This window comes from Cupressus sempervirens, chromosome 1, assembly GCF_028749045.1.
Source record: "Cupressus sempervirens isolate cs-2001-9-10 chromosome 1, ASM2874904v1, whole genome shotgun sequence".
Lineage (NCBI taxonomy): Eukaryota > Viridiplantae > Streptophyta > Pinopsida > Cupressales > Cupressaceae > Cupressus > Cupressus sempervirens.
The window spans coordinates 114,339,300-114,411,388 of record NC_143118.1 but is presented as its reverse complement, the minus strand read 5'-3'; positions in this window follow the sequence as shown (position 1 = coordinate 114,411,388).

Sequence of the window (72,089 nt, the reverse complement as noted above, 5' to 3'; positions counted from 1 at the left end):
TCTAAATCTAATATCTATACTTAAATAAATTAAAACTGATTTCTCTTAAATTCATTTGAATTATCAAAACAAGAACTCATTAAAAGACATATCACATCTACCCATACACCTATATAAACTATATTTAATTGTATTCCAATCATAATTTTATATAAGTCAAATAAAACATTTCTAATATAATGACCATATGAATTTAAATTAAGATAATAAGAATATTTCATGAAACGTTATCTACAAATTTTAACAATACTTTAACAAAACTAAAACATTATTAGCTATAATTTTAAAGCAATCATATTGATTATCATTTTAATAAAATCCATTAATTAACCAATCATTAATTTAAAACTTTATAAAATAGTAAAACAACTAAATTGAATTAAAACTAAAGTAACTCCAATTTAATTCTATCTTAATTTCTTTTTTTGATACTAAACTAAACTAACTATATATTAAAACACTAGCTAAATTAAATCTAGACTAAGCTAATTTAACTAATATAAAACAATCTAACTAACTTTCCATAACACTACTAAATTAAAACATTTTTAAAACAAACACAAACTAACACTAAAACTACTACTAACATCTACTAACAACTAAATATAACTAAAACAATTTGATAAACTTAAATTAATATAAAATTTAACACACACCTAAACTAACCATGCATAAAATAAATACCCCAACCCCTAAACTCTAACCCTCCACCTAAACTTCCCCCCCCCCAACACCCTACCATCCCACCTACCTAGCCTAAAACCCACATGCTTGGGCAACTTCACAAGAGTGGTGCGCTGCCCCAAGTCTGCAACTCCAGACCTGCCACCCTTCTCCTCCCCTTGCGTGCCAAACGGACCTGACATGAGTGCAGGGTGTGGTTGGAGCAAGGTGGGGTAGGGGAAAAATAATAATTTAAATGCTATCAAGACTATGAGCAAGGTTTAAACCCCCTTTTTTAAATTTTTTTTTTAAAACTTAACTTGCTTTCCATGGTGTGACGTGCCATAAGTGGCATAAAGGTGACAACACCCTTGCCCACACCTAGGAGAATGTAAGAGTAGATAAGGACTAAGGTGGGGTAAAACATTAAGTGATAAATATTATTAGGTAAGATTTAGGATATTTAGAATGCTTAGATTTTATTTCTTTAAATGGTAATAGTTATTTTATTGATTATTATTATAGTTTAATTTTTAAAAAAAGAAATTTGAAATAAAGGATCGCTTAGAGAATATTCTCTATTCAAGGGAATAAGTAATCTCTTTCCCATACAAAATCCAGAGACTTATTTGCTCTTGGATACAAATTTTTTTTAAGTGGATTTACAAAGCAAATGTAATATTTTTCTTGGACTAAATTTTCTAAGTATAACATTTTTAGTTGATTGATAACCAAAGGGGAATAAAATTTTTCTTTTCAAAGCAAATCTACAAGGACTTATTACAACTTAATACACCAAGAGTATGGATCATCTGTTTGAAATCGATAATGCAAGAATTGTTTGATTCAAATAATCATGCAACTTGAATCTACATCCATGATTATAATTTTCATTTTCAACATAAGGGAAAACTTGAAATTTTACCAACTTGAACATCATAATTTCCATCCTATTTTTGAGATTCATCCATCTAAATTTAAATCACGAATAAATCACATGATAACCAATTATACTCAAAACACCAATTTTATTGGAAAACTTGATTCAAAGGCTCAGTTGGGAAAGAATCAGGAAGAAAACCCGGCTTCGTTGCCAATCCAACAAAGTTTTGAGATACAATTTACATAGGATTTCAATCCTAAATTATAGCACTTAAATGAAATTTCCTTCATGACCCTCAACAAGGGTTCCATATCCAATTCTACAACACATTTCTAGAACCATGGAGGGAACAAAATCTGATCGGGTGACAAACATGCATAACCAAGAGACAATCAAACATGCATAATCATACATGGTTTACACAATAGGATTCAAAATGAATCAAAACTAGATAAAGGTGGATTCTTCCAACCAGGAGAAGTCAAGCACAACACCAAACAGATGCCCAATCAGGGCTATATACCAAGAACTTTCGTTCTTCCATTTCAACATACCAGAATCATACAAGGTTTGTGTTGATAGGTAGGGGCCCATAACACCCTACCCTTTCTCCCTCTTCTCATCCTAAGAAGAGACTCTACACTGGTTGGAGTCCAACTAAACAGACCTTTCCAAAATTAGTCACTTCTACCCTCTCCAAGGGCGAGTAATACCAAAACACCCATGCAAGAAAGACTCAAAATTGCAAACATAAACATGAAAGGAAATCATCCAAAAATAACATGGTTTTCAAAGCTTCCTAACATACCCACAAACATACAAACATTGAAACAACAAAAAGGTAGCATAAGCATGAAACAAGAATAAAATCTGAACAAGGGAGATGAGAAATCCAACCTTCACAAAGAGGTAATGGCAATGAACCAATTTGAGTAGAGTTTCCCTTTCCTTGCTTCAATCTTTAAGAACTCCTCTCTAAATGTAGAGATTTGGTAACAACCTCAACTAGACCAAGAAGGGCCTCTAAATAAGCTTCAAGCTCAACCACCCAAAAGGATCAATAACTACACCCACCCACTAACAAGTCTAGAAACTCCTAACTCAACCAACACTATAGTTAAACCCTAAGTGGAGGTGGGGTAAAGAAACTCATGGTAACCACTTGCAATTTTCGCACAAAGGTAAAATGAGACTTTTTGAGTGGTCTCCAAAGTCAACAAAAGGGGCTTAGGGGTTGGAAAAGACTCCCAACCCATACCCATACCCCTTGGGTATAATTATTTCATGTTTTAAAGCTTTAAGAATAGGTTTAGAGCCACACAAAGGCTAGGAAATAATTATGACCCACTAACAACTCTAAAAAAAAAGATTAAGCACTAATCTGGATTAGGGAGGACTAAATTCGATTAAGAACCCAATAAGCAAACTGACACTAACTTAACCCAACTTGGGTCCAAAGGTTACACAACTAACCCTAATTAGCACACTGAAGCACATAAACACTTTACGAGTGTCAAGCGACACTAAAAGAACATAATTACGAACATTAACATTCACTGAACAAAGAAGATACATACATATATCTCTAAAGACAATACGTGAATTACGAACAACAAGGTCTCAAAAATTAGCACAAGTAGATCAGTTCTGTTCTTCCATAGGGTTTCTCGGCTAAATATATGCTCACTCATTGCACACATCAGTAGTCCCGTAAAATCACATGTACATAAATGTATATGTATCAGAAATTCTCATAAATTAAAATATATATCAATAAGTGTTTCTTCATCCTGCTTAATTCTTAATCAATTAAAATCTCTTCAATCAAAGTCTCAATCCTAAATTTACTAATTTCATCAACATACATATACATGAAACATTAAATGACAATCATCAAATATACCTAAAAACAGCATCACACAACATGAAATAATAAAGTATGTTCTAAGCATCAGATAATGTCTCGACATCTCGACTCGTGAGTATCGAAATGATAACGTAATAAATAAGGCTATGCAGGGTCAAGGCGAGGCCTCACATTCATTTAATTAATTAGGAATGGCTTCTCATTTAATTAAATAACTTTGTTTAATTAATTAGAACTAAGTACTCCATTTAATTAAATAATTTTATTTAACTATTTCAAAATTCTTTTCGAAACTTTTCAACTCAAGTCAACAGTGGTTAAATCTGGTCAACTTTTGGTCAAACTTGATCTTTGCATATGTCAATATGAGAAAATGTGAGTATAAATTCCAGCAACAATTTGATGCAAATTCTCATTCAACCTTTCAAAATGAAGAGATGAGGGTCTCTTAAATAGATTTTCCTAGAATTCATCAATGGTTGAGATCGATTTCAATCAACAGTCAGGATTAAGGGTGAACTTCAGTAATAAAAGGAGATTTCCAAATTAAAGAGAGTTAACGGATTTGATTTGAGTAAAATAAGGAGTTAATTGATTCAATTTGAGTAGAAAAAGGAGTTAACCGATTTAACTCATTTTTGATCAATAGTGAACTGGAAATTTCTCTTTTTGAACTAAAGAGAGATTTTGTTGAGATATTTAATTTAATAAAATGAGATATGATCTCATAATTACTTTTTCTATTTAATTAAATAATCTTTAATTAATTAGAGACGCTTTTCCTATTTAATTAAATAACTTCATTTAATTAATTAGGAATGGCTTCTCATTTAATTAAATAACTTTGTTTAATTAATTAGAAGTAAGTACTCCATTTAATTAAATAATTTTTTTTAATTATTTCAAAAAAAAAATTGAAACTAGTCAACTCAAGTCAACCGTGGTTAAATCTGGTCAACTTTTGGTCAAACTGAATCTTTGCGTATGTGAATATAAGCAAATGTGAGTATGAATTCCAGCAACAATTTGATGCAAATTCTCATTCAACCTTTCAAAATGAAGAGATGAGGGTCTCTTAAATAGACTTTCCTAAAATTCATCAATGGTTGAGATTGATTTCAATCAATGGTCAGGATTAAAGGTGAAGTTCAGTCATAAAGCGAGATTTCTAAATTCAAGGGAGTTAACGGATTTAATTTGAGTAAAATAAGAAGTTAACTGATTCAATTTGAGTAGAAAAAGGAGTTAACCGATTTAACTCATTTTTGATCAATAGTGAATTGAAATTTTCCCTTTTTGAACTGAAGAGAGATTTTGTTGAAATATTTAATTTAATAAAATGAGATATGCTCTCATAATTAATTTTTATATTCAATTAAATCATCGTTAATTAATTACAGACACTTTTCTTATTTAATTAAATAACTTCATTTAATTAATTAGGAATGGCTTCTCATTTAATTAAATAACATTGTTTAATTAATTAGAAGTAAGTACTCCATTTAATTAAATAATTTCGTATAATTATTTCAAAAAAAAATTTAAACTAGTCAACTCAAGTCAACTGTGATTAAATCTGGTCAACTTTTTGTCAAACTTGATCTTTGTGTATGTGAATATGAGCAAATGTGAGTATGAATTCCAGCAACAATTCGATGCAAATTCTCTTTCAACCTTTCAAAATAAGAGATGAGGGTCTCTTAAATAGACTTTCCTGAAATTCACCAACGGTTGAGATCGATTTCAATCAACGGTCAGGATTAAAGGTGAAGTTGAGTCATAAAAGAAGATTTTCAAACTAAAGGGAGTTAATGGATTTAGTTTGAGTAAAATAAGAAGTTAACTGATTCAATTTTAGTAGAAAAACGAGTTAACTGATTTAATTCATTTTTTATCAATAATGAACTCGAAATTTTCCTTTTTGAACTGAAGAGAGATTTTGTTGAGATATTTAATTTAATAAAATGAGATATGCTCTCATAATTACTTTTTCTATTTAATTAAATAATCTTTAATTAATTAGAGACACTTTTCTTATTTAATTAAATAATTTCATTTAATTAATTAGGAATGGCTTCTCATTTAATTAAATAACTTTGTTTAATTAATTAGAAGTAAGTACTCCATTTAATTAAATAATTTTGTTTAATTATTTCAAAATTCTTTTCGAAACTAGTCAACTCAAGTCAACCGTAGTTAAATTTGGTCAACTTTTGGTCAAACTTGATCTTTGCGTATGTGAATATGAGCAAATGTGAGTATGAATTCCAGCAACAATTTGATACAAATTCTTATTCAAGCTTTCAAAATGAAGAGATGAGGGTCTCTTAAATAGACTTTCCTGAAATTCACCAACAGTTGAGATCGATTTCAATCAACAGTCAGGATTAAAGGTGAAGTTGAGTCATAAAGGAAGATTTTCAAACTAAAGGGAGTTAATGGATTTAATTTGAGTAAAATAAGAAGTTAACTGATTCAAATTTAGTAGAAAAAGGAGTTAACTGATTTAACTCATTTTTTATCAATAATGAACTGGAAAATTTCCTTTTTGAACTGAAGAGAGATTTTGTTGAGATATTTAATTTAATAAAATGAGATGTGCTCTCATAATTACTTTTTCTATTTAATTAAATAATCTTTAATTAATTAGAGACACTTTTCTTATTTAATTAAATAAGAATGGCTTCTCATTTAATAAAATAACTTTGTTTAATTAATTAGAAGTAAGTACTCCATTTAATTAAATAATTTTATTTAATTATTTCAAAATTCTTTTCAAAACTAGTCAACTCAAGTCAACCGTAGTTAAATTTTGTCAACTTTTGGTCAAACTTGATCTTTGCGTATGTGAATATGAGCAAATGTGAGTATGAATTCCAGCAACAATTTGATACAAATTCTCATTCAAGCTTTCAAAATGAAGAGATGAGGGTCTCTTAAATAGACTTTCCTGAAATTCATCAACGGTTGAGATCAATTTGAATCAACGGTCAGGATTAAAGGTGAAGTTCAGTCATAAAGGGAGATTTTTAAATTAAATCAAGAAAACGGATTTAATTTGAGTAAAATAAAGAATTAACAGATTCAATTTGAGTAGAAAAATGAGTTATGTGATTTAACTCATTTTTTATCAATAGTGAACTGAAAATTTTCCTTTTTGAACTGAAAAGAGATTTTGTTGAGATATTTAATTTAATAAAATCAGATATGCTCTCATAATTACTTTTTCTATTTAATTAATTAGGAATGGCTTCTCATCTAATTAAATAACTTTTTTAAAATTAATTCGAAGTAAGTACTCCATTTAATTATATAATTTCATCTAATTATTTCAAAAAAAAATTTGAAACTAGTCAACTCAAGTCAACCGTGGTTAAATCTGGTCAACTTTTGGTCAAACTTGATCTTTGCGTATGTGAATATGAGCAAATGTGAGTATGAATTTCAGCAACAATTTGATACAAATTCTCATTCAACCTTTTAAAATGAAGAGATGAGGATCTCTTAAATAGACTTTCCTGGAATTCATCAATGGTTGAGATCGATTTCAATTAACGGTCAGGATTAAAGGTGAAGTTCAGTCATAAAGGGAGATTTGCAAATTAAAGAGAGTTAACGGATTTAATTTGAGTAAAATAAGGAGTTAACTGATTCAATTTTATAGAAAAAGGAGTTAACTCATTTAACTCATTTTTGGCCACTAGTGAACTGGAAATTTTCCTTTCTGAACTGAAGAGAGATTTTTTTGAGATTTTTAATTTAATAAAATGAGATATGCTCTCATAATTACTTTTCATATTTAATTAAATAATCTTTAATTAATTAGAGACAGTTTTCTTATTTAATTAAATAACTTCATTTAATTAATTAGGAATGGCTTCTCATTTAACTAAATAACTTTGTTTAATTAATTAGAAGTAAGTACTCTATTTAATTAAATAATTTATTTTAATTATTTCAAAATTCTTTTCGAAACTAGTCAACTCAAGTCAACCGTGGTTAAATCTGGTCAATTTTAGGTAAAACATGATCTTTGCGTATGTGAATATGAGCAAATGTGACTATGAATTCCAGCAACAATTCGATGCAAATTCTCATTCAACCATTCAAAATGAAGAGATCAGGGTCTCTTAAATAGACTTTCCTGGAATTCATCAATGGTTGAGATCGATTTCAATCAACTGTCAGGATTAAAGGTGAAGTTTAATCATAAAGGGAGATTTCAAAATTAAAGGGAATTAACGGATTTAATTTGAGTAAAATAAGGAGTTAACTAATTCAATTAGAGTAGAAAAAGGAGTTATCTCATTTAATTCATTTTTGATCATTAGTGAACTGAAAATTTTTGTTTTTGAACTGAAGAGAGATTTTGTTGAGATTTTTAATTTAATAAAATTAGATAAGCTCTGATAATTATTTTTTCTATTTAGTTAAATAATCTTTAATTAATTAGAGACACTTTTCTTATTTTATTAAGTAACTTCATTTAATTAATTAGGAATGGCTTCTCATTTATCTAAATAACTTTGTTTAATTAATTAGAAATAAGTACTCCATTTAATTAAATAATTTCATTTAATTATTTTAAATTTTTTTTTGAAACTAGTCAACTCAAGTCAATCGTGGTTAAATATGGTCAACTTTTGGTCAAACTTGATCTTTGCGTATGTGAATATGAGCAAATGTGAGTATAAATTCCACCAACAATTCGATGTAAATTCTCATTCAACCTTTCAAAATAAAGTGATGAGGGTCTCTTAAATAGACTTTCTTGGAATTCATCAACGCTTGAGATCGATTTCAATCAACGGTCAGGATTAAAGGTGAAGTTCATTCATAAAGCGAGATTTTCAAATTAAAGGGAGTTAACGGATTTAATTTGAGTAAAATAAAGAGTTAACTGATTAAATTTGTGTAGAAAAAGGATTTAACTCATTTAACTCATTTTTTATCAATAGTGAATTGCAATTTTTCTTTTTGAACTGAAGAGAGATTTTATTAAGATATTTAATTTAATAAAATGGCATATGCTCTCATAATCACTTTTTCTATTTAATTAAATAATATTTAATTAATTAGAGACACTTTTCTTATTTAATTAAATAACTTCATTTAATTAATTAGGAATGACTTCTCATTTAAATAAATAAATTTGTTTAATTAATTAGAAGTAAGTACTCTATTTAATTAAATAATTTTGTTTAATTATTTCAAAATTCTTTTCGAAACTAGTCAACTCAAGTCAACCGTGGTTAAATATGGTCAACTTTTGGTCAAACTTGATCTTTGCATATGTGAATATGAGCAAATGTGAGTATGAATTTCAGCAACAATTCGATGCAATATCTCATTCAACCTTTCAAAATGAAGAGATGAGGGTCTCTTAAATAGACTTTCTTGGAATTCATCAACGGTTGAGATTGATTCCAAGCAACGGTCAGGATTAAAGGTGAAGTTTAGTCATAAATGGAAATTTCCAAATTATACGAAGTTAACAGATTTAATTTGAGTAAAATAAGGAGTTAATTGATTCAATTTGAGTAGAAAAATGAGTTAACTGATTTAACTCATTTTTTATCAATAGTGAACTGGAAATTTCCCTTTTTGAACTGAAGAGAGATTTTGTTCAGATATTTAATTTAATAAAATGAGATATGCTCTCATAATTACTTTTTCTATTTAATTAAATAATCTTTAATTAATTAGAGACAATTTTCTTATTTAATTAAATAACTTCATTTAATTAATTAGGAATGGCTTCTCATTTAATTAAATAACTTTGTTTAATTAATTAGAAATAAGTACTCCATTTAATTAAATAATTTTCTTTAATTATTTCAAAATTCTTTTCGAAACTAGTCAACTCAAGTCAACCGTGGTTAAATATGGTCAACTTTTGGTCAAACTTGATCTTTGCGTATGTGAATATGAGCAAATGTGAGTATGAATTTCAGCAACAATTCGATGCAATATCTCATTCAACCTTTCAAAATGAAGAGATGAGGGTCTCTTATATAGACTTTCTTAGAATTCATCAATGGTTGAGATCGATTTCAATCAACGGTCAGGATTAAAGGTGACGTTCAGTCATAAAGGGAGATTTTCAAATTGAAGGGAGTTACTGTATTTAATTTGGGTAAAATAAGAAGTTAACTGATTCAATTTGAGTAGAAAAAGGGGTTAACTAATTTAACTCATTTTTTATCAGTAGTGAAATAGAAATTTCCCTTTTTGAACTAAAAAGAGATTTTGTTGAGATATTTAATTTAGTAAAATGAGGTATGCTCTCATAATTACTTTTTCTATTTAATTAAATAATCTTTAATTAATTATAGATAATTTTCTTATTTAATTAAATAACTTCATTTAATTAATTAGGAATGACTTCTCATTTAATTAAATAACTTTATTTAATTAATTAGAACCAACTGCACCATTTAATTAAATAATTTCATTTAATTATTTCAAAATTCTTTTTGAAACTAGTCAACTCAAGTCAATTGTGGTTAAATTTGGTCACATTTTTGGCAAACTTGATCTTTGTGTATGTGAATATGAGCAAATGTGAGTATGGATTCCAGCAACAATTTGATACAAATTCTTATTCAAGCTTTCAAAATGAAGAGATGAGGGTCTCTTAAATAGACTTTTCTGAAATTCACCAACAGTTGAGATCGATTTCAATCAACGGTCAGGATTAAAGGTGAAGTTGAGTCATAAAGGAAGATTTTCAAACTATAGGGAGTTAATGGATTTAATTTGAGTAAAATAAGAAGTTAACTGATTCAAATTTAGTAGAAAAAGGAGTTAACTGATTTAACTCATTTTTTATCAATAATGAACTGGAAAATTCCCTTTTTGAACTGAAGAGAGATTTTGTTGAGATATTTAATTTAATAAAATGAGATATGCTCTCATAATTACTTTTTCTATTTAATTAAATAATCTTTAATTAATTAGAGACACTTTTCTTATTTAATTAAATAATTTCATTTAATTAATTAGGAATGGCTTCTCATTTAATTAAATAACTTTGTTTAATTAATTAGAAGTAAGTACTCCATTTAATTAAATAATTTTATTTAATTATTTCAAAATTCTTTTCGAAACTAGTCAACTCAAGTCAACCGTAGTTAAATTTGGTCAACTTTTGGTCAAACTTGATCTTTGCGTATGTGAATATGAGCAAATGTGAGTATGAATTCCAGCAACAATTTGATACAAATTCTTATTCAAGCTTTCAAAATGAAGAGATGAGGGTCTCTTAAATAGACTTTCCTGAAATTCACCAACAGTTGAGATCGATTTCAATCAACGGTCAGGATTAAAGGTGAAGTTGAGTCATAAAGGAAGATTTTCAAACTAAAGGGAGTTAATAGATTTAATTTGAGTAAAATAAGAAGTTAACTGATTCAAATTTAGTAGAAAAAGGAGTTAACTGATTTAACTCATTTTTTATCAATAATGAACTGGAAAATTCCCTTTTTGAACTGAAGAGAGATTTTGTTGAGATATTTAATTTAATAAAATGAGATATGCTCTCATAATTACTTTTTCTATTTAATTAAATAATCTTTAATTAATTAGAGACACTTTTCTTATTTAATTAAATAATTTCATTTTATTAATTAGGAATGGCTTCTCATTTAATTAAATAACTTTGTTTAATTAATTAGAAGTAAGTACTCCATTTAATTAAATAATTTTATTTAATTATTTCAAAATTCTTTTCGAAACTAGTCAACTCAAGTCAACCGTAGTTAAATTTGGTCAACTTTTGGTCAAACTTGATCTTTGCGTATGTGAATATGAGCAAATGTGAGTATGAATTCCAGCAACAATTTGATACAAATTCTTATTCAAGCTTTCAAAATGAAGAGATGAGGGTCTCTTAAATAGACTTTCCTGAAATTCACCAACAGTTGAGATCGATTTCAATCAACGGTCAGGATTAAAGGTGAAGTTGAGTCATAAAGGAAGATTTTCAAACTAAAGGGAGTTAATGGATTTAATTTGAGTAAAATAAGAAGTTAACTGATTCAAATTTAGTAGAAAAAGGAGTTAACTGATTTAACTCATTTTTTATCAATAATGAACTGGAAAATTCCCTTTTTGAACTGAAGAGAGATTTTGTTGAGATATTTAATTTAATAAAATGAGATGTGCTCTCATAATTACTTTTTCTATTTAATTATATAATCTTTAATTAATTAGAGACACTTTTCTTATTTAATTAAATAAGAATGGCTTCTCATTTAATTAAATAACTTTGTTTAATTAATTAGAAGTAAGTACTCCATTTAATTAAATAATTTTATTTAATTATTTCAAAATTCTTTTCAAAACTAGTCAACTCAAGTCAACCGTAGTTAAATTTTGTCAACTTATGGTCAAACTTGATCTTTGCGTATGTGAATATGAGCAAATGTGAGTATGAATTCCAGCAACAATTTGATACAAATTCTCATTCAAGCTTTCAAAATGAAGAGATGAGGGTCTCTTAAATAGACTTTCCTGAAATTCATCAACGGTTGAGATCAATTTGAATCAACGGTCAGGATTAAAGGTGAAGTTCAGTCATAAAGGGAGATTTTTAAATTAAATCAAGAAAACGGATTTAATTTGAGTAAAATAAAGAGTTAACAGATTCAATTTGAGTAGAAAAATGAGTTATGTGATTTAACTCATTTTTGATCAATAGTGAACTAAAAATTTTCCTTTTTGAACTGAAAAGAGATTTTGTTGAGATATTTAATTTAATAAAATCAGATATGCTCTCATAATTACTTTTTCTATTTAATTAGTTAGGAATGGCTTCTCATCTAATTAAATAACTTTTTTAAAATTAATTCGAAGTAAGTACTCCATTTAATTATATAATTTCGTCTAATTATTTCAAAAAAAAATTTGAAACTAGTCAACTCAAGTCAACCGTGGTTAAATCTGGTCAACTTTTGGTCAAACTTGATCTTTGTGTATGTGAATATGAGCAAATGTGAGTATGAATTTCAGCAACAATTTGATACAAATTCTCATTCAACCTTTTAAAATGAAGAGATGAGGATCTCTTAAATAGACTTTCCTGGAATTCATCAATGGTTGAGATCGATTTCAATTAACGGTCAGGATTAAAGGTGAAGTTCAGTCATAAAGGGAGATTTGCAAATTAAAGAGAGTTAACGGATTTAATTTGAGTAAAATAAGGAGTTAACTGATTCAATTTTATAGAAAAAGGAGTTAACTCATTTAACTCATTTTTGGCCACTAGTGAACTGGAAATTTCCCTTTATGAACTGAAGAGAGATTTTTTTGAGATTTTTAATTTAATAAAATGAGATATGCTCTCATAATTACTTTTCATATTTAATTAAATAATCTTTAATTAATTAGAGACAGTTTTCTTATTTAATTAAATAACTTCATTTAATTAATTAGGAATGGCTTCTCATTTAACTAAATAACTTTGTTTAATTAATTAGAAGTAAGTACTCTATTTAATTAAATAATTTATTTTAATTATTTCAAAATTCTTTTCGAAACTAGTCAACTCAAGTCAACCGTGGTTAAATCTGGTCAATTTTAGGTAAAACTTGATCTTTGCGTATGTGAATATGAGCAAATGTGACTATGAATTCCAGCAACAATTCGATGCAAATTCTCATTCAACCATTCAAAATGAAGAGATCAGGGTCTCTTAAATAGACTTTCCTAGAATTCATCAATGGTTGAGATCGATTTCAATCAACTGTCAGGATTAAAGGTGAAGTTTAATCATAAAGGGAGATTTCAAAATTAAAGGGAATTAACGGATTTAATTTGAGTAAAATAAGGAGTTAACTAATTCAATTTGAGTAGAAAAAGGAGTTATCTCATTTAATTCATTTTTGATCATTAGTGAACTAAAAATTTTTGTTTTTGAACTGAAGAGAGATTTTGTTGAGATTTTTAATTTAATAAAATTAGATAAGCTCTGATAATTATTTTTTCTATTTAGTTAAAAAATCTTTAATTAATTAGAGACACTTTTCTTATTTTATTAAGTAACTTCATTTAATTAATTAGGAATGGCTTCTCATTTATCTAAATAACTTTGTTTAATTAATTAGAAATAAGTACTCCATTTAATTAAATAATTTCATTTAATTATTTTAAAATTCTTTTTGAAACTAGTCAACTCAAGTCAATCGTGGTTAAATATGGTCAACTTTTGGTCAAACTTGATCTTTGCGTATGTGAATATGAGCAAATGTGAGTATAAATTCCACCAACAATTCGATGTAAATTCTCATTCAACCTTTCAAAATAAAGTGATGAGGGTCTCTTAAATAGACTTTCCTGGAATTCATCAATGCTTGAGATCGATTTCAATCAACGGTCAGGATTAAAGGTGAAGTTCATTCATAAAGCGAGATTTTCAAATTAAAGGGAGTTAACGGATTTAATTTGAGTAAAATAAAGAGTTAACTGATTAAATTTGTGTAGAAAAAGAATTTAACTCATTTAACTCATTTTTGATCAATAGTGAATTGCAATTTTTCTTTTTGAACTGAAGAGAGATTTTGTTAAGATATTTAATTTAATAAAATGACATATGCTCTCATAATCACTTTTTCTATTTAATTAAATAATATTTAAATAATTAGAGACACTTTTCTTATTTAATTAAATAACTTCATTTAATTAATTAGGAATGACTTCTCATTTAAATAAATAATTTTTTTTAATTAATTAGAAGTAAGTACTCTATTTAATTAAATAATTTTGTTTAATTATTTCAAAATTCTTTTCGAACCTAGTCAACTCAAGTCAACCGTGGTTAAATATGGTCAACTTTTGGTCAAACTTGATCTTTGCGTATGTGAATATGAGCAAATGTGAGTATGAATTTCAGCAACAATTCGATGCAATATCTCATTCAACCTTTCAAAATGAAGAGATGAGGGTCTCTTAAATAGACTTTCTTGGAATTCATCAACGGTTGAGATTGATTCCAAGCAACGGTCAGGATTAAAGGTGAAGTTTAGTCATAAAGGGAGATTTCCAAATTATACGAAGTTAACAGATTTAATTTGAGTAAAATAAGGAGTTAATTGATTCAATTTGAGTAGAAAAATGAGTTAACTGATTTAACTCATTTTTTATCAATAGTGAACTGGAAATTTCCCTTTTTGAACTGAAGAGAGATTTTGTTTAGATATTTAATTTAATAAAATGAGATATGCTCTCATAATTACTTTTTCTATTTAATTAAATAATCTTTAATTAATTAGAGACAATTTTCTTATTTAATTAAATAACTTCATTTAATTAATTAGGAATGGCTTCTCATTTAATTAAATAACTTTGTTTAATTAATTAGAAATAAGTACTCCATTTATTTAAATAATTTTATTTAATTATTTCAAAATTCTTTTCGAAACTAGTCAACTCAAGTCAACCGTGGTTAAATATGATCAACTTTTGGTCAAACTTGATCTTTGCGTATGTGAATATGAGCAAATGTGAGTATGAATTTCAGCAACAATTCGATGCAATATCTCATTCAACCTTTCAAAATGAAGAGATGAGGGTCTCTTATATAGACTTTCCTAGAATTCATCAATGGTTGAGATCGATTTCAATCAACGGTCAGGATTAAAGGTGACGTTCAGTCATAAAGGAAGATTTTCAAATTGAAGGGAGTTACTGTATTTAATTTGGGTAAAATAAGAAGTTACCTGATTCAATTTGAGTAGAAAAAGGGGTTAACTAATTTAACTCATTTTTTATCAGTAGTGAAATAGAAATTTCCCTTTTTGAACTAAAGAGAGATTTTGTTGAGATATTTAATTTAGTAAAATGAGGTATGCTCTCATAATTACTTTTTCTATTTAATTAAATAATCTTTAATTAATTATAGATAATTTTCTTATTTAATTAAATAACTTCATTTAATTAATTAGGAATGGCTTCTCATTTAATTAAATAACTTTATTTAATTAATTAGAACCAACTACACCATTTAATTAAATAATTTCATTTAATTATTTCAAAATTCTTTTTGAAACTAGTCAACTCAAGTCAATTATGGTTAAATTTGGTCACATTTTGGTCAAATTTGATCTTTGCGTATGTGAATATGAGCAAATGTGAGTATGAATTCCAGCAACAATTTGATACAAATTCTTATTCAAGCTTTCAAAATGAAGAGATGAGGGTCTCTTAAACAGACTTTCCTGAAATTCACCAACAGTTGAGATCGATTTCAATCAACGGTCAGGATTAAAGGTGAAGTTGAGTCATAAAGGAAGATTTTCAAACTAAAGAGAGTTAATGGATTTAATTTGAGTAAAATAAGAAGTTAACTGATTCAAATTTAGTAGAAAAAGGAGTTAACTGATTTAACTCATTTTTTATCAATAATGAACTGGAAAATTCCCTTTTTGAACTGAAGAGAGATTTTGTTGAGATATTTAATTTAATAAAATGAGATATGCTCTCATAATTACTTTTTCTATTTAATTAAATAATCTTTAATTAATTAGAGACACTTTTCTTATTTAATTAAATAATTTCATTTAATTAATTAGGAATGGCTTCTCATTTAATTAAATAACTTTGTTTAATTAATTAGAAGTAAGTACTCCATTTAATTAAATAATTTTATTTAATTATTTCAAAATTCTTTTCGAAACTAGTCAACTCAAGTCAACCGTAGTTAAATTTGGTCAAACTTGATCTTTGCGTATGTGAATATGAGCAAATGTGAGTATGAATTCCAGCAACAATTTGATACAAATTCTTATTCAAGCTTTCAAAATGAAGAGATGAGGGTCTCTTAAATAGACTTTCCTGAAATTCACCAACAGTTGAGATCGATTTCAATCAACGGCCAGGATTAAAGGTGAAGTTGAGTCATAAAGGAAGATTTTCAAACTAAAGGGAGTTAATGGATTTAATTTGAGTAAAATAAGAAGTTAACTGATTCAAATTTAGTAGAAAAAGGAGTTAACTGATTTAACTCATTTTTTATCAATAATGAACTGGAAAATTTCCTTTTTGAACTGAAGAGAGATTTTGTTGAGATATTTAATTTAATAAAATGAGATGTGCTCTCATAATTGCTTTTTCTATTTAATTAAATAATCTTTAATTAATTAGAGACACTTTTCTTATTTAATTAAATAAGAATGGCTTCTCATTTAATTAAATAACTTTGTTTAATTAATTAGAAGTAAGTACTCCATTTAATTAAATAATTTTATTTAATTATTTCAAAATTCTTTTCAAAACTAGTCAACTCAAGTCAACCGTAGTTAAATTTTGTCAACTTTTGGTCAAACTTGATCTTTGCGTATGTGAATATGAGCAAATGTGAGTATGAATTCCAGCAACAATTTGATACAAATTCTCATTCAAGCTTTCAAAATGAAGAGATGAGGGTCTCTTAAATAGACTTTCCTGAAATTCATCAACGGTTGAGATCAATTTGAATCAACGGTCAGGATTAAAGGTGAAGTTCAGTCATAAAGGGAGATTTTTAAATTAAATCGAGAAAACGGATTTAATTTGAGTAAAATAAAGAGTTAATAGATTCAATTTGAGTAGAAAAATGAGTTATGTGATTTAACTCATTTTTGATCAATAGTGAACTGAAAATTTTCCTTTTTGAACTGAAAAGAGATTTTGTTGAGATATTTAATTTAATAAAATCAGATATGCTCTCATAATTACTTTTTCTATTTAATTAATTAGGAATGGCTTCTCATCTAATTAAATAACTTTTTTAAAATTAATTCGAAGTAAGTACTCCATTTAATTATATAATTTCGTCTAATTATTTCAAAAAAAATTTTAAAACTAGTCAACTCAAGTCAACCGTGGTTAAATCTGGTCAACTTTTGGTCAAACTTGATCTTTGCGTATGTGAATATGAGCAAATGTGAGTATAAATTTCAGCAACAATTTGATACAAATTCTCATTCAACCTTTTAAAATGAAGAGATGAGGATCTCTTAAATAGACTTTCCTGGAATTCATCAATGGTTGAGATCGATTTCAATTAATGGTCAGGATTAAAGGTGAAGTTCAGTCATAAAGGAAGATTTGCAAATTAAAGAGAGTTAACGGATTTAATTTGAGTAAAATAAGGAGTTAACTGATTCAATTTTATAGAAAAAGGAGTTAACTCATTTAACTCATTTTTGGCCACTAGTGAACTGGAAATTTCCCTTTCTGAACTGAAGAGAGATTTTTTTGAGATTTTTAATTTAATAAAATGAGATATGCTCTCATAATTACTTTTCATATTTAATTAAATAATCTTTAATTAATTAGAGACAGTTTTCTTATTTAATTAAGTAACTTCATTTAATTAATTAGGAATGGCTTCTCATTTAACTAAATGACTTTGTTTAATTAATTAGAAGTAAGTACTCTATTTAATTAAATAATTTATTTTAATTATTTCAAAATTCTTTTCGAAACTAGTCAACTCAAGTCAACCGTGGTTAAATCTGGTCAATTTTAGGTAAAACTTGATCTTTGCGTATGTGAATATGAGCAAATGTGACTATGAATTCCAGCAACAATTCGATGCAAATTCTCATTTGACCATTCAAAATGAAGAGATCAGGGTCTCTTAAATAGACTTTCCTGGAATTCATCAATGGTTGAGATCGATTTCAATCAGCTGTCAGGATTAAAGGTGAAGTTTAATCATAAAGGGAGATTTCAAAATTAAAGGGAATTAACGGATTTAATTTGAGTAAAATAAGGAGTTAACTAATTCAATTTGAGTAGAAAAAAGAGTTATCTCATTTAATTCATTTTTGATCATTAGTGGACTGAAAATTTTTGTTTTTGAACTGAAGAGAGATTTTGTTGAGATTTTTAATTTAATAAAATTAGAGAAGCTCTGATAATTATTTTTTCTATTTAGTTAAAAAATCTTTAATTAATTAGAGACACTTTTCTTATTTTATTAAGTAACTTCATTTAATTAATTAGGAATGGCTTCTCATTTATCTAAATAACTTTGTTTAATTAATTAGAAATAAGTACTCCATTTAATTAAATAATTTCATTCAATTATTTTAAAATTCTTTTTGAAACTAGTCAACTCAAGTCAATCGTGGTTAAATATGGTCAACTTTTGGTCAAACTTGATCTTTGCGTATGTGAATATGAGCAAATGTGAGTATAAATTCCACCAACAATTCGATGTAAATTCTCATTTAACCTTTCAAAATAAAGTGATGAGGGTCTCTTAAATAGACTTTCCTGGAATTCATCAACGCTTGAGATCGATTTCAATCAACGGTCAGGATTAAAGGTGAAGTTCATTCATAAAGCAAGATTTTCAAATTAAAGGGAGTTAACGGATTTAATTTGAGTAAAATAAAGAGTTAACTGATTAAATTTGTGTAGAAAAAGGATTTAACTCATTTAACTCATTTTTGATCAATAGTGAATTGCAATTTTTCTTTTTGAACTGAAGAGAGATTTTATTAAGATATTTAATTTAATAAAATGACATATGCTCTCATAATCACTTTTTCTATTTAATTAAATAATATTTAAATAATTAGAGACACTTTTCTTATTTAATTAAATAACTTCATTTAATTAATTAGGAATGACTTCTCATTTAAATAAATAAATTTGTTTAATTAATTAGAAGTAAGTACTCTATTTAATTAAATAATTTTGTTTAATTATTTCAAAATTCTTTTCGAAACTAGTCAACTCAAGTCAACCGTGGTTAAATATGGTCAACTTTTGGTCAAACTTGATCTTTGCGTATGTGAATATGAGCAAATGTGAGTATGAATTTCAGCAACAATTCGATGCAATATCTCATTCAACCTTTCAAAATGAAGAGATGAGGGTCTCTTAAATAGACTTTCTTGGAATTCATCAACGGTTGAGATTGATTCCAAGCAACGGTCAGGATTAAAGGTGAAGTTTAGTCATAAAGGGAGATTTCCAAATTATACGAAGTTAACAGATTTAATTTGAGTAAAATAAGGAGTTAATTGATTCAATTTGAGTAGAAAAATGAGTTAACTGATTTAACTCATTTTTTATCAATAGTGAACTGAAAATTTTCCTTTTTGAACTGAAGAGAGATTTTGTTGAGATATTTAATTTAATAAAATGAGATATGCTCTCATAATTACTTTTTCTATTTAATTAAATAATCTTTAATTAATTAGAGACAATTTTCTTATTTAATTAAATAACTTCATTTAATTAATTAGGAATGGCTTCTCATTTAATTAAATAACTTTGTTTAATTAATTAGAAATAAGTACTCCATTTAATTAAATAATTTTATTTAATTATTTCAAAATTCTTTTCGAAACTAGTCAACTCAAGTCAACCGTGGTTAAATATGGTCAACTTTTGGTCAAACTTGATCTTTGCGTATGTGAATATGAGCAAATGTGAGTATGAATTTCAGCAACAATTCGATGCAATATCTCATTCAACCTTTCAAAATGAAGAGATGAGGGTCTCTTATATAGACTTTCCTAGAATTCATCAATGGTTGAGATCGATTTCAATCAACGGTCAGGATTAAAGGTGACGTTCAGTCATAAAGGGAGATTTTCAAATTGAAGGGAGTTACTGTATTTAATTTGGGTAAAATAAGAAGTTAACTGATTCAATTTGAGTAGAAAAAGGGGTTAACTAATTTAACTCATTTTTTATCAGTAGTGAAATAGAAATTTCCCTTTTTGAACTAAAGAGAGATTTTGTTGAGATATTTAATTTAGTAAAATGAGGTATGCTCTCATAATTACTTTTTCTATTTAATTAAATAATCTTTAATTAATTATAGATAATTTTCTTATTTAATTAAATAACTTCATTTAATTAATTAGGAATGGCTTCTCATTTAATTAAATAACTTTATTTAATTAATTAGAACCAACTACACCATTTAATTGAATAATTTCATTTAATTATTTCCAAATTCTTTTTGAAACTAGTCAACTCAAGTCAATTGTGGTTAAATTTGGTCACATTTTGGTCAAACTTGATCTTTGCGTATGTGAATATGAGCGAATATAAGTATGAATTCTAGCAACAATTCAATGCAAATTCTCATTCAACCTTTCAAAATGAAGAGATGAGAGTCTCTTGAATAGACTTTCCTGGAATTCATCAACGGTTGAGATCGATTTCAATCAACGATCAGGATTTAAGGTGAACTTTAGTCATAAAGGTAGCTTTCCAAATTAAATGGAGTTAACGGATTTAATTTGAGTAATATAAGGAGTTAACTGATTCAATTTGAGTACAAAAAGGAGTTAACTGATTTAACTCATTTTTTATCAATAGTGAACTGAAAATTTCCCTTTTTGAATTGAAAAGAGATTTTGTTGAGATATTTAATTTAATAAAATGAGATATGCTTTCATAATTACTTTTTCTATTTAATTAAATAATATTTAATTAATTAGAGACACTTTTCTTATTTAATTAATTAACTTTATTTAATTAATTAGGAATGGCTTCTCATTTAATTAAATAACTTTGTTTAATTAATTAGAAGTAAGTACTCCATTTAATTAAATAATTTTATTTAATTATTTCAAAATTCTTTTTGAAACTAGTCAACTCAAGTCAACCGTGGTTAAATCTGGTCAACTTTTGGTTAAACTTGTTCTTTGCGTATGTGAATATGAGTAAATGTGAGTATGAATTCCAGCAACAATTCAATGCAAATTCTCATTCAACCTTTCAAAATGAAGAGATGAGGGTTTATTAAATAGACTTTCTTGGAATTCATCAATGGTTGAGATCGATTTCAATCAACGATCAGGATTAAAGGTGAAGTTCAGTCATAAAGGGAGGTTTCCAAATTAAAAGGAGTTAAAAGATTTAATTTGAGTAAAATAAGGAGTTAACTGATTCAATTTGAGTAGAGAAAGGAGTTAACTGATTTAAATCATTTTTCATCAATAGTGAACTGGAAATTTCCCTTTTTGAACTGAAGAGAGATTTTTTTGAGATATTTAATTTAACAAAATGAGATATGCTCTCATAATTACATTTTCTATTTAATTAAATAATCTTTAATTAATTAGAGACACTTTTCTTATTTAATTATATAACGTCATTTAATTAATTATGAATGGCTTCTCATTTAATTAAATAATTTTTTTAAATTAATTAGAAGTAAGTACTCCATTTAATTAAATAATTTCGTTTAATTACTTCTATTTTTTTTTGAAACTAGTCAACTCAAGTCAACCGTGGTTAAATCTGGTCAACTTTTGGTCAAACTTGATCTTTACGTATGTGAATATGAGCAAATGTGAGTATGAATTCCAGCAACAATTCGATGCAAATTCTCATTCAACCTTTCAAAATGAAGAGATGAGGGTCTCTTAAATAGACTTGCTTAGAATCCATCAATGGTTGAGATCGATTTAAATCAACGGTCAGGATTAAAGGTGAAGCTCAGTCATAAAGGGAGATTTTGAAATTAAAGGGAGTTAATAGATTTAATTTGAGTAAAATAAGAAGTTAACTGATTCAATTTGAGTAGAAAAAAGAATTAACTCATTTAACTCATTTTTTATCAATAGTGAACTATAAAAAAAAAATTTTGAACTAAAGAGAGATTTTGTTGAGATATTTAATTTAATAAAATGAAAGATGCTCTCATAATTACTTTTTCTATTTAATTAAACAATCTTTAATTAATTAGAGACACTTTTCTTATTGAATTAAATAACTTCATTTAATTAATTAGGAATGACTTCTCATTTAATTAAATAACTATGTTTAATTAATTAGAAGTAAGTACTCCATTTAATTAAATAATTTCATTTATTTATTTCAAAATTCTTTTTGAAACCAGTCAACTCAAGTCAAACGTGGTTAAATTTGGTCAACTTTTGGTCAAACTTGATCTTTGCGTATGTGAATATGAGAAAATGTGAGTATGAATTCTAGCAACAATTCGATGCAAATTCTCATTCAACCTTTCAAAATGAATAGATGAGGGTCTCTTAAATAGACTTTCCTGGAATTCATCAACGGTTGAGGTCGATTTCAATCAACAGTCAGGATTAAAGGTGAAGTTCAGTCATAAAGGGAGATTTCCAAATTAAAGGGAGGTAATGGATTTAATTTGAGTAAAATAAGGAGTTAACTGATTCAATTTGAGTAGAAAAAGGAGTTAAATGATTTAACTCATTTTTGATCAATAGTGAACTGGAAATTTTCCCTTTTGAACTGAAGAGAGATTTTGTTGAGATATTTAATTTAATAAAATAAGATATGCTCTAATAATTACATTTTTTATCTAACTAAATAATCTTTAATTAATTAGAGACACTTTTCTTATTTAATTAAATAGCTTCATTTAATTAATTAGGAATGACTTCTCATTTAATTAAATAACTTTGTTTAATTAATTATAAGTAAGTACTCCATTTAGTTAAATAATTTTGTTCAATTATTTCGAAATTCTTTTCGAAACTATTCAACTCAAGTCAACCGTGGTTAAATCTGGTCAACTTTTGGTCAAACTTGATCTTTGCGTATGTGAATATGAGAAAATGTGAGTATGAATTCTAGCAACAATTCGATGCAAATTCTCATTCAACCTTTCAAAATGAAGAGATGAGGGTCTCTTAAATAGACTTTCCTGGAATTCATCAACGTTTGAGATCGATTTCAATCAACGGTCAAGATTAAAGGTGAATTTCAGTCATAAAGGAAGATTTCCAAATTAAAGGGAGTTAACAGATTTAATTTGAGTAAAATAAGGAGTTAACTGATTCAATTTGAGTAGAAAAAAGAGTTAACTGATTCAACTCATTTTTGATCAATAGTGAACTGAAAATTTTCCTTGTTGAACTGAAGAGAGATTTTGTTGAAATATTTAATTTAATAAAATGAAATATGCTCTCATAATTACTTTTTCTATATAATTAAATAATCTTTAATTAATTAGATACACTTTTCTTATTTAATTAAATAACTTCATTTAATTAATTAGGAATGGCCTCTCCTTTAATTAAATAACTTTTTTTGATAAATTAGAAGTAAGTACTCCATTTAATTAAATAATTTCGTTTAATTATTTCAAAATTCTTTTCGAAACTTGTCAAGTCATGTCAACCGTGGTTAAATCTGCTCAACTTTTGGTCAAACTTGATCTTTGCATATGTGAATATGAGCAAATGTGAGTGTGAATTCTAGTAACAATTCGATGCAAATTTTCATTCAAGCTCTGAGAATAAAGAGATGAGGGTCTTTTAAATAGAGTTTTTTGAAATTCATTAACGGTTGAGATCGATTTCAATCAATGGTCAGGATTAAAGGTGAAGTTCTGTCATAAAGGGAGATTTCTAAATTAAAGGGAGTTAACAGATTTAAGTTATGTAAAATAAGGAGTTAACTGATTCAATTTGAGTAGAGAAAGGAGTTAACTAATTTAACTCATTTTTGATCAATAGTGAACTGGAAATTTCCCTTCTTGAACAGAAGAGAGATTTTATTGAGATATTTAATTTAATAAAATGAGATATGCTCTCATAATTACTTTTTCTATTTAATTAAATAAGTTTTAATTAATTAGAGACAATTTTCTTATTTAATTAAATAACTTCATTTAATTAATTAGGAATGGCTTCTTATTTAATTAAATAACTTTATTTAATTAAGTAGAAGTAAGTACTCCATTTAATTAAATAATTTCGTTTAATTATTTCAAAATTATTTTTGAAAATAGTCAACCGTGGTTAAATCTGGTCAACTTTTGGTCAAACTTGATCTTTGCATATGTGAATATGAGCAAATGTGAGTATAAATTCCAGCAACAATTTGATGCAAATTCTCATTCTACCTTTCAAAATAAAGAGATGAGGGTCTCATAAATAAACTTTCCTGAAATTCATCAACAGTTGAGATCGATTTCAATCAACGGTCAGGATTAAAGGTGAAGTTCAGTCATAAAGGGAGGTTTCCAAATTAAAGGGAGTTAACAGATTTAATTTGAGTAAAATAAGGATTTAACTGATTCAATTTTAGTAGAGAAAGGAGTTAACTCATTTAACTCATTTTTGATCAATAGTGAACTGGAAATTTCCATTTTTGAACTGAAGAGAGATTTTGTTGAGATATTTAATTTTATAAAATGAGATATGCTCTCATAATTTCTTTTTCTATTTAATTAAATAATCTTTAATTAATTAGAGACACTTTTCTTATTTAATTAAATAACTTCATTTAATTAATTAGGAATGGCTTCTCATTTAATTAAATAAATTTGTTTAATTAATTAGAAGTAAGTACTCCATTTAATTAAATAATTTCATTTAATTATTTCAAAATTCATTTCGAAACTAGTCAACTCAAGTCAACCGTGGTTAAATCTGTTCAACTTTTGGTCAAACTTGATCTTTGCATATGTGAATATGAGCAACTGTGAGTATGAATTCCAGCAACAATTCGATGCAAATTCTCGTTCAACCTTTCAAAATGAAGAGTTGAGGGTCTCTTAAATAGACTTTCCTAGAATTCATCAACGGTTGAGATCGATTTCAATCAACGGTCAGGATTAAAGGTGAAGTTCAGTCATAAAGGAAGATTTAATTTGAGTAAAATAAGGAGTTAACTGATTCAATTTGAGTAGAAAAAGGTTTAACTGATTTAACTCATTTTTGATCAATAGTGAACTGGAAATTTCCCTTTTTGAAATTAAGAGAGATTTTGCCGAAATATTTAATTTAATAAAATGAGATATGCTCTCATAATTACTTTTTCTATTTAATTAAATAATGTTTAATTAGTTAGAGACACTTTTCTTATTTAATTAAATAACTTCATTTAATTAATTAGGAATGTCTTCTCATTTAATTAAATAACTTTGTTTAATTAATTAGAAGTAAGTACTCCATTTAATTAAATAATTTTGTTTAATTATTTCAAAATTCTTTTCGAAACTAGTCAACTCAAGTCAACCGTGGTTAAATCTGGTCAACTTTTGGTTAAGCTTGATGTAATGCCCCACCAAGGGTTCCAAAGAATTAACCTAGAATTTCACTAATTTAGTAGCATTTTTTTTTTTGAAAATAAATACCATATATATAAGTCATGCACAATAATGGAAGCAATAGCATTGTCCATAATAACATACATAACAGATTACATTCTTTAAGATCCATTAACATTGAATTACATACATGAATCCATCCAATACAACATCGACATGAAATAATAATGATAAGTCCAATATTTATACATTACATTTCAAATACTCAGTCATCCATTGTACATGTCACAGGGTATGACAAGCTCAAAAAAAATACATACATAGAATAAGGTACATCATCCTATTCTAATCCATGATACATCAAAGTAGAGATAATCACATGATACAAAAATATATACATCCATCATAAAGATCAAACATAATAAACTAAGTGCACGGTTCCTCCCAACCGTCAATAGCATCATTAGACCATCGTGGATCCTAGCCATCCCTCCGTGTGTAACATTCCAAATTACCGAAGAGATCATCAGTGTTACATAGTAGGAATGTCACTCCTAATATATACAACATCATATGTAGAAAGTAATCTAATATGCAAATAAAAGCATAAGATAACATCATCTAACATATGCTAATCATCAATGAAAAAAGATACATATCCACCATCATGAGAGACACATCAGCCACGATGTCTCAATGAATCTCAAAATGATAAGAGTGGAAAATACACTACCACTCGACCGAGTGGTACCTAAGTGGTCCACTCCCACCGTGCTAAGGAGATAATCTGAAGTCTCAAATAGGCTATCAAAATCACATAACACATATCTCTATAAGTCTAGGAATCCTAAAAGTATACTAACTCAAAGGTTCCGAACACAAAATCTGACATCTAATCCCAGAGGCACACAATGACATGTAGGAACCTACCATGCAAGCGGGAAAGTGTCATCACAATTATCACGTACAAGTTATCCTGGCAGTTAGCTAAACTCCACGGGTCCATACTAATTTCATGCGGCCACTAGTATCCTCTCATACTGAGGAGGCATACCACGGAATGCAAGGACGCAACCATGCATCTCACTACTCCCATCCTAGCCTGTACAAGCACTCAAGGCATGGGCAAGAACAAAACACTTATCTTTTTAGGTTCATTCATTTAGAATTAGGTGTGAATGTTATCACTTATTAATCCAACTTACAATGAGTTACCCTGGCAGCCTCTTAGGGCCTCGGCCCCCATTGCAAGCCACTTCTCATCACTACATGCAGATATCCTACCTTAATGCTCATTGACTCATAAATCTCAAAATCACAAAAGATAAACCATAAAATCATCAAATATGCATAAAAGCATCAAATCTCCATGAGCTAACATCCATAGAAAATCATGAACATAACAGCTCTCTATTGGTAACTGAAGTATCACTGATAATCAAATATCCAATGGTTCTCAATAACCAAAATATATATCTCAATCATACTAATCGAAGACTCCAAAAATGGTTGAGTCAAACATGTCACAACATGACATCACTAAGAATAAATCCACATTTTAGTCCCATCATGGCGACTAAAAAAATAAATCAAGGATAACTGATCGATGACCAAAATAATGTTTAAGTCAAGTGTCTCATACATAAGAATCTCAACTATAACAATCAGTAATCACAACCAATACATAGAGCATTCCATCACATAACCATGGTTGGGTTTATAAAGATCGAGATTAAAACATCATCATGTCACCACAATCACATAACCCCCAAGCCTCTGGTAGATGTCCTATACTGGTCAACACTAGTCAACCCAAAACTCAAAATAATAGCATAAAGAATACACAATGTAAACACATGTTTTGGTTTTACAACTTGAATTTAAATGTAGAGATCTCAGTTTAAGTTTCCAAGTTTGAAGAATGAATGGGGAAACACTCATATTGTTTTGGATAAATAAAAGTTTTCCTTATTAGAATTAAAAATCCATTTTCCAATTTATAATATTTGTTTGATACATCCCCCACCAAATTATAAATTTCATATTTAATAATTTAAAACAATTAAATTATTAAATAGTTGAAAGTTCTTAAAGAGTGACCTTTATGAAAATAAATCTTCAATATAAATCATTGATCAAATAATAATAACTTAAATTTATAAATAACTTATTTACATATTACATATATATATATATATATATATATATATATATATATATATATATATATATATATATATATATATATATATATATATATATATATATATATATATATATATATATATATATATATATTTGTTTATTCAAATATATATATATATACATACATACATATGTAAATATATTAATATTTTAATACATTTTCATAAAATCGATTTAACAATTTTGATTGACACCATATTATATTGCAATGTGAATTGATTGTTTATAAACGTTTTAACATAACATTTTTTTGTTGCATAACATTAACATGAATTAAACCCCCCCAAAACTCTTGCTGTGGTACGTAGTACCTGCGATTGCAGGCATTGCTCCGACAGCGGGTACGTAGTACCCCTGTCGCCGCAGACCTGTGACGGCAGGTCTTTGCCTTCCGCACGTGCATGGTATGAATCATGCCCACGACATTATAATATACACTTATTTCATGCGATATGAATCGCGATGTGATTTATTAAATTTCCCACTGCGATTTATCAATCGCTCAATTCGGTGCATTATATATAAATATATATATATATATATATATCAGTATATATATATATATATATATATATATATAATCAAATTTTATAATAGATCCATAATAAATATATACATATGCATATATATAAATATACATATAAATATATATATATATGTATGCAGATCTGAATATATAACCATATATGTTTTTTTTTTTTCACAAAGATTATATATACAATTATGAATGCATATAAAATTCTCCAATAAAATAAATCTATCCATATTGAGAATGCATATAAATATTCGCATAGAAACTCCATCCATCGCCTCTGGCAAGCATTCAAATTAGGCTAAGTAAAAATGTACTGAAGACTACGATGATTGCTATGTAGCTCAAATCTGTGCCCCAACAAGAAATGTCTCCACCTTGTCAAAGCATGAACTACTTCCACTAACTCAAGATCATGTGTAGGATAATTTAACTCATGATCCTTGAGCTTGCATGATTCATACGCAATCACCCGTCCATTTTGCATCAACACTGCCCCAATCCCTTTAAGAGAAGCATTTGTACATACCATGAAATCACCTTCTGGATCAGGTACAACTAGAATTGGTGAATTGGTCAAAAGATCCTTGAGCTTCTGGAAAGCTTCCTCACATTTCTCTATCCATACGAAATTCTTTCCTTTCCTTTGAAGAGAAGTGATAGGATGTGCTATCCGAGAGAAGTTTTGAACAAATCTATGATAATAACTAGCTCAACCCATGAAACTACGAATCTCTGACACATTAGTTGGTGTTGGCCAATCTATTATCACCTGAATCTTTGCAGAATCTACTGAAATACCATCACTTGAAATAACATGCCCTAAATACTGAATCTCCATTTTGAAGAATTCACACTTAGCTGCATTGGCATAAAGCTGATTGTCCCTCAAATACTGCAAAATCAATTGCAGGTGTTCCTCATGCTCCTTCTGAGTCCTAGAATATATCAATATGTCATCAAGAAACACGAGTACAAACCTGTCCAGATAAGATCGGAACACGCCATTCATCAAACTGATAAAAACTGATGGAGCATTAGTCAATCCAAAAGGGTACCACTATGAACTCATAATGCCCATAATGAGTTCAAAAAGCAGTCTTGTGAATATCTGCTTCCTTAATGCGAAGTTGGTGGTATCCTAACTTAAGATCAATCTTGGAGAATACTGTAGCTCCCTTGATCTGATCAAATAAGTCATCAATCCTAGGTAAAGGATACCTATTCTTAATAGTCACCTTATTCAACTATTTATAGTCAATACAAGGGCGCAAAGAATCGTCTTTCTTCTTCACAAAGAGCACTGGAGCTCCCCATGGTGATACACTAGGTCGAATGCTCCTTTTGGCTAGAAGTTTCTCTAGCTGAAGACATAGCTCACCCAATTCCTGTGTCGTCATGCGATAAGGAGCTTTAGAGATAGGCTCCACTCTAGGAATCAGATCAATACTAAAGTCAAAGTCCCTCTTCGGAGGCATGCCTAGAATCTCACTTGAAAAAAACATCTGCGTACTCCTACAAAATCGGGTGATCTAAAGTCTCCCTCATGGGATCTTCTTCATCAAGATCATTTATCATAACATCAAGTATTTGACATCCCTTCTCAAAACTTCGCTTCAATTGCATAGTAGAAATCATCTGCAAAGATATAGGCCTCGGTATCCCAACTATCTGCACATCATTCCCTTGGTCATCTTGGCACATAATAATCTTCTTCCTACAATCTATATTGGCTCTATGAGATCCAAGCCAATCCATGCCTAAAACCACATCATAGGAACCAAGGGGTATGATTCGAAGATCCACTGCAGTATCAAAGCTTCCTAAGCTAAGCCCACACTTATGAACTATAGAATCTGTGGAGATCTTAATTTCTGAGGCTAGTTCCACTTGCTAACCACGATCTTGCTTCACCGCATCCAGCTTATACTTAGAAACTATAGATGGTGAAATAAATGAATCTGTAGCTCTTGAATCAAAAAATACTAAAAGAGATATACCTCTAATAGCACCTGTGGTCTCAACCACTGTTCCCTGATGATCTTCCTGACGCTGATCAACTGCTACAAAAACTCTATGAGCTCTACCTGCATCACTAACTATAGGCTCTGAAATGGTAGGTCTAGGTCCTGAAAACTGAGGTGCTCACTGAGGAAACTGAGCTGCATAATGTCCAATTTGAGCACATGAAAAGCATTCTGTATTTTTGCTAGAACCTCTTCCCATAGGTGGTACATTTGATTGCTGGCGACTGTTCCTGCTCACAAAAGACTGGCTACTTTGAGCTGGCTGATTGGATTGATTTTGTTTATTGCGTTGAGCATTACGGTTGTTCTTGGTGTTAGCACCTTTGCCACTGCCTTGAGCTTGAGAATTTGATCCCTTCTGTTGCTGTGTCTATTGAGACTGCTACTGATACTGTTTCCCCTTAGAGAAAGAAAACTTCTTGTTACCACCTCAATTATAGTTGCTTTTAGATCCTAATGTCGTTGGCGCTCCTACAAAACCACCTTGACCAAGGTTAACACTTTGCTCAACAAGGATAGCTCGATGCACCGCATCCTTGAGGGTTTTTGGCTCAAATACCTTAACTCCCCAAATAATACAATTATTCAAACCCCTAATAAAATGTTGTGTCAACTGAGCGGAATTTTCACTGAACCCTGAAAAAGGCATAAGCTCATAAAACTTATGCTCATACTTGGTCACTAACAAAGTGTACTGTCTAAGATTATGAAATTCATCAGCCCTTTGTTGTTTCCATTCCTCTGGTAGGAATCGTTCATGGAGACTCTCTAGAAATAACTCCCATGTAACATTGCTCATATCAATTCCCAACTTCTTCTCCTCTATCGTCCACCAAGTGGCCCCAAAATTCTCTAAATTAGTGATCGCAAATCTTGCCTTAACATTGTTGTCGAACTCCTACATGGCAAAAATCCTGTCAAGCAAAATAAGCCACTGCTCGGCCACATAACCAGAACCTTGCCCATTGAAAGGCTTAACCTTGGATCTTGAAAGATCCTTCATCTGACTGGACACAATGGACCTCTGACGTTCCTTCCGAGGACTTCTAGATCTGGGTCAATACTCTTGTTCTGTCTGATGCACTTTAGGCTGATCTTGAATAGGAGGTAGATGTTCTAGAATAGTTTGCATCATCTGCCTCAAACTGACCTCCTCAGACTCAGCTTGGTCCTCTCTATGGCTCTCTTCCTGCTGCCTACTAGAGTGCTCTTCCCTGCTCTCTACATGAGCCGATCCCTCATGGGCAAACTCATGCACACTGATAGCTCTACCACGACCACGGCCTCTACCATGGCCTCTAACAGAAGACCTAGTCCCAGATACCATCCTAAAACAGTACAAAGTACTAAGTTCAATTCTATGTCTAGGTTTAAGTAAAATTCCAAGTTTTGAAACTAAGTGTTGAAGTATGAAAAATATTCAAGTAACAGTTTGATTCTTGTTTCAATTCACCTAGATCAAGTTTGGAAAGTTACACTTAATAGTTCATAGTTCTAGTTGTTCCAAAATACCCAGAGCTCCCAATGTAAAAATGCGGGCTCTGATACATGATCTTTAGGTATGTGAATATATGAGCAAATGTGAGTATGAATTCCAGCAACAATTTGATGCAAATTCTCATTCAATCTTTCAAAATAAAGAGATGAGGGTCTCTTAAATAGACTTTCCTGGAATTCATCAACGGTTGAGATCGATTTCAATCAACGGTCAGAAGTAAAAGTGAAGTTCTGTCATAAAGGGAGATTTCCAAATTAAAGGGAGTTAACAAATTTAATTTGAGTAAAATAAAGAGTTAACTGATTAAATTTGAGTAGAGAAAGGAGTTAACTAATTTAACTCATTTTTGATCAATAGTGAACTTGAAATTTCCCTTTTTGAACTGTAATGAGATTTTGTTGAGACATTTCATTTAAAAAAATGAGATATGCTCTCATAATTACTTTTTCTATTTAATTAAATAACTTCATTTAATTAATTAGGAATGGCTTCTCATTTAATTAAATAACTTTGTTTAAATAATTAGAAGTAAGTACTCCATTTAATTAAATAATTTTGTTTAATTATTTCAAAATTCTTTTTGAAACTAGTCAACTCAACTCAACCGTGGTTAAATCTGCTCAACTTTTGGTCAAACTTGATCTTTGCGTATGTGAATATGAGCAAATATGAGTATGAATTTCAACAACAATTCAATGCAAATTCTCATACAACCTTTCAAAATGAAGAGATGACGGTCTCTTAAATAGACTTTCCTGGAATTCATCAACGATTGAGATCGATTTGAATCAACGGTCAGGATTAAAGGTGAAGTTCAGTCATAAAGGGAGATTTCCTATTTAAAAGGAGTTAATAGATTTAATTTGAGTAAAATAAGGAGTTAACTGATTCAATTTGAGTAGAAAAAGGAGTTAACTGATTTGACTCATTTTTGATCAATAGTGAACTGGAAATTTCTCTTTTTGAACTGAAGAGAGATTTTGTTGAGATAGTTAATTTAATAAGATGAGATATGCTCTCATAATTACTTTTTCTATTTAATTAAATAATCTTTAATTAATTAGAGACACTTTTCTTATTTAATTAAATAACTTCATTTAACTAATTAGGAATGACTTCTCATTTAATTAAATAGCTTTGTTTAATTAATTAGAAGTAAGTACTCCATTTAATTAAATAATTTCGTTTAATTATTTTAAAATTCTTTTCGAAACTAGTCAACTCAAGTCAACCGTGGTTAAATCTGGTCAAATTTTGGTCAAACTTGATCATTGCATATGTGAATATGAGAAAATGTGAGTATGAATTCCAGCAACAATTCGATGCAAATGCTGATTGAACCTTTCAAAATGAAGAGATGAGGGTCTCTTAAATAGACTTTCCTGGAATTTGTCAACGGTTGAGATCGATTTCAATCAACGGTTAGGATTAAAGGTGAAGTTTAGTCATAAAGGGAGATTTTTAAATTAAAGGGAGTTAACAGATTTAATTTGACTAAAATAAGGAGTTAACTAATTCAATTTCAGTAGAAAAAGGAGTTAACTGATATAACTAATTTTTGATCAATAGTGAGCTGAAAATTTCTCTTTTTGAACTAAAGAGCAATTTTGTTGAGATATTTAATTTAATAAAATAAGATATGCTCACATAATTACTTTTTCTATTTAATTAAATAATCCTTAATTAATTAGAAACACTTTTCTTATTTAATTAAATAACTTCATTTAATTAATTAGGAATGGCTTCTCATTTAATTAACTTTGTTTAATTAATTAGAAGTAAGTACTCCATTTAATCAAATAATTTCATTTAGTTATTTCAAAATTCCTTTTGAAACTAGTCAACTCAAGTCAACCATGGTTAAATCTGGTCAACTTTTGGTCAAACTTGATCTTTGCGTATGTGAATATGAGCAAATGTGAGTATGAATTTTAGCAACAATTCGATGCAAATTCTCATTCAACCTTTCAAAATGAAGAGATGAGGGTCTCTTAAATAGACTTTCCTGGAATTCATCAACGATTGAGATCGATTTCAATCAACGGTCAAGATTAAAAGTGAAATTTAGTCATAAAGGGAGATTTCCAAATTAAAGAGAGTTAACAGGTTTAATTTGAGTAAAACAAGGAGTTAACTGATTCAATTTGAGTAGAAAAAGGAGTTAACTGATTTAACTTATTTTTGATCAATAGTGAGCTGGAAATTTCCCTTTTTGAATTGAAGAGAGATTTTGTTGAGATATTTAATTTATTAAAATGAGATATGCTATCATAATTACTTTTTTTATTTAAATAAATAATATTTAATTGACTAGACACACTTTTCTTATTTAATTATATAACTTCATTTAATTAATAAGGAATGACTTCTCATTTAATTAAATAACTTTGTTTAATTAATTAGAAGTAACTACTCCATTTAATTAAATAATTTAATTTAATTATTTAGAAATTCTTTTCGAAACTAGTCAACTCAAGTCAACCGTGGTTAAATCTGGTCAACTTTTGGCCAAATTGATCTTTGCGTATGTGAATATGAGAAAATGTGAGTATGAATTCCAGAAACAATTTGATGCAAATTCTCATTCAACCTTTCAAAATGAAGAGATGAGGGTCTCTTAAATAGACTTTCCTAGAATTCATGAACGCTTGAGATCAATTTCAATCAACGATCAAGATTAAAAGTGAAGTTCTATCACAAAAGGAAGATTTTCAAATTAAATGGAGTTAATAGATTTAATTTTAGTAAAATAAAGAGTTAACTGATTCAATTTGAGTAGAAAAATGAGTTAACTGATTTAACTCATTTTTGATCAATAGTGAGATGGAAATTTCCCATTTTGAACTGAAGAGAGATTTTGTTGAGATATTTAATTTAATAAAATGAGATATGCTCACATAATTACTTTATTTATTTAATTAAATAATGTTTAATTAATTAAAGACACTTTTCTTATTTAATTAAATAACTTCATTTAATTAATTAGGAATGGCTTCTCATTTAATTAAATAACTTTGTTTAATTAATTAGAAGTAAGTACTCCATTTAATTAAATAATTTCGTTCAATTATTTTAAATTTTTTTTGAAACTAGTCAACTCAAGTCAACCGTAGTTAAATCTGGTCAACTTTTGGTCAAACTTGATATTTGCGTATGTGAATATGAGAAAATGTGCGTATGAATTTCAGCAACAATTCGATGCAAATTTTTCATTCAACCTTTCAAAATCAAGAGATGAGGGTCTCTTAAAAAGACTTTCTTGGAATTCATCAATGATTGAGATCGATTTCAATCAACGGTCAGGATTAAAGGTGAAGTTCAGTCATAAAGCAAGATTTTCAAATTAAAGGGAGTTAATAGAATTAATTTGAGTAAAATAAGGAGTTAACTGATTCAATTTGAGTATAAAAAGCAGTTGACTGATTGAGCTCTTTTTTGATCAATAGTGAGCTAAAAATTTCCCTTTTTGAACTTAAGAGAGATTTTGTTGAGATATTTAATTTAATAAAATCAGATATGCTCTCATAATTACTTTTTCTGTTTAATTAAATAATCTTTAATTAATTACACACACTTTTCTTATTTAATTAAATAACTTCATTTAATTAATTAGGAATGGCTTCTCATCTAATTAAATAACTTTGTTTAATTGATTAGAAGTAAGTACTCCATTTAATTAAATAATTTTGTTTAGTTATTTTAAAATTCTTTTCGAAACTAATCAATTCAAGTCAACCGTAGCTAAATTTGGTCAACTTTTTGTCAAATTTTATCTTTGCGTATGTGAATATGAGCAAATGTGAGTATGAATTCCAGCAACAATTCGATACAAATTCTCATTTAACCTTTCAAAATAAAGAGATGAGGGTCTCTTAAATAGACTTTCTTGGAATTCATCAATGGTTGAAATCGATTTTAATCAACGGTCATGATTAAAGGTGAAGTTCCGTCATAAAGGGAGATTTCGAAATTAAAAGGAGTTAACAGATTTAATTTGAGTAAAATAAAGAGTTAACTGATTCAATTTGAGTAGAAAAAGGAGTTAACTGATTTAACTTGAATTTTTTATCAATAGTGAACTGATAATTTCCCTTTTTGAACTAAAGAGAGATTTTGTTGAGATATTTAATTTAATAAAATGAGATATGCTCTTATAATTACTTTTTCTATTTAATTAAATAATCTTTGGTTAATTAGAGACACTTTTCTTGTATAATTAAATAACTTCATTTAATTAATTAGGAATGACTTCTTATTTAATTAAATAGCTTTGTTTAATTAATTAGAAGTAACTACTCCATGTAATTAAATATTTTCGTTTAACTATTCCAAAATTCTTTTCAAAACTAGTCAACTCAAGTCAACTGTGGTTAAATCTGGTCAACTTTTGGTCAAACTTGATATTTGTGTATGTGAATATGAGCAAATGTGAGCATGAATTCCAGCAACAATTCGACACAAATTCTCATTCAACCTTTCAAAATGAAGAGATGAGGGTCTCTTAAATAGACTTTCTTGAAATTCATAAACGGTTGAGATCGATTTCAATCAACGGTCAGGATTAAAGGTAATGTTCAGTCATAAAGGGACATTTTCAAATTAAAGGGAGTTAACAGATTTAATTTGAGTAAAATAAGGAGTTAACTGATTGAATTTGAGTAGAAAAAGTAGTTAACTGATTTAACTCAATTTTGATCAATAGTGAATTAAAAATTTCCCTTTTTGAACTGAAGAGAGATTTTTAAATATTCTTTTCAAAACTAGTCAACTCAAGTCAACCGTGGTTAAATCTGGTCAACTATTGGTCAAACTTGATCTTTGCGTATGTGAATATGAGCAAATGTGAGTATAAATTCCAGCAACAATTCGATGCAAATTCTCATTCAACATTTCAAAATGAAGAGATGAGGGTCTCTTAAATAGACTTCTTAAGAACTCGTGAATGGTTGAGATCGATTTCAATCAATGGTCAGTATTAAAGGTGAAGTTTAGTTATAAAGGGAGATTTCCAAATCAAACGGAGTTAACAGATTTAATTTGAGTAAAATAAAGAGTTAACTGATTCAATTTGAGTAGAAAAAGGAGTTAACTGATTTAACTCATTTTTGATCAATAGTGAACTGGAAATTTCCCTTTTTGAACTGAAGAGAGATTTTGTTGAGATATTTAATTTAATAAAATGAGATATGCTCTCAGAATTAGTTTTTATATTTAATTAAATAATCTTTAATTAATTAGAGACACTTCTCTTATTTAATTAAATAACTTCATTTAATTAATTAGAAATGGCTTCTCATTTAATTAAATAACTTTGTTTAATTAAATAGAAGTAAGTACTCCATTTACTTAAATAATTTCATTTAACTATTTCAATTTTTTTTTCAAAACTAGTCAACTCAAGTTAACCGTGGTTAAATCTGGTCAACTATTGGTCAAACTTGATCTTTGCGTATGTGAATATGAGCAAATGTGAGTATGAATTCCAGCAACAATTCGATAAAAATTCTCACTCAACCTTTCAAAATAAAGAAATGAGTGTCTCTTAAATAGACTTTCTTAGAATTCATCAATGGTTGAGATCAATTTCAATCAACGGTTAGGATTAAAGGTGAAGTTCAATCATAAAGGGAGATTTCCAAATTAAAGGGAGTTAACAAATTTCATTTGAGTAAAATAAGGAGTTAACTAATTCAATTTGAGTAGAAAAAGGAGTTAACTGATTTAACTAATTTTTGATCAATAGTGAACTGAAAATTTCCCTTTTTGAACTAAAGAGAGATTTTGTTGAGATATTTAATTTAATAAAATGAGATATGCTCTCATAATTACTTTTTCTATTTAATTAAATAATCTTTAATTAATTATAGACACTTTTCTTATTTAATTAAATGACTTCATTTAATTAATTAGGAATGGCTTCTCATTTAATTAAATATTTTTGTTTAATTAATTAGAAGTAAGTACTCCATTTAATTAAATAATTTCATTTAATTATTAAAAAATTCTTTTCGAAACTAGTCAACTCAAGTCAACTGCGGTTAAATCTGGTCAGCTTTTGGTCAAACTTGTTCTTTGCGTATGTGAATATGAGCTAATGTGAGTATGAATTCCAGCAATAATTCGATGCAAATTCTCATTCAACCTTTCAAAATGAAGAGATGAGGGTCTCTTAAATAGACTTTCCTCGTGTAATGCCCCGCCAAGGGATCCAAAGAATTTTACTAAATTTGCCAAACAATTTTTTTTTTTAACATGAAAGATAAACCATTCATAACATTTGTGGAAGCAATAGAAACAATTCGAATAAAAGTACACATAACATAACAGATTATATTTTTTAAAGATCCCTTAATGTTGAATTACATCTAAATCAACCATTCATCTAACATCACATTTTTATGAAATAACAATGATACTTCCAACATTCTTAAACCATACACAAGTGTCTTTTTTGTAACTATATTTTATTTTAGCTCAATCATCCACTGTACATGTTATAAGGTATGAAAAATCTTAAAAGAATAAACATCTATATAAATAAAGTACGTCATCATCCAATATTAATCCATGATGCAATTAAAGTAAATGAAACCACATATCATACATGTTAGATCATCACAAAAGATATAAACATCCATCATAAGAGAAAACCATACATCACAAACATAAATAACTAAGTGCACAGTTTCTCCCAACTGTAAATAGCATCATCAGACCATCGTGGATCTTAGCCATCCCTCCGTGCGTAACATTCCAAAGCCTCGAAGAGATCATCAGTATTATCATAGTAAGAATGTCACTCCTAAAACATCCTACTAATATGCAAAGTAAAACATAATATATCATCATCTAACATATGCAAATAATCAATGTAAGAAACATAGCAGTAAATACATCCATCATAAGGTACCTCATCTATCATAATGCTCTAAGATCATAATAAAGATAATAGCAACCAAGAAAGCATCAGCCACGGTGTCTCAGACGGATCTCAAATGATAAGAGTAGAAATACACTACCACCTGACCGCGTGGTACCTAAGTGGTCCACTCCCACTATGCTGAGGAGATAATCTCAAGTCCCAAACAAGCTATTAAAAATCACAAAGCATAAATCTCTATAGTCCAGGAATCGTAAAAGTATACTACTCAAAGGTTCCAACACACACAAAATTGACATCTAATTCCCAGAGGCACAAAAATGACATGTAGGAAACCTACTATGCAAGTGGGAAAGTGTCATCGTATTTATCACGTACAAGTTACCCTAGCAGTTAGCTAAGCTCCACGGGTCCATATTGATCTCATGCGGCCACTAGTACCCTCTCATACTGACGAGGCATACTATAGAATGCAAGATCGCAACCATGCATTCTCACTACTCCCGTCCTAGCCTGTACAAGCGCTCAAAGCATGGGCGAGACCCAAAACAATTATCTTTTTAGGTTCATTTAATCTCAATTTATTATGTAAATGTTATCACTTATTAACCAAACTTACAATAAGTTACCTTGGAAGCCACTTAGGGCCCCGACCCCCATTGCAAGCCACTTCCCGACACTACAAGTAGATTACCTACCCTAAGCTCATGGAATCATAAAATCACCACAGTCTTGTACAAGCGACTGTAAAAAAAATTCAAAAGATAATCCATAAAAAGAATCATCAAATATCCACAATATAAGCATCAAATATCCATAATAAGAATTATCAAATCACTAAGATAAGAATCATCAAATCTCCATGAGCATCTGGAAAAGCATCTATAGAAAATCATGACCACAACAGTTCTCTATTGGAAATTGAAGGCATCACTGATAATCATAAGTATCCATTGGTTCTCAATAACCAAAAATATCTCAAAATAATTCACAATATCTATTGGTTCTCAACAAGCAACCATGAATATCTCAAAATCATATTGATCGAGGACTCCAAAATGGTTGAGCCAAACATGTCACAACATGACATCATCAAGAAATAAATCCACATTTCAGTCCCATCATGGCAACTAGAAAGTAATCCAAAAATAACTGATCGATGACTCAAAAATGATTAGCTCAGGTGTTTCATATACATACCTCTCAGCTTCACACATGAAGACTGATGAACAAATACAAACATTTCATAGAGCATACGATCACATTACCATGGTTGGGTTTATAAATATCGAGACCAAATAAAATCAACATGCCATCACATCTCATAACCCTCGAGCCTCTGGTAACAACTTAGGACTGGTCAACACTAGTCAACCCAAAACTCAAAATAAGAAGCATAGAGAATACACAATGCAAACATATGTTTTGGTTTACTAAAATCACATAGTTGAATAATGTGTAGGGGTTTCTAGTTTTCTGTTTGCAAATATACTTCAAGTGTCTTAAGTTTCATCATTTGACCTACAAGTCAACCTAATTGTTCCCCGATAGCATTATCCTTCCATTATTAAGAATTACATTCTAAGAATAACTTAAGGATAAATATTTACTCATTAAATCATTTGCTTTATTTGCTAAGATCCATAGTACTAATTGGATAACTCTTCCTTAATGTTACTTCTACATTTCAACATAATCAAAATATCATTATTCATCTAAATTATAAGAGAGCCAATTACTAGTCTTCGAATAAGAAATTATAACTTTATTAAAATGATCAATTTAACCAATCAATTAACATAGGTACACCATCCATGACCTATTAACATTCTAATAGTTCTCAATTTAAAACTTAATTAAGTATTATTAAAATTTAAGACTTTTAATTTAATCGTCACCATCGTTGAGAACCATATAATATATAAAGTCATAATTCAAGTCATAAGAATAAGACCTATCAACTTGATATCAATATTTCTACAATCTCATTAAAAGAATTATACCAATTAAATCTCCATTACATAACTTAATTATTAATTAAATCTAATTAACTCTCATTAATTGATTTAATTAATAATTGCATAACTATAGCAATATTCCAATTAATATCAGTTGACTAATAACTAACTAAAATTCTGTAAGATAAAAGTCAACTATAATTCAATACTCAAATGATCATATTAATAATTTAATAATAATAATTTGTTAATATCTAATAACAAGCTATATTGGAAATCTTATTAATAAATCTATAATGACCACATTCGTCACTCTATAACAATGTTCCCATTTATATTTTAATAATAACAAGTTATAATAAATTCTCAATACCAAGTATTATTATCTCAAATAAGTTTCTCCTATGTACGTTGATTCAATTAATTAATACTCCTCCAAATTATTAACCAATTCAATTTGATTAATATCTTTTACAGTACTTCAATCATTAACTAATTTTCTCAAGATTAACTCTGATCGTATTAATTGATAACTATTTAAACTATTTATACTATTATTTATTAATAGTTTGTTGGACCCAACAAACATTAATAAATAATAAATTTATCAAAACTATTATTAATCGATCTAGAGAACTCTACATAAGCTTCATTAGCTAACTCTTAATACCATTAAGGTATATCAATAATTTACTTAATAATATATAACGTATTAATAATATCATAGTAATTCAAATTATAACAATGTTATAACAGTAACTCCATATCAATTAAATCTTAATCCATTATCATTAAAATCTTTTCATTTAAAAATTCATTTACTTAGATTGACTAATAATTAATTACACTTCTACTATTAACTAATTTTAATTAAATTTGATTTAATTAGATTGCATATTAATAAGATTCTAATAAGGGAAGATTACAATAATATCTTTAATTCATTCCATGCTTTGATATATATTATTTTTGTGAAATTTAAGCATAAAGAACTCTTGGTTATGGAAAATGGAGAAATATCTGTCCTTGAATAAAATAGTCTTAGTACGATGATCATATCTCCTTAATGAACCGTTGGATCGGGATGAAATTGAAATATGTTGGAGAGGGCCAAGTTGTGTCATTTCTGACCGGAGCGATCGAATAAATTCGATCACAATAAAAAATTATGAATGACTGAGTTCGGGTCTATCCAAGGGGCAGCGACATGGTAGTTTGTGATGAATTAAGAATTTCCTCTTAAAATAATTGTTCTCTAAATTTATTCAATAATTTTACTAATGGATTTGGCAATAAATCTTGAAATCATTTTCAAATCTATTTCAATTTGATTCTAATTCGAACCCAAACCCGTTTAGATCTAATTTCTTCCTTAATTGGATCTAGGGTTTTCTATTATTTTCTTTGCGACCATACACATCTACATTCCAATTTAATTGTACATTCAATCACAAAAAGTATTCAGACACATATAACAAACATGATGAAGACAGGAAGAGAAATAGTGCAAAGAGAGTATGTGAATATCACGAGTGCACCTGAACACTGATGCTAAATTTGCCATGCTTCAGAAGTCCATAGAAAATCCCTTCCTTCTTCATCAATCGCAATTCATCCAAGATCCAAGCCAACCAAATCCTTCAAGTGACTAGAAGTGCTAGAAGAAGCATAAAAACATGTAGAAACACATGAGCATATGAGCTTCTCCAATGCATGTAAGCTTTGAAGCTTCCATTTTAGCTTAAAGATTGTAGCTTCCATTTAGCTTGTTCAAACACACTAGGAGAGTCTCTATTTAAAGGTCTCTAAGATGCATCTAGAATGTGTCTAGAAACAACTAGAAGATAAGCATGACAATCAAGTATGGGTCTTCTCCAACCTTTTAAATAAGTCTTAAGGTTGTAGACACTATGTGCTCAAATAAAATGCTAATTTTTAAGTGTAGACAACTTGTGCATTCTTAGAGTGCAAACTCTAGTGTTGTCTACATGACAACTCCCGAGAATTTGCCAACTCCTATGTAAGCAAATATTAATATAATATTTAATTTACTCTTTCCAATTTAATTTAATTATTTATTAAATCTCATGCACTAACTTTTATAATTCCACTTTTCAATCTTAATATATTTATATTTTAAGCACATGAAATATAGAATCTTTTATTAATTTTAAATATATTTTTTACTTTTAAATTTTATTTTCCAAAACTTTATTGCTAAAATATTTATTAGCTTTAATAATATTATTATTTAGTCATTTATTTAAAAATGAGCTCCAAATATATTATTATTAAAATAAATGTTGTCACATTCCAAATTTAAACTTTTAACTTTTATTTTCAAATTTAATTATTTTATTTAATTAATTTCTCAATTAATTAAATAAAATAAATATTAAAATATCATATTAATCTTTCATTAAATTAAACCATTAATTAAATCTTTTAATTAGACTTAATTAATAAAAAATACATCAAAGACTCATAAGGTAAAAATATGAAAACCCATCATAGCCAAAATACATACAAAATCAAACCAAAAGTTAATATCACGAATTATGTCATCCGACGTATTTAGAGGGTACTCAACTCAAATACTTGTCCTAATTTTTCAATTAGAACAAATGGCTTAAAGGGTTGGGATTTGTACTTTGAGAATTATCTCCCCTCTATTATCATTGAGATGATGTGATAAGGTATGCTCATCTTGGCAATTCAGGGATGTCGATACCCAGTACCTGCAACCTGCATAAAAACTATGCATGTACAAGCACAATATATACTAAACTAAATAAGTAATGGCAGGAAGTGGTGCATCGTGTAGATCCTGACTAGCAAGTGACTACGACTCGCTTCCTTAACCACATCAAACACGCCATGCAAAAGCAAACACGCAAAGCGAACACACACACCATACACATGGAAGTATGGGGTAACTATCCATAAAAAAAAATGCGATAATAAATCATCTTACTAATCATCATTAATAAATGAAAGCAATGTAATAATCATCATCAATGATTGCAAATACTGAAAATAATCATCATGCATACATGAAATGCAAAATTTAAGTAATCTCATCACATAATAAACTGAATCCATAGCACAATATCTGATAATCTCAAAAGAATGCTGCTAACCAACAATATAAAACCAACCCTAAAAGAGTTCAGCAGTGATAACAAAATGCGAACTAGGAGCAGGCACTACATCCACCCCCCCTGGGATTAGGCTTACTCCTGAAAGCCTACAAGAATGAAAAGCTAAGATACTCACTATGCGGGTCCCATTGAACCCTTTTCCTCCTGTAGGAAAACATGATAGCATTGAGGATATTACGACACCCTAAGAGCAATATGATTCTGGTTTAATGGTAAATCAAAAATCACATTGATCCAACATTCGTTCTTTTAACAACTACTAAAATAGATCTCTTAATACATTCTAAACAAGAGCAACTGAATGCTTGCAAAGATAAACAAAGGTTTACTACCTTACAACATAGATAGAAGATACATGTTTTGCAACTATAATGAGTTTCAATTTTCAATTTTGCCTTCATTTATGTGTAGTGCCTGCCCCTAAGTCGCATTTCTGTCATCCTTGCCAAACTCTTTTAGGCCAATTTATGTTTGATGATTAGTATTATTATTTTAGAGATTATCAGATGTTGTTGTACACTCAGTTTATTATATGATGAGATTACTTGGTACTCTATATTTCATGCATGTATGATGATTATTCAATATTTTTAGTTATCGATGATGATTAATTAGATGGTTTATTATCACACGTGCTTTCTTATGGATACTTACCCCATACTGCATGTGTATGGTGTGCGTGTTTGTTTTCTTTATATATGGTGTTTCTGATGTGGTTAAGAAAGGGAGTCGTAGTCACCTGCTAGTCGGGATCTACACGATGCACCACTTCCTGCCATTGTCTGTTTAGCTTAGAATATTGTGTCTGTACATGCGTGAATTTTATGCAGGTTGCAGGTACCGGGTATCGACTTCCCTGAATTGCCAGGATGAGCGTACCCTATCGCATTATCTCAATGGTAAGAGAGGGGAGATAAACTTTTAAGTCCAAATCCTAAACCCTTTAGCCAATTGTCCTAATCGATAATTAGGACAAGTATCTAAGTTAAGTACCCTCCGAATGCATCAAATGATGTTATTTCGTGATTATAACCCTTTTTGTTTGATTTAGTATGTGTTCTTCTATGATGGGTTTTCATATGTTGCTTTATGAGTCCTTGATGTATTTTCTATTAATTAAGTTTAATTAAAAGGATTAATTAATGATTTAATTTAATAAAAATTTATTATGATATTTTAATATTTAATTATATTTAATTAATTGAGAAATTAATTGAATAAAAAGTATTAAATTTGGAAATAAAAGTTTTAAGTATAATTTTAGAATGTGATAATATTTATTTAATTTAATAATAATATATATTTAGAGTTCATTTTTAAATAAATGCTAAATATTATTATTAATTGAATTAATAAATATTTTATCAATTAAAGTTTTTTAAATAAATTAAAAGTGGAAAAGAAATTAAATTATTAAAGGTTTCTAGATCGCATGATCTAAGCATGAGTTTAAATATAAAAGAAATTAATTAAAACGATTAATTAATGATTTAATTTAATAGAAGATTATTATGACATTTTAATATTTAATTATTATTTTTATTTAAATTGAGAAATTAATTAAATGAAAGGAATTAAATTTGGAGATAAAAGCTTTAAGTCTAAATTTAGAACGTGATAATATTTAGTTAATTTAATAATAATATATTTAGAGTTCATTTTTAAATAAATGCTAAATATTATTATTATTTGAGTTAATAAATATTTTTATCAATTTAGTTTCTAAAATAATTTAAAAAGTGAAAATATAATTATTTAATAAAGATTCTAGTTCGCATGACTTATGCATAAGATTAAATAAAAGAAATTTATTAAAAGATAAAAAAAAAAGTGAAAATAATAATGTTACTTTAATTTCATAAAGTGCGCATGAGATTAAAAGTAATAAAGATTAAAAATAGAAGTCAAGTGAAATATTAAATAAAGTTATTTAATAATTCAACTTAATATGCATGAAAGATGAATGCAAAATAAAAAAAAAGATAATAAAGGTTAATTTGGAGTTAACTGAGTTGTGCAAAGAGTCTTCTCGGGTAAACGCACAATTAGTGCCCCGATTTGAGGAGAAATTGCTTATCACAACTTTGGGGGTTCATTTTTGAGATAGACGTATTTGGACGGAAATTTTTGGGGAGACAATTTTTGGAAGCGAATTTCAGAAGGCTGATACCAAGAAAGTTTTCGAGAAGAAGGTTATTGAGAGGAGCGAATTCTCTTACAGTTCCTGGAGATTGCATAATAGCATCAGGTTCAAGTAGGGTCTTGTGTTTTGATCACTGATTGAATTATGCAAATTGATATTCCTGTCTACTCCGTGATTGTAAGAACTTGCCTTCTCGAATGTGTCATTTCTTCATTCTGAATCTTTTGCTACTCGTTTTCATTTGTAAATCTAGATTGAAAAACTATTTACAAACCTCAGTCAACAATTGAAATAAATAAGAATTAAATCAAGATTTGAGTTTGAATTAAATGGAATTTGAGAAATTTAATAAGGTTAGGGTTGTGAAATTGGATGAAGAAAACTCTAAGTTGGAAAATAAATATGATTGATTTATTTTATTTAAATTTTATGATTGATAAAATTTAATAAAGTAAATTTACTTGAAATCGATATATATAATACATGACTTTATTTATAGAAAACGTTTTAAAAACAAATTGTTTTTATACAAAAAAAATATATATATAAAATTATTGTTTTAAGTGGGGGGGGGAGGGGATCACCCGTACCCACCCCCCACTGCCGACGGCTGACAGTACCTACGTCGCAGGTACTGTGATGGCAAGTACAACGCTGCAGGCCTTGCGACCGTAGGCCTGCGGCAAAGCCGACGAGCTTTAAACGTATGTATTAAAGTTTTATTTTTTTTTAATATAATTTTTATTATTTATAAAACAAATTGTATTATTATTTAAAATTTTTAATATATATATATATATATATATATTTTTAAATTAATAAATATTTTAATTTTTATTCATATTTAATAATTAAATAATAATGCATTTAACATAGTTTGTAAATATTAATTTATTAATAATTTTGGTTTAATATTAATAAATTAACAAGTAATGAATAGATTAAGATAAGAACAAATGATTATTAAAATTAGTTTAATTAAAGTTAATTAATAATGAATATTAATTGATTAAATGGTAGATTTGAAATATTGACTTAATGGAAGTTATTATAGAATTGGGTTAATCGTAAGGGGTAGTTATGAAAACCTAGTTACTTGAATTCGACGTTAAACTGAAACATAAACCTTACCTTAACTCAATAATATACTTTCAAATCCAATCTCTGAGACTTTGATGTTGTTCTTGTGCTTTGAGTGTTTTGGGGTTGGTTTAGCGTTGACCAGTTTAGGTTGTTACCAGAGGCTTGGGGTTGTGAATGTGATGTCATGATGATTTGGTCTCAATTTTTCTTAACCCGACCATGGTAATGTGATGAAGTGCTCTATGACATGATTGTGTTTACTATTTGTTATTGCTTTCCAATTTTCTTGTGTGAAGCTGAGAGGTATGTATTTAAGATACTTGACTTAACCATTTTTGAGTCTCGATCAGTTATACTTGGTTTGCTTTTCGGTCGCTTGAGAGGACTAAAGTGTTTGTTATGTTCTTGATGATGTCATGTTTTGACTTGACCATTTTGGAGTCTTCGATCAGTATTGTAATTTACTATTGGGTTACTTTCTGGTTGCTCATTGGAGAACCATTGGATTTTGTGATTTATCATTGATGCCTTCAGTTGCTGATAGAGAACTGTCGTGATCATATGATTATTATTGGATGCTTATCTGTTGCTCATGAAGAACTGATGTAATTTTTAGGCTTATCTTTTATGATTTTTTCAGTTGCTTGTATAGGACTGAGGTGATTTTATTATGATTCTTGATTTGTGATTTCATGAGCCTAGGGTAGGTTATCTATGTGTAAAGTCGGGAAGTAGCTTGCAATGGGGATCGGGGCCCTAAGAGGCTGCCTGGAGTAACCCATTGTAAGTTGTTTTAATAAGTGAAAACATTTACACTAAATAAGGGAAAATGAACCTAATAAGATAATTGTATGTTCTCTCCATGTCTTGAGTGCTAGTACAGACTAGGATGGGATAGAGAGAACGCTTGGTTACGACCTTGCATTCCATAGTATGCCTCGTCAGTACAAGAGGATACTAATGGCCGCAGGGATCAGTAGGGACCCGGGATTCCTAAGGGATTGCTCAGGTAACTTCTACGTGACTTTTGTGATGACACTTTCTCGCTTGCATATTAGGTTTCCTACGTGTCTCTGGGGTGCCTTTGGGTCTAGATGTCTATCTATGTTGGAACCCTTGAGTTAGTATACTTTTAGGATTTTCCAGACTTAGAGAGTACTTGTGTTTTGTGTTTTGATACCTTGTTTGGGACTTGAGACTATCTCTTCAGCGTGGTGGGAGTGGACCATTTAGGTTCCACGCGGTCGGGTGGTAGTGCTTTTACTCTTACCATTGAGATCCGTTCCATGGTCATCGTGGCTGGAGTGTTCGTGATTGGCATTTACCTTCACTATGTTCTTGGATTATTATGATGGATGGTTAGATTTTATGATAGATGTTTTATCATTATGGATGTATTGATGTATCATGTATGGGAATAGTTTCATATATTTTTACTGTACTTTATATCATGGATTTGAGGATGTTGTATCTTTATCTTTACATATGTATATTCTTTTAAGCCTTTCATACCCTATGACTTGTACAGTGGATGATTGAGCATTCCAAATTAATTTTCCAAGAGGCATTCAGAACAAATATATTATATGGACATGGGACTTCTGATTATTCTTTCATATGTATGTGATAGTTGTTAGACTTAAAATTAATTAAATTTAAACGTGACTCAACGTCTTGGAATCCTTAAGGTGTAACTTGCAAGGTATGGTTATCGATGATTACATGTTATTGCTTCCGCTACTATGTGTTTGATGTGTATGTTATACATTCTTACTTTAAAAAAAAAAAAAAAATGTTTAGCAAACTTAGTGAAACTTGAAGTTTATTCTTTTGGATCCCTTGGCGAGGCGTTACATTATGTTTTCAGTAAAATTTTCAATTTTTCCCTCATTTAGGTTTAAGTAGAATTTTCAGTTTTGAAAACTAAGTGTTAAAGTATGAAAAATATGCAAGTAACTATTTTAAGTTTCGTTTCAGTTCACCTAGTTCCAAGTTTTCAGTTTTGAAAGAGATACACATGATAGTTCAAAGCTTTTATTTTGTTCAACTAGTTAACAACTAGTGGGATTCCAATATACCCAAAGCTCCCAATGTTGAAACTCGGGATCTAATACCAAATGTAATGCCTCGCCAAGGGATCCAACGAATTTCACTAAATTTGCCAAACAATTTGTTTTTAAACATGAAAGATAAACCATTCATAACATTTGCGGAAGCAATAGAAATAATTCAAATAAAAGTACACATAACATAATAGATTACATTCTTTAAAGATTCTTTAACGTTGAATTACATCTAAATCAACCATTCATCTAACATCACATTCTTATGAAATAACAATGATACTTCCAACATTCTTAAACCATATACAAGTGTCCTTTTTGTAACTACATTTTATTTTAGCTTAATCATCCACTGTACATGTTATCAGGTATGAAAAAGCTTAAAAGAATAAACATCCATATAAATAAAGTACATCATCATCCAATATTAATCCATGATGCAATTAAAGTAAATAAAACCACATATCACACATGTTACATCATCACAAAAGATATAAACATCCATCATAAGAGATAACCATACATCACAAACATGAATAATTAAGTGCACGGTTCCTCCCAACTGTAAATAGCATCATTAGACCATCGTAGATTCTAGCCATCCCTCTGTTCGTAACATTCCAAAGCACCGAAGAGATCATCGGTATTATCATAGTAGAAATGTCACTCCTAAAACATCCTACTAATATGCAAAGTAAAACATAATCTATCATCATCTAACATATGCAAATCATCAATGTAAGAAACATAGCAGTAAATACATCCATCATAAGGTACCTCATCTATCATAATGCTCTAAAATCATAATGAAGATAATAGCAACCAAGAAAGCATCAGCCACGATGTCTCAGACGGATCTCAAATGATAAGTGTAAAAATACACTACCACCTGATCACGTGGTACCTAAGTGGTCCACTCCCACCATGCTGAGGAGATAATCTCAAGTCTCAAACAGGCTATCAAAAATCACAAAGCATAAATCTATATAGTCCAAGAATCATAAAAAATACTACTCAAAGGTTCCAACACACACAAAATCGACATCTAATTCCTAGAGGCACAACAATGACATGTAGGAAATGTACTATGCAAGCGGGAAAGTGTCATCACATTTATCACGTATAAGTTACCCTAGCAGTTAGCTAAACTCGACGAGTCCATACTGATCTCATGTGGCCACTAGTATCCTCTCATACTGGCGAGGCATACTACGGAATGCAAGGTCACAACTATGCATTCTCGCTACTCTCATCCTAGCCTGTACAAGCGCTCAAGGCATGGGCGAGAACCAAAACAATTATCTTTTTAGGTTTATTTAATCTCCATTTAGTGTGTAAATATTATCACTTATTAACTAAACTTACAATGAGTTACCTTGGTAACCACTCAGGGCTCCGACCCCCATTGCAAGCCACTTCCCGACACTACAAGTAGATTACCTACCCTAAGCTCATGGAATCATAAAATCACCACAGTCCTATACAAGCAACTATAAAGAAAATCCAAAAGATAATCCATAAAAAGAATCATCAAATATCCACAATATAAACATCAAATATCCATAATAAGAATCATCAAATCACCAAGATAAGAATCATCAAATGTCCATGAGCATCTGGAAAAGCATCCATAGAAAATCATGACCACAACAGTTCTCTATTGGCAACTAAAGACATCACTGATAATCATAAGTATCCATTGGTTCTCAATAACAAAAAATATCTCAAAATAAATCACAATATCCATTGGTTCTCAACAAGCAACCACGAAAATCTCAAAATCATACTGATCGAAGACTCCAAACAACCATATAATATATAAAGTCATAATTCAAGTCATAAGAATAAGACCTATCAACTTGATATCAATATTTCTACAATCTCATTAAAAGAATTATACCAATTAAATCTCCATTACATAACTTAATTATTAATTAAATCTAATTAACTCTCATTAATTGATTTAATTAATAATTGCATAACTATAGAAACGTTCCAATTAATATCAGTTGACTAATAACTAACTAGAATTCTGTAAGATAAAAGTTAACTATAATTCAATACTCAAATGATCATATTAATAATTCAATAATAATAATTTGTTAATATCTAATAACAAGCTATATTGGAAAGCTTATTAATAAATCTATAATGACCACATTCGTCACTCTACAACAATGTTCCCATTTATATTTTAATAATAACAAGTTATAATAAATTCTCAATACCAAGTATTATTATCTCAAATAAGTTTCTCCTATGTACTTTGATTCAATTAATTAATACTCCTGCAAATTATTAACCAATTCAATTTGATTAATATCTTTTACAGTACTTCAATCATTAACTAATTTTTTCAAAATTAACTCTGATCGTATTAATTGATAACTATTTAAACTATTATTTATTAATAGTTTGTTAGACCCAACAAACATTAATAAATAATAAACTCATCAAAACTATTATTAATCGATTTGGAGAACTTTACATAAGCTTCATTAGCTAACTCTTAATACCATTAAGGTATATTAATAATTTAGTTAATAATATATAATGTATTAATAATACCATAGTAATTCAAATTATAATAATGTTATAACACTGACTCCATGTCAATTAAATCTTAATTCATTATCATTAAAATCTTCTCATTTAAAAATTTATTTACTTAGATTGACTAATAATTAATTACACTTCTTCTACTATTAACTAATCTTAATTAAATTTGATTTAATTAGATTGCATATTAATAAGATTCTAATAAAGGAAGATTACAATAATATCTTTAATTCATTCCATGCTTTGATATATATTATTTTTGTGAAATTTAAGCATAAAGAACTCTTGGTTATGAAAAATTAAAAAATATCTGTGTTTGAATAAAATAGTCCCAGTATGATGGCCATATCTCTTTAATGAACCGTTGGATCAGGCTGAAATTGAAATATGTTAGAGAGGGCCAAGTTGCAGCAATTCTGACCGGAGCGATCGAATAAATTAGATCACAATAAAAAGTTATGAATGACTGAGTTCGGATCTATCCAAGGGGCAACGACTGGGCAGTTTGTGATAAATTAAAAATTTCCTCTTAAAATAATTGTTCTCTAAATTTATTCAATAATTTCTCTAATGGATTTGGCCATAAATCTTGAAATCATTTTCAAATCTATTTCAATTTGATTCTAATTCGAACCCAAATCCATTTAAATCTAATTTCTTCCTTAATTGAATCTAGGATTTCCTATTATTTTCTTTGCAACCATACATATCTACATTCCAATTTAATTGTACATTCAATCACAAAAAGTATTCAGACACATATAACAAACTTGATGAAGACAGTTTGAGAAATAGTGCAAAGAGAGTATGTGAATATCACAAGTGCACCTAGACACTGATGCTAAATTTGCCATACCTTAGAAGTCCATAGAAAATCTCTTCTTTCTCCATCATTCGCAATTCCTCCAAGATCAAAGCCAACCGAATCCTTCAAGTGACTAGAAGTGCTAGAAGAAGCATAAAAACATGTAGAAACATATGAGCATATGAGCTTCTCCAATGCATGTAAGCTTTGAAGATTTTATTTTAGCTTGAAGCTTATAGCTTACATTTAGCTTGTCCAAACACACTAGGAGAGTCTCTACTTAAAAGCCTCTAAGATGCATCTAGAATGTGTATAGAAACAACTAGAAGATAAGCATGACAACTAAGCATGAGTCTTCTTCAACCTTCTAGATAAGTCTTAAGGTTGTAGACACTATGTGCTCAAATAAAATGCTAACTTCTAAGTGTAAACAACTTGTACATTCTTAGAGTGCAAACTTCAGTGTTATTTACATGACAACTCCCGAGAATTTGCCAACTCCTATATAAGAAAATATTAATATAATATTTAATTTACTCTTTCCAATTTAATTAATTTATTTATTAAATCTCATGCACTAACTTTTATAATTCCACTTTTCAATCTTAATATATTTATAGTTTAAGCACATGAAATATAGAATCTTTTATTAATTTTAAATATATTTTTCACTTTTAAATTTCATTTTCCAAAACTTTATTGCCAAAATATTTATTAGCTTTAATAATATTATTATTTAATCATTTATTTAAAAATGAGCTCCAAATATATTATTATTAAAATAAATATTATCACATTCCAAATTTAAACTTTTAACTTTTATTTTCAAATTTAATTATTTTATTTAATTAATTTTTCAATTAATTAAATAAAATATCATATTAATCTTTCATTTAATTTAACCATTAATTAAATCTTTTAATTAGGCTTAATTAATAGAAAATACATCAAAGATTATAAGGTAAAAATATGAAAACTCATCATAGCCAAAATACATACAAAATCAAACCAATGGGTTAATATCACGAATTACGTCATCCAACATATTCGAAAGGTACTCAACTCAGATACTTGTCTTAATTTTTCAATCAGAACAAATGGCTTAAATGGTTGAGATTTGAATATTGAGAATTATCTCCTCTCTCTTATCATTGAGATAATGTGATAGGGTACGCTCATCTTGGCAATTCAGAGAAGTCGATACTCAGTACCTGCAACCTGCACAAAAACTATGCATATACAAGCACAATATATACTAAACAAAATAGGCAATGGCAAGAAGTGGTGCATCGTGTAGATCCCGACTAGCAGGTGACTACGACATCGTTTCTTAACCACATCAGACATGCCATGCAAAAGCAAACACGCAAAGCAAACACACACACCATACACATGAAAGTATGAGGTAAGTATCCATAAAAAAATATGTGATAATAAATCATCTTACTAATCATTATTAATAACTGAAAGCAATGTAATAATTATCATCAATGATTGCAAACACTAAAAATAATCATCATGCATACATGAAATGCAAAATTTAAGTAATCTCATCACATAATAAACTGAATCCATAGCACAATATCTGATAATCTCAAAAGAATGCTGCTAACCAACAACATAAAACCAACCCTAAAAGAGTTCAGCAGTGATAACAAAATACGAACTAGGGGCAGGCACTACACCTCGAATTCATCAACGGTTGAGATTGATTTCAATCAATGGAAAAGATTAAAGGTGAAGTTCAGTCATAAAGGGAGATTTTCAAATTAAAAAGAGTTAACAGATTTAATTTGAGTAAAATAACGAGTTAACTGATTCAATTTGAGTAAAAAAAAGAGTCAACTAATTTAACTCATTTTTTATCCATAGTGAACTGAAAATTTCCCTTTTTGAACTGAAGAGAGATTTTGTTAAGATACTTAATTTAATAAAATGAGATATGCTCTCATAATTACTTTTTCTATTTAATTATATAATCTTTAATTATTTAGAGACATTTTTCTTATTTAATTAAATAACTTCATTTAATTAATTAGGAATGGATTCTCATTTAATTAAATAACTTTTTTTAATTAATTAGAAGTAAGTACTCCATTTAATTAAATAATTTTATTTAATTATTTCAAAATTCTTTTTGAAACTAGTCAACTCAAGTCAATCGTGGTTAAATCTGGTCAACTTTTGGTCAAACTTGATCTTTGCGTATGTTAATTTGAGCGAATGTGAGTATGAATTTCAGCAACAATTTGATGCAAATTCTCATTCAACCTTTCAAAATGATGAGATGATGGTCTCTTAAATAGACTTTCTTGGAATTCATCAACGGTTGAGATTGATTTCAATCAATGATCAGGATTAGAGGTGAAGTTCGGTAGTAAAGGGAGATTTCCAAATTAAAGTAAGTTAACAGATTTAATTTGAGTAAAATAAAGAGTTAACTGATTCAATTTGAGTAAAAAAAGGAGTTAACTGATTTAACTCATTTTTTATCAATAGTGAACTGAAAATTTCCCTTTTTGAACTGAAAAGAGATTTTTTTGAGATATTTAATATAATAAAATGAGATATGCTCTCATAATTTCTTTTTCTCTTTAATTAAATAATCTCTAATTAATTAAAGACAATTTTCTTATTTAATTAAATAACTTCATTTAATTTATTAGAAATGGCTTCTCATTTAATTAAATAACTTTGTTTAATTAATTATAAGTAAGTAATCCATTTAATTAAATAATTTTGTTTAATTATTTAAAAATTCTTTTTGAAACTAGTCAACTCAAGACAACAGTGGTTAAATTTGGTCAACTTTTGGTCAAACTTGATATTTGCGTATGTTAATATGAGCAAATGTGAGTATGAATTCTAGCAACAATTCGACGCAAATTTTTATTCAACCTTACAAAATGAAGAGATAAGGGTCTCTTAAAAAGACTTTCTTGGAATTCGTCAACGGTTGAGATCGATTTCAACCAATGGTCAAGATTAAAGGTGAAGTTTAGTCATAAAGGAAGATTTCCAAATTAAAGAGAGTTAACAGATTTAATTTAAGTAATATAACGAGTTAACTGATTCAATTTGAGTGGAAAAAGAAGTTAAGTGATTTAACTCATTTTTTATCAATAGTGAACTGGAAATTTCCCTTTTTGAACTGAAGAGAGATTTCGTTGAGATATTTAATTTAATAAAATCAGATATACTCTCATAATTACTTTTTCTATTTAATTAACTAATCTTTAATTAATTAAGGACACATTTCTTATTTAATTAAATAACTTTGTTTAATTAATTAGAAATGGCTTTTCATTTAATTAAATAATTTTGATTAATTAATTAGAAGTAAATACTTAATTTAATTAAATAATTTCATTTAATTATTTCAAGATTCTTTTCGAAACTAGTCAACTCAAGTCAACCATGGTTAAATCTGGTCAACTTTTGATCAAACTTGATCTTTGCATATGTGAATATGAGCAAATGTGAGTATGAATTCTAGCAAAAATTCGATGCAAATTCTCATTCAACCTTTCAAAATGAAGAGATGAGGGTCTCTCAAATAGACTTTCCTTAAACTCATCAACGGTCGAGATCGATTTCAATCAACGGTCAGGATTAAAGGTGAAGTTCAGTCATAAAGGGAGATTTTCAAATTAAAGAGAGTTAACAGATTTAATTTGAGTAAAATATGGAGTTAACTGATCCAATTTGAGTAAAAAAAGGAGTTAACTCATTTAACTCATTTTTGATCAATAGTTAGCTGAAAAATTCCCTTTTTGAACTGAAGAGAGATTTTGTTAAGATATTTAATTTAATAAAATGAGATATGGTCTCATAATTACTTTATTTATTTATTTAAATAATCTTTAATTAATTAGAGACACTTTTCTTATTTAATTAAATAACTTCATTTAATTAATTAGGAATGGCTTCTGATTTAATTAAATAACTTTGTTTAATTAATTAGAAGTAAGTACTCCATTTAATTAAATAATTTTATTTAATTATTTCAAAAAAAATTTCGAAACTAGTGAACTCAAGTAAAACGTGGTTAAATCTGGTCAACTTTTGGTCAAACTTGATCTTTGCATATGTGAATATGAGAAAATGTGAGTATGAATTCCAACACCAATTCGATGCAAATTCTCATTCAACCTTTCAAAATGAATAAATGAGGGTCTCTTAAATAGACTTTCCTGAAATTCATCAATGGTTGAGATCGATTTCAATCAACGGTCAGGATTAAAGTTCAACTTTAGTCATAAAGGGAGATTTTCAAATTGAAAGGAGTTAATAGATTTAATTTGAGTAAAATAAGGAGTTAACTGATTCAATTTGAGTAGAAAAATGAGTTAACTGATTTAACTCATTTTTTATCAATAGTGAACTGGAAATTTCCCTTTTTGAACTGAAGAGAGATATTGTTGAGATATTTAATTTAATAAAATGAGATATGCTCTCATAATTACTTTTTCTATTTAATTAAATAATTTTTAATTAATTAGAGACACTTTTTTTATTTAATTAAATAACTTCATTTAATTAATTAGGAAAGGCTTCTCATTTAATTAAATAACTTTGTTTAATTAATTAGAAGTAAGTACTCTATTTAACTAAATAATTTCGTTTAATTATTTCAAAAATTTTTGCGAAACTAGTCAACTCAAGTCAACCATGGTTAAATCTGGTCAACTTTTGGTCAAACTTGATCTTTGCATATGTTAATATGAGCAAATGTGAGTATGAATTCAAGCAACAATTTGATGCAAATTTTCATTCAACCTTAGAAAATGAAGCGATGAGGGTCTCTTAAGTAGACTTTCTTGGAATTCATCAACTGTTGAGATCGATTTCAATCAACGGTCAGAATCAAAGGTGAAGTTCAGTCACAAAGGGAGATTTTCAAATTAAAGGGAGTGAACAGATTCAATATGAGTAAAATAAAGAGTTAACTGATTCAATTTGAGTAGAAAAAAGAGTTAACTAATTTAACTCATTTTTGATCAATAGTGAACTGGAAACTTTCCTTTGTAATTTAAAGAGAGATTTTGTTGAGATATTTAATTTAATAAAATGAGATATCCTCTCATAACTACTTTTTCTATTTAATTAAATAATTTTTAATTAGTTAGAGACACTTTTCTTATTTAATTAAATAACTTCATTTAATTAATTAGGAATGGTTTCTCATTTAATTAAATAACTTTTTTTAATTAATTAGAAGTAAGTAATCCATTTAATTAAATAATTTTATTTAATTATTTCATAAATCTTTTCGAAACTAGTCAACTCAAGTCAACCGTGGTTCAATCTGGTCAACTTTTGGTGGAACTTGATCTATGCGTATGTGAATATGAGCAAATGTGAGTATGAATTCCAACAACAATTTGATGGAAACTCTCATTCAACCTTTCTAAATGAAGAGATGAGGGTCTCTAAAATAGACTTTCTTGGAATTCATCAATGGTTAAAATTGATTTCAATCAACGGTCAAGATTAAAGGTGAAGTTTAGTCATAAAGGGAGATTTCCAAATTAAAGGGAGTTAACAGATTTAATTTGAGTAAAATAAGGAGTTAAATGATTCAATTTGAGTAGAAAAAGGAGTTAACTCATTTAACTCATTTTTGATCAATAGTAAACTGGAAATTTTCCTTTTTGAACTGAAAAAAGATTTTGTAAACATATCTAATTTAATAAAATGAGATATGCTCTTATAATTACTTTTTCTATTTAATTAAATAATCTTTAATTAATTAGAGACACTTTTCTTATTTAATTAAATAACTTCATTTAATTAATTAGGAATGGCTTCTCATTTAATTAAATAACTTTGTTTAATTAATTAGAAGTAAGTACTCTTTTTAATTAAATAATTTCATTTAATTATTTCAAAATTTTTTTCGAAATGAGTCAACTCAAGTCAACCGTGGTTAAATCTGGTCAACTATTGGTCAAACTTGATATTTGTGTATGTGAATATGAGCAAATGTGAGTATGAATTCCAACAACAATTCGATGCAAATTCTCATTTAACATTTCAAAATGAAGAGATGAGGGTCTCTTAAATAGACTTTCTTAGAATTCATCAATGGTTGAGATCGATTTCAATCAACGATTAGGATTAACGGTGAAGTTCAGTCACAAATGGAGATTTCCAAAATTAAGGCGAGTTAACAGATTTAATTTGAGTAAAACAAAGAGTTAACTGATTCAATTTGAGTAGAAAAAGGAGTTACCTGATTTAACTCATTTTTGATCAATAGTGAACTGGAAATTTCTCTTTTTGAACTGAAGAGAGATTTTGTTGACATATTTAATTTAATAAATTGAGATCTGCTCTCATAATTACTTTTTCTATTTAATTAAATAATGTTTAATTAATTAGCGACACTTTTTTTATTTAATTAAATAACTTTATTTAATTAATTAGTAATGACTTCTTATTTAAAAAAATAACTTTGTTTAATTATTTAGAAGTAATTACTCTATTTAATTAAATAATTTTATTTAATTATTTCAAAATTCTTTTCGAAACTAGTCAACTCAAGTCAACCGAGGTTAAATCTGGTCAACTTTTGATCAAACTTGATCTTTGCATATGTGAATATGAGCAAATGTGAGTATGAATTCTAGCAACAATTCGATGCAAATTCTCATTCAACCTTTCAAAATGAAGAGATGAGGGTGTCTCAAATAGACTTTCCTGGAACTCATCAACGGTTGATATCGATTTCAATCAACGGTCAGGATTAAAAGTCAGTCATAAAGGGAGATTTTCAAATTAAAGAGAGTTAACAGATTTAATTTGAGTAAAATATGGAGTTAACCGATTCAATTTTAGTAGAAAAAGGAGTTAACTCATTTAACTCATTTTTGATCAATAGTTAGCTGGAAATTTCCCTTGTTGAACTGAAGAGAGATTTTGTTAAGATATTTAATTTAGTAAAATGAGATATGGTCTCATAATTACTTTATTTATTTATTTAAATAATCTTTAATTAATTAGAGACACTTTTCTTATTTAATTAAATAACTTCATTTAATTAATTAGGAATGACTTATGATTTAATTAAATAACTTTGTTTAATTAATTAGAACTAAGTACTCCATTTAATTAAATAATTTTATTTAATTATTTCAAAAAAAAATTTGAAACTAGTCAACTCAAGTCAACCGTGGTTAAATCTGGTCAACTTTTGGTCAAACTTGATCTTTGCATATGTGAATATGAGCAAATGTGAGTATGAATTACAGCACCAATTCAATGCAAATTCTCATTCAACCTTTCAAAATGAATAGATGAGGGTCTCTTAAATAGAATTTCTTAAAATTTATCAATGGTTGAGATCGATTTGAATCAACGGTCAGGATTAAATGTCAAGTTCAGTCACAAAGGGAGATTTTCAAATTGAAGGGAGTTAATAGATTTAATTTGAGTAAAATAAGGAGTTAACTGATTCAATTTGAGTAGAAAAACGAGTTAACTAATTTAACTCATTTTTGATCAATAGTGAGCTGGAAATTTCCCTTTTTGAACTGAAGAGAGATTTTGTTGAGATATTTAATTTAATAAAATGAGATATGCTCTCATAATTACTTTTTCTATTTAATTAAATAATCTTTAATTAATTAGAGACACTTTTGTTATTTAATTAAATAACTTCATTTAATTAATGAGGAAAGGCTTCTCATTTAATTAAATAATTTCGTTTAATTAATTAGAAGTAAGTACTCTAGAGATTTAACTAAATAATTTCATTTAATTATTTCAAAACTTTTTGCGAAACTATTCAACTCAAGTCAACCATGGTTAAATCTGGTCAACTTTTGGTCAAACTTGATCTTTGCGTATGTTAATATGAGCAAATGTGAGTATGAATTCCAGCAACAATTTGACGCAAATTTTTATTCAACCTTAGAAAATGAAGCGATGAGGGTCTCTTAAGTAGACTTTCTTGGAATTCATCAACTGTTGAGATCGATTTCAATCAACGGTCAAGATTAAAGGTGAAGTTCAGTCACAAAGGGAGATTTCCAAATTAAAGGGAGTGAACAGATTCAATATGAGTAAAATAAGGAGTTAACTGATTCAATTTGAGTAGAAAAAGGAGTTAACTAATTTAACTCATTTTTTATCAATAGTGAAATAAAAACTTTCCTTTTTAATTTAAAGAGAGATTTTGTTGAGATATTTAATTTAATAAAATGAGATATCCTCTCATAACTACTTATTTTATTTAATTAAATAATTTTTAATTAGTTCGAGACACTTTTCTTATTTAATTAAATAACTTCATTTAATTAATTAGGAATGGTTTTTCATTTAATTAAATAACATTGTTTAATTAATTAGAAGTAAGTACTCTATTTAATTAAATAATTTCATTTAATTATTTCATAATTCTTTTCAAAACTAGTCAACTCAAGTCAACCGTGGTTCAATCTGGTCAACTTTTGGTGGAACTTGATCTATGCGTATGTGAATATGAGCAAATGTGAGTATGAATTCCACCAACAATTCGATGCAAATTTTTATTCAATTTTTTAAAATAAAAACATGAGGGTCTCTTAAGTAGACTTTCATGAAATTCATCAACGGTTGAGATCGATTTCAATCAACGGTCAAGATTAAAGGTGAAGTTCAGTCATAAGGGGAGATTTTCAAATTAAAAGGAGTTAACAGATTTAATTTGAGTAAAATAAGGAGTTAACTGATTCAATTTGAGTAGAAAGAAGAGTTTATTGATTTAACTCATTTTTGATCAATAGTAAGCTGAAAATTTCCATTTTTAAATTGAAGAGAGATTTTTTTGAGATATTTAATTTAATAAAATGAGATATGATCTCATAACTACTTTTTCTATTTAATTAAATAATCTTTAATTAATTAGAGACACTTTTCTTATTTAATTAAATAACTTTATTTAATTAATTAGGAATGGCTTCTCATTCAATGAAATAACTTTGTTTAATTAATTAGAAGTAAGTACTCTATTTAATTAAATAATTTCATATAATTATTTTCAAATTCATTTCAGAACTAGTCAACTCAAGTCATCGTGGTTAAATATGGTCAACTTTAGGTCAAACTTGATCTTTGCGTATGTGAATATAATCAAATGTGAGTATGAATTCTAGCAACAATTCGATGCAAATTCTCATTCAACCTTTCAAAATGAAGAGATGAGGGTCTCTTAAATAGACTTTTCTAAAATTCATCAACGGTTGAGATTGATTTTAATCAACGGTCAGGATTAAAGGTGAAGTAAAGTAAAAAAGGGAGATTTTCAAATTAAAGGGAGTTAACAAATTTAATTTGAGTAAAATAAGGAGTTAACTGATTCAATTTGAGTACAAAAAGGAGTTAACTGATTTAACTCATTTTTTATCAATAGTTAACTGAAAATTTCCATTTTTGAACTAAAGAGAGATTTTGTTGAGATATTTAATTTAATAAAATGAGATATGCTCTCATAAATAGTTTTTGTATTTAATTAAATAATCTTTAATTAATTAGGGACACTTTTTTTATTTAATTAATTAGGAATGACTTCTCATTCAATGAAATAACTTTGTTTAATTAATTAGAAGCAAGTACTCAATTTAATTAAATAATTTCGTTTAATTATTTCAAATTTTTTTTTGAAACTAGTCAACTCAAGTCAATCGTGGTTAAATTTGGTCAACTTTTGTTCAAACTTGATCTTTGTGCATGTGAATATGAGCAAATGTGAGTGTCAATTCCAACAACAATTCCATGCAAATTTTCATTCAACCTTTCAAAATGAAGAGATGAGGTTCTCTTAAATAGGCTTTTCTAGAATTCATCAATGGTTGAGATCGATTTGAATCAACGGTCAGGATTAAAAGTGAAGTTCAGACATAAAAGGAGATTTCAAAATTGAAGGGAGTTAACAGATATAATTTGAGTAAAATAAGGAGTTAACTAATTCAATTTGAGTAGAAATAGAAGTTAACTCATTTAACTCATTTTTGATCAATAGTGAACAGAAAATTTCCCCTTTTGAACTGAAGAGAGATTTTTTTGAGATATTTAATTTAATAAAATGAGATATGCTCTCATAATTACTTTTTCTATTTAATTGAATAATCTTTAATTAATTAGAGACACTTTTCTTATTTAATTGAATAACTTTATTTAATCAATTAGGAATGGCTTCTCAGTTAATTAAATAACATTGTTTAATTAATTAGAAGTAAGTACTCCATTTAATTAAATATTTTCACTTAATTATTTAAATTTTTTTTTAAAAACTAGTCAACTCAAGTCAACTGTCGTTAAATCTAGTCAACTTTTCGTCAAACTTGATCTTTGCATATGTGAATATTAGCAAATGTGAGTATGAATTCCAACAACAATTTGATGGAAACTCTCATTCAACCTTTCTAAATGAAGAGATGAGGGTCTCTTAAATAGACTTTCCTGAAATTCATCAATGGTTAAGATTGATTTGAATCAACGGTCAAGATTAAAGGTGAAGTTCAGTCATAAAGGGAGATTTCCAAATTAAAGGGAGTTAACAGATTTAATTTGAGTAAAATAAGGAGTTAAATGATTCAATTTGAGTAGAAAAACGAGTTAACTGATTTAACTCATTTTTCATCAATAGTGAACTGAAAATTTTTGTTTTTGAACTAAAGAAAGATTTTGTAGACATATATAATTTAATAAAATGAGATATGCTCTCATAATTACTTTTTCTATTTAATTAAATAATCTTTAATTAATTAGAGTCACTTTTCTTATTTAATTAAATAACTTCATTTAATTAATTAGGAATGGCTTCTCATTTAATTAAATAACTTTGTTTAATTAATTAGAAGTAAGTACTCTTTTTAATTAAATAATTTCGTTTAATTATTTCAAATTTTTTTTCGAAACTAGTCAACTCAAGTCAACCGTGGTTAAATCTGGTCAACTATTGGTCAAACTTGATATTTGCGTATGTGAATATGAGCAAATGTGAGTATGAATTTCAACAACAATTCGATGCAAATTCTCATTTAACATTTCAAAATGAAGAGATGAGGGTCTCTTAAATAGACTTTCCTAAAATTCATCAATGGTTGAGATCGATTTCAATCAACGGTTAGGATTAACGGTGAAGTTCAGTCACAAATGGAGATTTCCAAATTAAAGTGAGTTAACAGATTTAATTTGAGTAAAATAAGGAGTTAACTGATTCAATTTGAGTAGAAAAAGGAGTTCCCTGATTTAACTCATTTTTTTATCAATAGTGAACTGAAAATTTCTCTTTTTGAACTGAAGAGACATTTTGTTGACATATTTAATTTAATAAATTGAGATCTGCTCTCATAATTACTTTTTCTATTTAATTAAATAATGTTTAATTAATTAGAGACACTTTTCTTATTTAATTAAATAACTTTATTTAATTAATTAGTAATGACTCCTTATTTAATTAAATAACTTTGTTTAATTATTTAGAAGTAATTACTCTATTTAATTAAATAATTTTTTTTAATTGTTTCAAAATTCTTTTCGAAACTAGTCAACTCAAGTCAACCGAGGTTAAATCTGATCAACTTTTGATCAAACTTGATCTTTGCATATGTGAATATGAGCAAATGTGAGTATGAATTATAGCAACAATTCGACGTAAATTCTCATTCAACCTTTCAAAATGAAGAGATGAGGGTCTCTTAAATAGACTTTCTTAGAACTCTTCAACGGTTGAGATCGATTTCAATCAACGGTCAAGATTAAAGGTAAACTAACAGATTTAATTTGAGTAAAATAAGGAGTTAACTGATTCAATTTGAGTAGAAAAAGGAGTTAACTCATTTAACTCATTTTTGATCAATAGAGAATTGGAAATTTTCCTTTTTGAATTAAAGTGAGATTTTGATGAGATATTTAATTTAATAAAATGAGATATGTTCTCATAATTACTTTTTCTATTTAATTAAATAATCTTTAATTAATTAGAGACACTTTTCTTATTTAATTAAATAACTTCATTTAACTAATTAGGAATGGCTTCTCATTTAATTAAATAACTTTGTTAAATTAATTAGAAATAAGTACTCCATTTAATTAAATAATTTTGTTTAATTATTTCAAAATTCTCTTGGAAACTAGTCAACTCAAGTCAACTGTGATTAAATCTGGTCAACTTTTTGTCAAATTTGATCTTTGCGTATGTGAATATGAGCAAATGTGAGTATGAATTCCACCAACAATTCGATGCAAATTCTCATTCAACATTTCAAAATGAAGAGATGAGGGTCTCTTAAGTAGACTTTCTTTGAATTCATCAACGGTTGATATCGATTTCAATCAACGGTCAGGATTAAAAGTGAAGTTCAGTCATAAAAGGAGATTTCCAAATTAAAGGGAGTTAACGGATTTAATATGAGTAAATAAGGAGTTAATTGATTCAATTTGAGTAAAAAAAGGAGTTAACTAATTTAACTCATTTTTTATCAATAGCGAACTGTAAATTCCCTTTTTAAACTGAAGAGAGATTTTGTTGAGATATTTAATTTAATAAAATGAGATATGCTCTCATAATTACTTTTTCTATTTAATTAAATAATCTTTAATTAATTAGAAACACTTTTCTTATTTAATTAAATAACTTCATTTAATTAATTATGAATGGCTTCTCATTTAATAAATAACTTTATTTAATTAATTAGAAGTAAGTACTCTATTTAACTAAATAATTTTGTTTAATTATTTCAAAAAAAAATTCGAAACTAGTCAACTCAAGTCGGTCGTGGTTAAATCTGGTCAACTATTGGTCAAAGTTGATCTTTGCGTATGTGAATATGAGCAAATGTGAGTATGAATTCCAGCAACAATTTGATGCAAATTCTCATTCAACCTTTCAAAATGAAGAGATGAGGGTCTCTTAAATAGACTTTTCTGAATTTCATCAACGGTTGAGATCGATTTCAATCAACGGTCAGGATTAAAAGTAAAGTTCAGTCATAAAAGGAGATTTCCAAATTGAAGAGAGTTAACAGATTTAATTTGAGTAAAATAAAGAGTTAACTAATTCAATTTGAGTAGAAAAAGGAGTTAAATGATTTAACTCATTTTTTATGAATAGTGAGTTGGAAATTTCCCTTTTTGCACCGAAGAAAGATTTTGTTGAGATATTTAACTTAATAAAGTGAGATATGCTCTCATAATTAGTTTTTCTATTTAATTAAATAATCTTCAATTAATTAGAGACACTTTTCTTATTTAATGAAATAACTTCATTTAATTAATTAGGAATGGCTTCACATTTAATTAAATAACTTTGTTTAATTAATTAGTAGTAAGTACTTCATTTAATTAAATAATTTCGTTTAATTATTTCAAAATTCTTTTCGAAACTAGTCAACTCAAGTCAATCGTGGGTAAATCTAGTCAACTTTTGATCAAACTTGATCTTTGCGTATATGAATATGAGCAAATGTGAGTATGAATTCCAACAACAATTTGATGCAAATTCTCATTCAACCTTTCAAAATGAAGAGATGAGGGTCTCTTAAATAGACATTTTTGGTATTCATCAACGGTTGAGATTTCATAATTAAAGGGAGTTAACAGATTTAATTTGAGCAAAATAAGGAGTTAACTAATTCAATTTGAGTAGAAAAAGGATTTAACTCATTTAACTCATTTTTTATCAATAATAAACTGAAAATTTCCTTTTTTAAACTAAAGAGAGAGTTTGTTGATATATTTATTTTAATAAAATAATATATGCTCTCATAATTAATTTTTCTATTTAATTAAATAATCTTTTATTAATTAGAGACAGTTTTCTTATTTAATTAAATCACTTGATTTAATTAATTAGGAATGGCTTCTCATTTAATTAAATAACTTTGTTTAATTAATTAGTAGTAAGTACTCCATTTAATTAAATTAATTTCATTTAATTATTTCAAAATTCTTTTCGAAACTAGTCAACTCAAGTCAACTGTGGTTAAATCTGATCAACTTTTGGTCAAACTTGATCTTTGCTTATGTGAATATAAGCAAATGTGAGTATAAATTTCAGCAACAATTTGATGTAAATTCTCATTCAACCTTTCAAAATGAAGAGATGATGGTATCTTAAATAGACTTTTTTGGAATTCGTCAATGGTTGAGATCGATTTCAATCAACGATCAGGATTAAAGGTGAAGTTCAATCATAAAGGGAGATTTCCAAATTAAAGGGAGTAAACAGATTTAATAGTAAAATAAAGAGTTAACTGAATCAATTTGAGTAGAAAAAAGAGTTAACTAATTTAACTCATTTTTTATCAATAGTGAATTGAAAATTTTTCTTTTTGAATTGAAGAGAGATATCGTTGAGACATTTAATTTAATAAAATGAGATATGCTGTCATAATTATTTTTTCTATTTAATTAAATAATCTTTAATTAATTAGAGACACTTTTCTTATTTAATTAAATAACTTCATTTAATTAATTAGGAATGGCTTCTCATTTAATTAAATAACTTTGTTTAATTAATTAGAAGTAAGTACTCAATTTAATTAAATAATTTCGTTGAATTATTTCAAAATTCTTTTCGAAACTAGTCAACTCAAGTCAATCGTGGTTAAATCTGGTAATCTTTTGGTCAAACTTGATCTTTGCATATGTGAATATGAGCAAATGTGAGTATGAATTCCAGCAACAATTCGATGCAAATTCTCATTCAACCCTTCAAAATGAAGAGTTGAGGGTCTCTTAAATAGACTTTCCTGGAATTCATCATTGGTTGAGATCGATTTCAATCAACGGTCAAGATTAAAGGTGAAGTTCAGTCATAAAGGGAGATTTCCAAATTAAATGGAGTTAACAGATTTAATTTGAGTAAACTAAGGAGTTAACTGATTCAATTTGAGTAGAAAAAGGAGTTAACTGATTTAACTCATTTTTTATCAATAGTGAACTGAAAATTTTCCTTTTTGAACTGAAGAGAGATTTTGTTGAGATATTTAATTTAATAAAATGTGATATGCTCTCATAATTACTTTTTCTATTTAATTAAATAATCTTTAATTAATTAGAGACACTTTTTTTATTTAATTAAATAACTTCATTTAATTAATTAGGAATGGCTTCTCATTTAATTAAATAACTTTGTTTAATTAATTAAAAGTAAGTACTCCATTTAATTAAATAATTTCTTTTAATTATTTCAAAATTCTTTTTGAAACTAGTCAACTCAAGTCAACCGTGGTTAAATCTTGTCAACTTTTGGTCAAACTTGATCTTTGCGTATGTGAATATGAGCAAATATGAGTATGAATTCAAACAAGAATTCGATGCAAATTCTCATTCATCCTCTCAAAATGAAGAGATGAGGGTCTCTTAAATAGACTTCCCTGTAATTCATCAACGATTGAGATTGATTTCAATCAATGGTCAGGATTAAAGGTGAAGTTCAGTCATAAAGGGAGATTTTCAAATTAAAGGGAGTTAACAGATTTAATTTGAGTAAAATAAGGATTTAACTGATTCAATTTGAGTAGAAAAAAGAGTTAATTGATTTAACTCATTTTTTATCAATAGTGAACTGGAAATTTTCCTTTTTGAACTGAAGAGAGATTTTGTTGAGATATTTAATTTAATAAAATGAGATATGCTCTCATAATTACTTTTTCTATTTAATTAAATAATCTTTAATTAATTAGAGACACTTTTCTTATTTAATTAAATAACTTCATTTAATTAATTAGGAATGGCTTCTCATTTAATTAAATAACTTTGTTTAATTAATTAGAAGTAAGTACTCCATTTAATTAAATAATTTTGTTTAATTATTTCAATTTTTTTTCCAATACTAGTCGACTCAAGTCAACCGTGGTTAAATCTGGTCAACTTTTGGTCAAACTTGATCTTTGCATATGTGAATATGAACAAATGTGAGTATGAATTCCAACAACAATTCAATGAAAATTCTTATTCAACCTTTCAAAATGAAGAGATGAGGGTCTCTTAAATAGACTTTCCTGGAATTCGTCAATGGTTGAGATCGATTTCAATCAATGGTCAGGATTAAAGGTGAAGTTCAGTCATCAAGGGAGATTTCCAAATTAATGGGAGTTACCATATTTAATTTGAGTAAAATAAGGATTTAACTGATTCAATTTGAGTAGAAAAAGGAGTTAACTGATTTATCTCATTTTTTTATTAATAGTCAACTGAAAATTTCCCTTTTTGTACTAAAGAGAGATTTTGTTGAGATATTTAATTTAATAAAATGAGATATGCTCTCATAATTACTTTTTCTATTTAATTAAATAATATTTAATTAATTAGAGACACTTTTCTTATTTAATTAAATAATATGATTCATTTAATTAGGAATGGCTTCTCATTTAATTAAATAATTTTTTTTAATCAATTAGAAGTATGTACTCCATTTAATTAAATAATTTCGTTTAATTATTTCAAAATTCTTTTCGAAACTAGTCAACTCAAGTCAATCGTGGTTAAATCTTGTCCACTTTTGGTCAAACTTGATCTTTGCGTATGTGAATAGTTGACATCGATTTCAATCAACGGTCAGGATTAAAGGTGAAGTTCAGTCATAAAGGGAGATTTCCAAATTAAAGGGATTTAACAGATTTAATTTGAGTAAAATAAGGAGTTAACTGATTCAATTTGAGTAGAAAAAAGAGTTAACTAATTTAACTCATTTTTGATCAATATTGAACTGAAAATTTCCCTTTTTGTACTGAAGAGAGATTTTGTTGAGATATTTAATTTAATAAAATGAGATATGCTCTAGTAATTACTTTTTTTATTTAATTAAATAATCTTTAATTAATTAGAGACACTTTTCTTATTTAATTAAATGAGTTCATTTAATTAATTAGAAATGGCTTCTCATTTAATTAAATAACTTTGTTTAATTAATTAGAAGTAAGTACTCCATTTAATTAAATAATTTCGTTTAATTATTTCAAAATTCTTTTCGAAACTAGTCAACTCAAGTCAACCGCGGTTAAATCAGGTCAACTTTTTGTCAAACTTGATCTTTGCGTATGTGAATATGAGCAAATGTGAGTATGAATTCCAGCAATAATTCAATGCAAATTCTCATTCAACCTTTCAAAATTAAGAGATGTGTAGTGGCTGCCCATAGTTCGCATTTTTGTTATCATTGTCAATTTGCTTTAGGTTGATTTTAAGTATTGATTAGTTTTAGAGATACTAGATTTGTAATATTATGATATTATTTCATGACTTTGATCACAAATGTATCAGTTATTGTTGCTTAGTTGATTTCATTCATGTGTTGTTAATGATATTTTAATGATTCCTAATTAGTAAATGTGGTTTCTTTCATAAAAATGTTAACATGGTGTCTTTAATGATGATTATGTTGTATTGATAGAGATGCATTATTATATGTACGCATTTGATCTTAGATTTGTGATTTTTATACTTACCCCATACTTGCATGTGTATGGTGTGTGTGTTTATTTTATGTTTCTGTCTGACATGTTTGATGTGGTTAGGGGAGGGAGTCGTAGTCACCTGCTAGTAAAGATCTACACGATGAACCACTCCCTGCCATTGTCTGTTTAGTTTAGATATATTATATACATGTACATACTCGTCTTTTATGTAAGATGCAGGTACCGGGCATCGACTTTCCTAAATTGCTAGGATGAGCGTGCCCTATTACAAATACTCAAATGGTGAGAATGGGGAGATAATGATCAGGTCCAATCTCAGCCATAAGCCTATAATACTTGTCCTACAAGGAGGACTCGTAACAGACTATCTACCCTTTTTAAACCCGTGAGTATTTTGTGCGTATGTAGTTTTGTGAGTCTTTGGTGAATTTTTTGTTAATTAATTCTAATTAATAGATTAAATTAATAATTTAATTTAATGGAAAATTATTATGATATTATGAATATTTAATTAATTGAGAAATTAATTAAATATAAAGAATTAAATTGAAGATAAAAGTTTTAAGATTAAATTTAAAACATGATAATATTTATTTAATTTAATAATAATATATTTAGAGTTTATTTTTAAATAAATGCTAAATATTATTGTTATTTAAGTTAATAAATATTTATCAAATTAAACGTTCAAAAATATATTAAAAGGAGAAAGATATTAAGTTATAAAAAAGATTTAAGTTCGCATGAATGAGTTTAAAATATAAGAGATTAATTAAAAATATTAAATATGTGAACTTGATTAAGATATTTTATTATAGTGCGCATGAGATTAAAGTTAATAAATTAATTTAAAAGTGAAGTCAAGTGGACAGTTAAATAAAGTAATTTAATGATTCACTTAACGTGCATGAAAGGAATAATAAAAGAATATTTTAATTAAAAAGGAAATTAATTGTGCATGAATGAATTAATAATTATAATTTTAGACTGGTGGTGACAGAAACCCTAAAAGGTAATTAGAGTCTATATTAGAGGGTTTTCAGGTCATTATTAAAAACACAAGTTTTTCAGACACAAGTTTCAGGGCACACACAGGTTCATGGAGAGCAACTCAAAGGGTTTGGAAAGAAAATAATTTTACGTAGCTTGAAAGATTTTGCTTGCGGTAAGAATTTTGCATCTAGTTGTCAGAGTTTAGCATCAGTACGAGGTAGGGTTTGAAATTTCATGAATGCATTTCAATTAAAAAATATATGTTTGCTCCGTGTTTGTTTGGGTGCTAAAATTCTATATGTCGTTTTGATTGTTTTTCCAGATGTGATTGATTGAAATTAGTCTCTCATTATTTATATTTATAGAAGAAAATCATACAATAATCATAATAGAATAAAGAAAAATTATTATTTTTATTTAAAATATTATTATTGATATTTAAATAAAAATAAAACATACATTAGAAAAATGTTTTAAAAGTTTTTGTAATAAATAAAATTTAAAATTACAAAACAACATATATCTTTAATTAAAAAAAAAATAAATAAATAAATAAATATATATATATATATATATATATATATATATATATATATATATATATATATCAAAACAAACCCCACTTACCTCTTTCTAAATCTTGGTGACTGTTCACGTGCGGCTTAATTAGTTCATGCAGCGATTTTCAAGAAAAAAAAATGCTTGCATTTTGATTTATATGTTTTAATATGATGAGGTTTAATTATAGTTTTCAATTAATAATATATGTATTAATTAATTAGTATTAATATATGAGATTCAATAAATATTAATATTACTTAATATATGTCAATTTATAAATATAAAAATATTATAAAAAAAAGTGCCCACTTACCTTTATTATATCGGCGACCTTTTTATAAAATGGTACATTTGTTTCTTTTATAAAGTTTGTTTTTCTTTAATTATTATTAAAGTTTATTAATATTTATTAATATTTAATAATAATTTTACATAAAATTAGCTATTATTTATTAATGAATTTTAATATGTTAATTTTAATTAATATTGAATAATATTTTATTAACAAGTTTTATTAGTATTTAGTAATTTGATTAATGAATGTTATTATTTACATGAATTTATTAATATTTATTGTTTTAATAAATATTTAATAAAAGAGTAAGATTATTTTTATTTTATTAATTAGCTTAAATAAATGAAATTTACTTAAGTTTAATTTATATATATATATATATATTTGGAGTTATTTTTAAAATTATGATATTGGCTTAATAAAATTGGAATAATTCAGATTAATGATAACTATCAAATAAATAATGTTAATTATATTATGTAAAATTTGATTATTCATGGAATTG